At 44.1% G+C, this 71,158-nt stretch overlaps 2 protein-coding genes and 1 non-coding gene across 6 annotated transcripts; all 3 read left to right on the plus strand.

Annotated features, from left to right (window-relative positions):
• Positions 1–13,111: 13,111 nt before the first annotated feature.
• On the plus strand, positions 13,112–42,164 carry Nap1l1 (nucleosome assembly protein 1 like 1). 4 transcript variants are annotated; one of them, XM_036169556.1, is made up of 16 exons: positions 13,113–13,306; positions 22,616–22,652; positions 26,728–26,813; positions 27,835–27,937; positions 33,649–33,790; positions 34,004–34,084; positions 34,692–34,820; positions 35,584–35,655; positions 36,286–36,425; positions 36,775–36,920; positions 37,022–37,041; positions 38,092–38,214; positions 38,852–38,881; positions 39,391–39,441; positions 40,088–40,156; positions 40,783–42,164. In XM_036169556.1, the coding sequence occupies exons 2-15, from the start codon at positions 22,636–22,638 to the stop codon at positions 40,121–40,123; spliced, it is 1,176 nt and encodes a 391-aa protein (XP_036025449.1). In that variant the 5' UTR covers positions 13,113–13,306; positions 22,616–22,635; the 3' UTR covers positions 40,124–40,156; positions 40,783–42,164. The 4 variants fall into 4 exon arrangements, 3 of the variants coding, with proteins under 3 accessions (XP_036025450.1, XP_036025449.1, XP_036025448.1); XR_004943262.1 differs by having other exon boundaries at positions 13,112–13,306; positions 39,115–39,441; positions 40,088–42,164; XM_036169555.1 differs by having other exon boundaries at positions 40,088–42,164.
• LOC118571308 lies at positions 22,830–22,970 on the plus strand. Its single transcript, XR_004943343.1, has one exon. It is a non-coding gene; the product is annotated as a small nucleolar RNA SNORA48 (small nucleolar RNA).
• A 6,770-nt stretch (positions 42,165–48,934) lies between the features above and the next one.
• On the plus strand, positions 48,935–50,691 carry Phlda1 (pleckstrin homology like domain family A member 1). Its single transcript, XM_036169798.1, is given in 3 exon segments — positions 48,935–49,972; positions 49,974–50,287; positions 50,628–50,691. Coding segments are annotated over 2 exon segments (1,290 nt in total). The 5' UTR covers positions 48,935–48,970; the 3' UTR covers positions 50,262–50,287; positions 50,628–50,691.
• Positions 50,692–71,158: the final 20,467 nt, after the last annotated feature.

Below are 71,158 nucleotides of genomic sequence, written 5' to 3' on the forward strand. Positions count from 1 at the left end.
GCAGGCAGATCTCTCTGGGTTCGAGGCCACCTCGGTCTGCATGATGAGTTTCAGGCCAGCTACAGAGACCCCGTCTCAAAAAAGAAAAACGAAAAGAAGGGAAAGAAATTGCAGAGCATTTCTGCAAAGAGCCGCACAATAAATAAAAACCTTAGGCACGGCCCCCACTCTGCCTCTTTTAACGAGTCTACTCTCGCGCTGCTGAGCATCGGAACAGGGGAAACCGCCACTAACAAGCGCATACAAACGCTGTGGTGGTGTCCTCATGAAACTTCATTTATAAAAAGAGTCTTTGGGGCTCTCCACCGCAAGGGCACGGTGGCAAGACGGCAAGATGGCTCAGTGGGTGAAGTTCTCGCCTCCAAGGCCGACCACCCGAGTTCAATGCCCAGAACTAACACGGTAGACCCACCGAGCCGGCTCCCAAGGGTTGCCTTCTGACCTCCACACAGACAGCTTTGTGCACACACGCTTACACATACATACAGATAAGAAAATTAATGTTTTCAGAGACGATCACTGGACTGAGTTTGGCCTGTGGTCTCTATCTTACAGGACCCCCAGAACTGAACCTGGACTGACCAATAGAAACGTAAGCCGTGGAGATAATTTCAAATTTCTTCATTTCCATGTTTTCTTTATGAAGGAAACATAAACAGCAAAACCTAAACTGTAATGTGTTTTTCTTAATCCTAGGTATCCAAAATATTATTTCAACATATAGCCAACGTTGAAAATTAATGAAGTATCTTAAATTTTTCTTTTCTTTTTTTTACACTCATGATATTCATTTATTACAGTCATAATATTAATTACATTTGTGGTATTCATTGATTACATTTGCAGTATTCATTCAATAACTATATTTATGTTATTCATTAATTATATTAATTGTATTGGTTAATTACATTCATGACATTATATCCTGATACTACTGTCCATTTGTGGGGTTTTTCCATCACACAAAACAGAGATTCTGTACTTAGGAAATCATTGCTCTCTATTCTTTTCTTCTCCATCTTGAGATAACGTCTAATCTTTCTGTCTCTATGAATTTGTATATTCTATATATTTCATGTAATACAATTCTATAGTATTTGTCCTTTTTTAAAAATTAATTTATTTTCTCTTGTCAGCTTGATACAGTACAAATTCTTATCCTAATAGTGAAATGTTTGATTGAGGCTTACCCAATAATTGAGTAAAACCAAAACTCGTTATAAGCCACAGTCATCCTACTGAACGATCTTAAATTTTCTTTGTGCTCTCTACAATCATCTATGGATTTTGTACATTTCTCATGCTCAGTAATAGACGTGGCTCGTGGCTCCCGCTAAGGGCTTTATTGGTACCTCTAGCCTGCTGGTTCTCAACCTTCCTAGGGCTGCGGCGACCCTTTCATACACTTCTTCATGTTGTGGTGACCCTCAACAGTAAAGTTATTTTGTTGCCACTTCATAGCTATAACTTTGCTACTGTTATGAATCACAATACAATATCTGACACACAGGATATCTGATAGTCGACCCCAGAGGGGGTCTCGACTCACAGGTTGAGAACTGCTTCCCTGGTTCCTCTTTTCCTGGGCCGGACCACACAGCAACCATTGCTGCTTGACCAAGTTCCAGCATTTCCACGTGGCGGACCACACTTCCGTAAGAATGATCGCTAAGCGGCACACCGGTGACTGGCGCCGGTTACCTCGTGGAAAGGTCACGGCCACGGCTACCCCATTATCAGTATCAGAGCTTTATTAGGAGGAAGAGGGCTGGGGTGGGGGAACAAGGGAACCAGGCCTGGGGAAGGAGCCCGGGCAGAGGGAGAAAGATGGTAGGGGGAAGAGAGAACAGGACAGAGAGAGAGGGTGGGGTCTGAGTCACGGTTCCTTAAGGCACAGGCGGGCCAACAGAGCAATGACACGCGTGCCCAGACTGTGTGACCATGCCGCCTGTACGTAATCACCAGCACACCCTGATGACATAAGACACAAGACCCTTTACTTAACTCCTGAGCTGCACACGGGCGGTCCTGCAGCTGGAGTGAGAGCAGAATCCTAACAACTTCTCCAGCACTTCCTGTAACTTCCGTTTTTAGTGCGTCTCGGCGTGTGTTACAAGAGTTCCCTTATGCCTTTCCCTTTGGGAAAACTTTTGTGTGGGCTTTGAAGGATGAAAATGTACAAAACAGCAGCCTCTTTAAACAAAACAATTATTTTGGGGGAAACCCCACCAGAAATCCTATTGTGTCCTCCTAATTACATCAAGAACAGGAAAGTTAGAGATTTACTAGACACACCTGCCCGCAAGGATGAAATGTCTGCAATCCAGATCCAGAGCCTGAGGCCATTAAGGGCAAGAGTTCATGAAGTTAGTAAGTATAGAGTAATCAGAATGGTGTGGTGTAATGGGAAAAGCGTAAGGCATCAGGACCTTCCCTTTGGGGAGTGTATGAGGGGAACAGGCCCACAGAGTAAGACTAAGACACAAAGAGGCACAACTGGGGAACAGCTCAGTGCCCCTTGGGGAATGAAAATTGGTCTCAAACTGTCAGAGAGTGCCTGGTCCCAGCAGAATGCCTGAGGACAGGCATTTGGATGAGGGCTTCCACTCCCTCAGGGGCTTGAGGAAAGTCCCTGCTTGCTAAAAGCAGCCCTATTCCTTATCTCTGGCAGGAGGAACTTGTGGCCCTTCCTTGAAGTAAGAGGGTGCCTGATGAAGTTACTGAACCGTATAGGCATTTAGATACTTGCTGAACTTCACGCTTTTTGTCTCAGGAAACATGCCCTAAAGAAGTTAATGGACGCTTTCCACTCCCGAATCATTGAGTCTGCCTTCAATCTTGCCTGCGGTAGACTGTTGAGTATAAAAGGCAGCCAACCTGATTCAACCTCAGATCCAGTCTGTCTTCTCCTTCCCCTCCGCAACCCCACACATTGTCCTTGGGCCCCGAACCCCCCACTGAAGCTGGGCCCTGGCATGTTCCTCCCTTCCTCCGTCTTCCCACGTGCCCATTACCCAGAAGACCCAGCCCAGGATTCTCCTTTCTTCCCCAGCCTCTAGGTTATTTAAAGGGACGGCTTTGGGATTGCCAATGTGAGCTTTATCGCTCCAGGTCCCATAGAGTAAGTGTGAATGTTTGAGGGAGGGGGGTGGGAGTGGAGGCCTACCAATCCCCGTTTCTGAAGGGCAAGCAGAATATGCGTGGACACTGCCAAGTTAGCACCTCTTTTTTTTTGTTTTGTTTTTTTGAGACAGGGTTTCTCTGTGTAGCTTTGCGCCTTTCCTGGATCTCGCTCTGTAACCCAGGTTGGCCTCGAACATACAGAGATCCACCTGGCTCTGCCTCCTGAGAGCAGGGATTAAAGGCATGCGCCACCACTGCCCAACTAGTTAGCACCTATTGAGACTTCCCCACCAGACTGTGTGCTGGTCCTCCTTCTTACCAGTTATCCAGAGTGGACCTGCTGGATCTGGAGTCCTCTGTGCTCCCTTTCCATCTCTCTATCTCTCTATATATCTGTCAGTCTCTGTCTCTAACACATCCCTGACAATATTACCACTCCTTATAAATCACGCGTCCTTATAAAAGTGTCAGTAGGGTTGGGGATTTAGCTCAATGGTAGAGTGCTTGCCTAGCAAGTGCAAGGCCCTGGGTTCGATCCTCAGCTTTAAAAAAAAAGTGTCAATAGCTGTAAATATTGTAACTCAAAGATGTAGCTGATACACCTAACCCACTGACAGCCTTAGCCGCACCATTCTGCATATCCTTAGCTAAGGAAAAGGTCAAGATCCAAATCTCAAAGTATAGTTTTTACAGAATGTATATGGCTTTTGCAACATTGTGAGTGTATGTGTGAGAGCCATTGTACATTGGATAATACTTGTACGGCTGTCTTTCTCCTACAGACACATACATGAGAGGAGAGTTCTCCCTCCCTGAAGACTACGATCTAATACACTAACTAGGAAAAGCAAGAGAAGCATTCCCCACCACTTGTTCTGTAATTTGCAAGGCCTCCTCATCATTCTGGATTCGAGGTTGCATGAGGGATCATGAGCAGAACAGTATATATTCCTCTCCTTCATTTTTAACTTTCCATTCTCCAATTTCACTTGCTAAGGTTTGCCAGAAAGCAGCCCCATTACTGAGCCATATGCTTCTTCTAGTCATTCCCTTGGGTTCCCCTTGGCATCTGGAAGCTTCTAAAGATGCCCACTGGATCTGGGTTTGCATGAGGAAAGAGAGCAGTAACTGAAACCCAACACTACAGCAGCTTAAACAGCAGAGTTTAGTTCTCAGTCATGTGAACATCACGAAGGAGGCTCACATCAGCAGGGCAGCTCTGTGGGACCACTCAGAAGCCTTCCATCATGTATACTGTACCACCAGCCTTTGGACACGCTTGCCCTGCACTGTTGAAGACTCAGCCACCCAAACACCTACACAAGATCACCAGAAAAGAAACGTGAGTCCCTGGAGACCGCACTGGCAATGCCTCAGAACTGAAGCCCAGAAACAGCACTTGTGATTTCTGCTCACACTGTATTGACAAGAATTTGGCAACACACGTCTCACTAGCTTTGCCAGGTGGTGGTGGCACACGCCTTTAATCCCAGCACTCAGGAGGCTGAGGCAAGCGGATCTCTGTGAGTTCTAGGCCAGCCTGGGCTACAGAGTGAGTTCCAGCACAGGCACCAAAACTACACAGAGAAACCCTGTCTCGAAAAACCAAATTTAAAAAAAGTACATACTTCCTTCTATTACATTTTGGGCTATGTCTTCAACTGGATTCTTCCATTGTGTCTCCAACGTTACAAACCTCAGCATTTAAACACAGCAAATGCTCAACAAGGTTTTGCCAAGTGAATGACTGAATTAATAGAATGAACTTATATTATGTGCTAATGCGATGAACTGATAGAAACTGACTTCTTGCTATATTTAGATAAATTATTTTCATAGGAGCTAATTTGTTAACATGTAGGCACTTGGTGCAGATTTGAGACCCTTGAGGGGCATGAAATCAGAACATTTCCTACTGTCATGTTCAGTATGCTACACTTCTGACACCAGGTGTGTGGGAATTTTCCCTACAGGCCAAGAAGTTCTCCATTCACCTACCCGATGTCCTATACTTCAGTTTTATTCTAATGATATCTACCTAGGGTCAGAGTCACATGCCACAGGTCGAAGCCTTAGCACCACAAGACTGCCATCAATGGCAAGTACCAATCACAGCTTATAAAGTGACTGCTCTAATTGTGACCCTCCATCGGGGGGTCAGGGTTTCTGTTATCCGCTCTTTAGGGCCTAATGAAGTAGAAATAGAGAGCCTCCCGAAGAAAAGAGATAACAGGTTCTGTGTCCTTCATCCACGACCTGTTTTTCCCTGGTATCAATGTATAAGTATGCCTTGTCTGTCCTCTGACAGATGGGGGAGAGTAACAGGTGCAGGAAGGTGTCCAAAAGGACAAACTGTCCACTGACTTGTATTTTATATGAGTAAATGTTGTGGGAGATGTAGTGGGTAGCCATTCCAGCTTTGACCTGGAAGTTCCAACCCCCATTGAGGCTTCGGTAACAGTCACACCACAAGGCGGGGCTGAGAGAGGACGCTGAAGACTCGATCCGGATGCAGGGGCTCTCTTGGTGCCTGGACCCTGGACGCTGGAGGTAGACCGAGCAGAGTTCTTCAGAGAACACCGCTGGACTGTGCCACACCTTTGCCAGACCCTGCAACCTACTTATCCCTTCATTTGTAAGTGACCCCACAAAATAAACCTCCCTTTTAACTACGTGGAGTGGCCTTAATAATTTCACCAATAGGGATATTTGTGCACTGTGTGAAGATGTAGTGCTGTGATTGGTCTAATAAAGAGCTTAATGGCCAGTAGCTAGGCAGGAGGTATAAATGGGATTTCCTGGGAGAGAAAGGAAGAGGAGGAGGAATTGAGGGGCAGGAGAAGCACAGGAGACATGGGAGAGAAAACAGGAGGTGCTAGATGGAAGAGAGGTACTGCCATGTGATAGAATGTAGATTAATATAAGTGAGTTGATTTATGATATAAGAGCTAGTGAGGAACAAGCCTAAGCTATAGGCCGAGATTTCATAATTAGTAAGAAGTCTCCATGTCATTATTTGGGAGCTGGCTGGTGGCACAGAGAAAGACTTGTTACAGGGAAATATTCTTAAACTAGAGAGTAAGAGATTTCTTTAAAAACACTGTCTTATGGGCAGATCTCTGTGAGTTCAAGGCCAGCCTCTCTACATACAGTCTATGCAGAGAGTTCTGAGACAGACCAAAATACATACAGACCATGTCTCAACAAAACAAAAACAAAAAATGTCACCCCATGCCAGGCATGGTGGAGCACACCTTAAGTCCCAGTACTCAGTAAGCCAAGGCAGATGGACCTTGATGTGCTTGAGGCTAGCCTCTTCTTGGAAGTACATTCCAGGCCAGCCAAGTCTACATAGTGAGACCCTTTCTCAAACAAATAAATAAATGAATACCATCTTCATGACTAGCAAAAATGACCAGACCTCAGCCCACTTCAACAACTTGATAAAATGCCTATTTCTTTGTGAGCAAGCAGCCTGCATCTCCTGCAATTGACATTAGGAGGAACCTACCTGACTCCATTTTGAAGGCAGGGACCATTATGCTGTACTGTTAAAAATAAGTTTCTATTTACTGTAAGAGTTGAGTTGCTCTGTTTCCTGGAACATAACCTCCCTTAACCCATGACCTTGGCTTGTATTTTATTTTTTTGTTTTGTTTTGTTTTTGATTTTGATTTTTGAGACAAGGGTTCTTTGTATAGCTTTGGAGCCTGGAACTATCTCTGTAGACCAGGCTGGCCTCGAACTCACAGAGATCCACCTGCCTCTGCCTCCAGAGTGCTGGGATTAAAGGCCTGTGCCACCACCACCACCACCATCTTGACTTGTTTTTGAGAACACCCTTACCCTCCCTAACCCTCGACCTCCCTACATCCTTCCTAATCACATAGTGACCTCATGATTTTTTTTTTTTTGAGATTTTATTTTCTGTATTTCCTTATTTTTCTATTGTCTTTCTTTTGTAAAACTACTTTAATCAAGGTTGATCTCTTTAACCCGACTTAGGAGGCAGGCAGTTGCTGGCCAGCTCTTGGGGGCACACCAATAAAAAAATCAGGTTTGCTTCTAATTTGGCTCAAGTTGTGGTAGTGGTCCTACTCTTGCCATTGGGATTAACATTTTACTCAACCTTTTTTCTTTCTCATTAAAAATTTTACCTCAGACAAAAAAACACCAAAAAAGTTTTGCCTGAGAGTTGGAGCTCTGTACTTCAGTTTTTATTTCTAAAGTCACCGGGATAAAAATCCCTTTGTGTCCAATGTGACATTTTTCTTTTTTTCAATGACTTACAGAACACAGGGAAATATTGGCTTATATTAACAGCTATACTCGATTATTAAATGACATATAAAATAAAAAAAATATAGACGACAGCTAGATGAAGAGATAAGGTCTGAGGAAGGGGAGGCCCTTCCCTCTCTAGATGCCACCTTCTAGGTACCTGTCAACTGTTCAGCCTCCCCACAATCTCCAAAACTGATAGTTCAATGTGTAGTTGGAGGCTTCGCCACACAGGCATGATTGATTAACACTTTAGTTCCGGGTTTTTTCATCATGGCTTAGACCAGGAGTGTCCAACCCACCACAGAAAGCTCAGGAGAGCTCAAAATATGGCCCTCTCCAAAGTTACTCAAAAGTTTAAGTTCTTCTGGAAAAAAAAAAAGTAACTAGATTAGGCAGTCCTTGAGTGTAATATGTGTAGATGACAACTTGATGTCACAAGGTCACACAGAATAAATGTCTCCTCTTATGATTTATTCACATGTGGGTTGGGTTTAATAGTGGCTATGTGGCTTCCCATGAGTCCCTTTTCAAGTACAGGTCACGTGTGACATGACTGTGGTGACGTAGTGAGTGAAACTCGCAATTATCAATAATGTTCTGATTTGCCATTTCCAACGATAGATGTTTCATGTTCTTTAGAAAGCAAGTCAGTATTACTATTGGGTAATTAAGGGTAGCTCCGTGCCTCGGCTGTGCCGTATACATCACCTGGTGTGCTTTACCATCTGCCCTCTGGGTCTCTCTGCATCAGCAGTTGAGATGTGGGCGATGAATAAAAACCTGTTTTCTATTTTCCTGCCAATTCATTTTCATAATAAAAATAAATACAGTATCTGTTATTTTTAATCCAAATCTACAAAAATCTCATAAGAAACAGAAACCCTTCAAATGGAAAATTACAGATGAAGTTAGATTGTTCAGTTAAAAGTTGGCATGTAACTTTTTCCTCAAGGCAAGACACCCTTTTCTTTTTCTCTTCTTCTTTCCTTCCTTCCTTTTCCTTTTTTTTTTTTTTTTTTTTTTTTTTAGACAGGATCTCTCTCCGTAGTCCTGGTTGTCCTAGAACTTGCCATGTAGTCCAGGCTAGTTAGTCTTCAACTTACAGAGATCTACCTGCCTTGGCCTCCTGGTAGGTTTTATCTGGGCCTAGCTTCCTGCCAACCAGGAAAGGCCCTTTGCCACCATGCCCAGCTTTTGTGCAAGTTCTCACAGGCTACAATTTGAAGATCATTATGTGCAAAACACATAGTATTTAGTGCCCTGTAAACAGAAGTGTCTGTTCTACCACCAACTTCCAAATACCTGGCAGCCACTTCCCAAATCATCACACAGAGACTTACATTAATTGTAAATGCTTGGCCAATTAACAAGAGTTAGTTGCTAGCTAACTCTTACACTTAAATTAACCCATATTTCTATACTTCGCCACATAGCTGGAACCTTCATTAGCATGGCACATTCATCTCCTGTTCCCTCTGTGTCTGGCTGGTGACTCCTCTAACTTTCCATCATCTTTAGTTTGGTTGCCTCACCTATACTTCCTGTCCATCTACTGGCCAATCAGTGTTTTATTAACCCAATTCGAGTGACAAATCTTTACAGTGTACAAGAGGACTGTTTCACAGCAGTGCCTCTTAAGGATTCCATCCTAGGTATAAAAGAGTGAGAAAATGTCTATCTTGAGAGCTAGTTTTGTGGAAGCATGTTTAATAACAAAATCCCATAGAGAGCACAGCACATATAATATATTCCACGTAAAAAAGGAAGCTATTTCTACAATCGGTTTGTCTCACCAGAATATAGTGAAGCAAATTGAAGAAACTGTACCATCAAGGCCAAACTTAGCTCATCCCTTTACTCTCTGTACTCCAGGGGCAGAGGCAAGTGGAGCTCTGTGAGTTCAAGGCCTAATTCCTGCAACTCTTCCCGTTCCTCTCCTCTGAACCCACTTTCCCACCCTGGCTAAGGACCACAGCAGCACCTTCTGAAGACTTAGCTTCTGAGTCAGGGGTCATCCCTGCTCTTAGCAAGTAACCCTTCACCTATACTCCTGTTAGTAACCACAGTGAAAAAAAAAATTGCTTCACCAAATTGGACTTTGGTGCAATCACTGCCTCGGTTTGCTGTGAGTCCCCATCTGTTATCAGGAGATGATGTGTGTGCATTGTCTCCCCAGGGAAAGTCCGTCATACAGCCACTCAGTTCGTTTTAAGGATTGTTCTGTGCGCTTCTTTAACTAGTCTATGATTGGGCACTCTCTGCTATTCCTACACACAACTCACATGCCTCTCTTCTTTCTCTAAGCTCTGTTCTTTTCTCTCTTCATTGTCCTCTTCTCTTTATATCTCCTATCTTTCCATGGCCCTAATCATCTCCAAAACTGGGAAGAGTCGAGGGCAAGGGTGGGGGACATCTCTCCCTTGCCCGTGCTGCTGCATGACAGACGAGTCTTGGGGCCAGCTCTCCCCCACACCCCTCAGGGCTGGCTCACCCTCACCCCCACCAACGGGGTCAGCTCTACTATGCTGAAGCCAGTGAGGGGCAGGTCCAGCTCTCCCACTCCCATGATCTCATGGCCAGCTCTCCCACCTGCCACAGGCAGGGGTGGAGGGAAGGGTATCTCTCTCTCTCTCACCCACACCACCTAATGGCATAGGCGGGGTGGGACTAGTTCTCCCATGGGTCCAGATCATTTGCCTCCCCCCACCCCCAACAGGGCCAGCTCTACTGTGCTGCTCAGGCAAAGTGCAGGGGCCGATCTCCCAAGGGCTTCAGCTGGTGAGGGAGAGAGCCAGCTCTCCTGCCTGCTGCAGGTGGTGAGGGGCAAGGGAGGAGGGAATCTTTCCCTTGCCCACACTACCATGGGGCAGATGGGGCATGGTGGGGTCAGCTCTCCCACTCTCACATCCTCAGGGCCAGCTCACCCGAGACCCAGCCAACACAGTCAGTTCTACTGGGTAACACACGCTTTTAATCCTAGTGCTTGGGAGGCAAAGGCAGACTGATGTCTAGTCAACATTCCGAATAAGTACTAGGACGGGCAACCTAGAGAGACCCTGCCTCAATAAACAAACGGCAAACAGATAAACAAAAAAGAAGTGATATTTAGAACAGAGAAGGTTTGAAATCTGAAGAGAGTGACTTATGAGTGAGTCCAAATTCAATTAAGAACATACTTTGACACCAACCTGTATTAGTTACTTTTTAAAAATTGTTGTGACAAGATACCTAACAGAAACAATGGAAGGGAGGGAGGGAGGAAGGGAGGGAGGGAGGGAGGGAGGGAGGGAGGAAGGATTCTGCTTGGCTCAGAGTTTGAGGGTGCAGTCAGTCTTTCATGGCGGGGGAGGCACGGTGATACCGATCATATTGCATCCAGTCAGGAACTAGAAAGCATTTGATGCTGGTATAACTCTTTGCTTTCACTTTTTTAATCCATTCAAGACATCCCACGGATTGACGCCACCTAAGGGGGACTTCCCACTTCAACCAACAGAACCTAGAAACTCCCTGGAGGACACACCTAGGTTTTTCTCCTAGGTCCCGTCCAATGGACGCTATTAAGCACCATACCCCTCATTTCACGAGGCCTTGGCTTGAGTTGTCTCAAGGTGACTGCCATGACTAGGCAAAAAGGCGGTCATATATTGCTGGGAACGTGGGTCTTATTGTCACAGAGCATTCTTACTTCTTTTGGAGACTGCTTTCAGGGTCACATTTCCAAAATCTTCCCCAGGGTCCTCTCCTCCATAGGAAGCACCCCCAGTGAGTTGTAGAACTGATTGTTCACACACACACACACACACACACACACACACACACACAAATAAATATAATTTTTAAAAAATGGCATCCTCTAAAATGAAAGTGCTGGTTGCTGTATGTGAGGACTCCAATGGGAGACTACAGGCATTTTAATTTTCCAGGAATATAATATTCAGATGTCTCAGAACCTTTCCTTTCACATTAAAAAAAAATGGTAAAATTCCAAAATCTTTGTTTAGCTTCAAGGTAGGGTCTCACTATGTAGGCAGGGTGCACTAAAATTCAAAATCCTCCTGTTTTTTATTTATTTATTCATTCATTTATTTATCTATTTACTTTTGGTTTTTCTGAGACAGGGTTTCTCTGTGTAGCTTTAACAGAGATCCGCCTGGCTCTGTCTCCTGAGTGCTGGATTTAAAGGCAAGAGCCACCACCTACATGGCCACCCCAACCCCCACCCTCACCCCCGGCAAATCCTCCTGTCTTTATCTCCTGAGTTCTGGCTTAACTGGTATGTGACACCATGCTCCACTTTCCCCCAATGAACTGCTGTGTGCATTCTAGATACTGATAGTTATCTTGTTGGAGATTAATCAGCGATTTTTTTTCTTTTTCTTTTGAGACAGGGCCTTAAGTATTCCACGCTGGCCTGGAAACTCTCTATGACCCTACACTGCTTAGCCCTCTGCCTCCAGCTCTGGAGTACTGCTACTACAGAAGTATGACACCACACACCATTTATGTGCTGCTGGGGTTTGAACCCAGGGCTTCATGCATATTAGGCAGGCACTCTTAACCAAATGAGCTACATCCACAGGCCCCAACATTGACAAATCTTGAACAGTAGTTATTCCTTCATTGAAATAGTCACGGCACATAGCCTTTTATATGAGCATATTGCTTTTTACCACGTTCTTCCACGTCTGATTGTTTTTCCAATGTTTCCCTATCAGATGATGTGTGTTGTCTGGAAGACTCCAGTGTAGACTTGTGGGAGAATGGGAATGTTAAATGTAGACAGTGCGTCAGTATTACAGACACAGATTGGACCTTCCACCTTAAAGGGTATGTGGAAGGTCAGACCACACTTAGAGCACAACTGTTTTATGAATAGTTTCTCAGCATTTTGGCACATACCCACACTCTGGAAGATTGTAAAATCTGATACCAGCATGGGCTACACAGTGAGACCCTGCCTAAAACCAAAACATACAAAAAGCATCCAACACAAAAGAGTTAACAGGTGATTTTGCAGCCAACAGAAAAAGAGCCGCAAGGATTCACAAGCTTAAGGGTTTTTATATAGGATTAATTTTTTCAGCAAGATGAAAAATCGATGCACTGGTTGTTCTCATTATAAAGCAATTTAAGAACATGCAAAATTCAAATGAACTAACGCAGGAATGAAGGACTGCTCATCAGGTCAACATGATGCGGAACACCCTACAAGGCGCGGAGGGCCCCTTGACTGAGAAGCAGAACCAGCAGAAGAAGCCGCTGCTGCGGTGTTCACATGGCAAGAGCTGTGTGGTTCTTAGCCGGGGTGGGAAAACGATTTCAGAGCAGAGGAAGGGGGGGGGGGGGGGGGGGGGGGAAGAGTTGCAGGCATTAGGCCTGGACGCGGACGGGAATCCGAGCCGGGCGGGATACAGCCAGCGGGCGAGGAGAAAGAGGGCCGTAGCAGTGACTTCGGGATTTCCATGCCACCGCAGAAGGGCGAGGAGAGGAGTCGGCTTAGAGTGTGCAACGAGCAGAGAGAGAAAGCACCGTCTCGGGCGGGAAGCCTGGAGGGCTCTGGCTGGGGATGGGAGGCGGGAAAGAAGGACGGCTCTGTTCCTAGGCAACACGGCCCGGGGCCCCGCCTCCCGCTCCCGTTGCTAGGCGACGCCGAGGCGGGGTGGTGGTGGTGGCGGGGGGGGGGGGGGGATGAGCGGCCCCTACGTGCTGACGCTAATTGTATATGAGCGCGAGCGGCGGGCTCTCGGGTCTTTTTTAGCGCCATCTGCTCGCGGCGCCGCCTCCCGCTCCTCCCGCTCCTCCCGCCGCCGCCGCCGCCGCCGCCGCCGCCGCCGCCCTGAGTCACTGCCTGCGCAGCTCCGGCCCGTCCGGCTCCGCGTTCGAGCCTCCTGGAACGGTAACGGCTGGGGAAGAGGCCGGGGAGCTCGGGCTGGGGGAACGGGGCCTGCGAGGTGTCTATGTGTGTGTGTGTGATGTCGGGGCTGGGTTCCGTGCGGCCGGAGGGACCCCGCGGGCGCGGGAGCGTGGAGGAGAAGGAGGAGGAGGAGGCCACGCCGCGGAGCGCATGGCTCGCCCGGGGGCCGCCGCTGCCTCGGTGGTCCTCTCTCTTTCCCCCCCGCACCCACCACCACCACCACCACCACCACCACCAGCACCCCGAGAGGAGCACCGCGAGCAGGCCGCGGGGGGATGGAAGGAACGGTGGCCGCGAGTTCCGCCCGTCCGCCCGCCCGCCCGCCGGCCCGGCCCGCCCGGGAGGGGGTTTGCGCAGGCCGCGGCCTCGGCGCGCGGAGGAGCCGGGCACGTGGGGACGCGCCGCGGATGGCGGGAGACAGCCCCGGCTCTCCCCCCACCCCTCCATCCCCTCCTCCCTTTCCATCCTCTTATCCTCCCCGGCCCGGGCTCCCCCCCCCCGGCTAAGCTAACCCCAAGAGTTGTTAGGCCAACGGGGTTCGCGGTGAGGACCAGCCCCGAGGGCTCGCACGCTTCCCTGGAGGAAGAGGAGGAGGAGGAGGAAAAATGTGCTAGCTAGCGCCTGGGGAAGATGGAGCTGGGGGGGAAGAGGGGGATGGGGCGGGCGGGGCGGGGGTGGAGGGGAGAGGAGGAGGAGGAGAAGGAGCCTGCGCGGCCGGGGCTCTTAAGGGGTTAATGCGTGCAAAGCCGTGTAGCTTAGCTGTTTTATTTTTTATTTTTTTTTATTTTAACAAGAGATTGTTTTGTGTCTCGCAGGTACAGTTTAGAGCTTCCTCGCTGGGTCCCTTGGCCTTAGTGGTGTGGAGAGAACTTGGTCTTAAGTCCCTTTAAACCAGTGGTTCTAAAATGAAAATGAGGCTGGTGGCGGGGTGGGGGGTGGTGGCTCGGGGCGGGGAGCGGGGTCGGGTCGGGTGGGGTGGGGGGTGGTTGGATTCTGATAGACCAACAACGTAGTTTTTTCTCTTCCGGAACTAAAGAGCATTAATGAGTATATACTGACTGAGCTCTGTGCGCCACATTCCTGTAGAGATCTCGGTGGAGGGCTAGTCCAGGGACAGGCTGTCTTCAAGGACTCCCAATTTCAAGACGTCGCCTGTCTAAATTCTGAAGAGACAACGTTTTGGAGAACCCAAAATACTAACCTGGTTTCAGGAGAGCCAACACATGGGCTATTTTTGAAAAGTGTTTGCCATCCAAACATCTTTTCAAACCAATCCAAAGAAATACTTTTGGTTGTGTTAGGGGTGGTTTATTGAAAACTAACTGTAGGTAAGTGGGGTTTTCGGTGGTCTTGGAATTCTCGTCTCAAGCTTGTTTACAGTTGAGGTGCACATCCCAGATTTAAACTGTACAACTACTTTAATTCCAAATCTGGATTTGGAGGGTTTAACTTAGCATTAGCAGGGACTTAGACATCTGTCATAAACTCTTGACTTAACTAAGAGATGTTCTTTTCAAGTCAGCCTTTAGATTATTAAATAAAAGTTAAAGGCTACTCAACATATGGAGAGAAAGCTTGTCAGTTTAATCTGTTGCAGAATACCTGTTTGGTTTTTTTTGTTGTTTTGTTTTGTTTTTAGTCTTGGAGCCTATAATTGATAATAGTTTAATACTGAGTGTGGCACCTGATCTGGCTTTTCTTGAGATTAAAAAAAAAAAAATCCACTCTTGGCAGAGCCAGTGTGACTAAAACTCTATAGTTTATTTATTTACTTGCTTAAATTGGCCTCAGGTGACTTATACCAATACAGGAAAGGGTGACTAAAAGAGGCAGAATGTGACTAAAAAAAGATCTGAAGGTATCAAAATACATGGCTTATTTTGTTGGGTTAGAAATTCAGAAGTATTAAAGAGTCTTCATTTAATTCTAGAATTCTATTCATATCCTAAAATTCAGTCTATTCTGACCTATGTCTCATACCATAAGCATACTGGTTTGTCTGTGTATGGAGGGTTAAGCCCTGCGGTCTGAGGCGAGTTGGAAAAGCTTAAGGTACTTCTGGGTTGCTTTACAGAAAGGGGTCTGTTAGAATGTTAGAATTGATGAAACATTTCAAACTAGTTTCATCTGAGTAACAAGTTCTTGTTGCACTTACTGGAGGTGAGGTTGTGGGAACAGCTGCTGCAACCGTTTGTAGTCATCAATCACAGACCACTGGACCATGTTGCTGGGTTTGTAAGAAGTAACTGCTGTACCTTAGGATAGTCACTCTGCCTTTCATTGCTAAGAATGTATTTGGACCTTTTTTTTTTTTTTTTTTTTTTTTTTTTTTTAAGATCGAAAAGCTTTATTTACACTGGTAAAGGAGCTATAGAATAAAGAGAATACTTAGAGGGGCTGGTGACCTGGCTGGGCCGCTCTTCCAGAGGACCTGGGTTCGATACCTAGCATTCACATGGCCGCTCACAACTCTCTTAGTCTGGTCCCAGGGGATCCAACATGCACACTCATGATATACAGACATACATGTAGAAAGAACGCCCATTCACATAGAAATAAAGGTTACAAAACATTAAAGAAAGATACTCCAGAGGGAACAAATGAGAGTCAGTGATTACTGAGGCGTCTTAAAAGCTCTGCAATGTAGAGGAGGCTGCCCTTGAACTCAGATCCACCTCCTGCCCCTGGAATGCTGAGATTAAAGGCGTGGCATTTTTTAAATCCACACCGATCATTCAATGCTGTCGGGTAGCACTAGCTTTCTCTTGAAGCTATCTTACTGTATATGGACTAGGAGGTAGTGCTAACATCTTAACTAGCGCGATAAAAAGCTTTTTTTAGGGTTAGTTTTGAAGTGATGAGGTTGGTTTTTTTTTTTTTTTTTTTTGACTTAATTTTATGTGTATGAGTCTCTTGCTCACATGTAAGTCTGTGCACCATGTGCGTGCCTGGTACCTGTAAAGGTTAGAAGATGGTGTCAGATCCTAGTATGAGCTGCCAGGTGGGTTCTTGGTTTCTGCAGGGAAAACCAGCGCTCTTAAACATTGAGCCATCTCTCCAGCCCCTCATTGGTTGGGGGTTTTTTGTTTTTGTTTGTTTGTTTTGAGGCAGGGTTTCTCTGTAGCCCTGGCTGTCCTGGAACTCATCCTGTAGATGAGGCTGGCCTCGAACTCATAGTCTCCTGCCTCTGCCTCCCGAGTACTGGGATTAAAGGCCTGAGTCACCACCACCCAGCTAAGGATGTTGTCTGACTTGAAGTAAGTGCTGGACTTCAGTGTGGAATTGAAAAGCATGGTCCTGGATTTACTGTGGGAAAAGCTGCAGTGTAGTCAGGTGATTTTGTTCCAACATGGATACTTGCATGTAGTTAGTGACTGCTTAGAAGCCCTGTCTTTGCATGTGTAAGCTGTGTTTGTCACATACATACATATAAAACACAGTTGACTATAGATAAATTGTTACTAGAAAGTGAGGGGTTTTGCCAGATGCCAGGCCCTGGTACATGTACATCTGCTGTTACTCTCCCTATGGAGATCTTCTGGACCGAAAGAAGGTAGTGTTCTCAAGTAGTCCATTCTGTTTGGGAGTTCAATACCTGTTCTGGCTGGTTCTGACTCCACTTGGTATCACTGGAATGAAAAAGTGAGGGTTAAAAAAAAAAAAGATGCTGTTTAAACTAAGTTCAGTTGGAGCCACAATTTGGTACCGTGCCCTGACCTGATGAGAATGCTCCAGAAGAGCCACTTCTGAAATTTATGGGGTGAGGTCTGAGAGAGAGGTGGGGGGGAAGTCCAGTTATTGCTTTCCTGGTGTCTTATTAAACCATACACATTTTAAAGTGACTGCCTGCTTCATAAGTCACTATTTTCTAATGAGGAAATGTTTGTCTGCTGATTGATTATCATAGGGATTTTTCCAAAATGACCCACCAGAAGGAAAGAAGTTGGTAACAGATGCTTGGGTATCTGGCTATTAGATATACCCATGACCATAAAATGATAAGTTTTGAGTGTGTGTGTGTGTGTGTACCTGAGGAGATTGCGCAGTCAAGGTCATCCCCCCCCTACTTCTGTGGAAGAGTTTACTTATTTCAATTCAGGTTAATAATTGACTTAAGGAAAATTGAAAACCAGCGTCTTTCCCCATTGAGATGGTCTATGCAGTATGGGATTACACATTGAACCTTATGTGATATCTGATAATATTCTTGAAGTTTTTTACCCTCAGGGTAGGACAGTTTGGTAATTCAGTTTGGTTAGGATTGTATTTTGTCTTACTGCTCTAAAGATGGTGGAAATATAGCTGGATGTGGTAACATACATACACCTGAAGTTTAGCACTGGGATATCTGGGCGGGGGCAGGGGGAGATCACTTTAGCTCAGCAGTTTGAGCATATCTTGAGCAATATAGTGAGTGGTACCACATGTAAAAATAAACAAAAAACTTTGGATACACACAATTCTCTCTGACCTACATCTTTCTTAGACTGTCAGCCTGGAGTTACTTTCTAGTTAAAGGTAATAGAATATTCCAGTGAGATTGCTTGGAGGTATTTTTTTTTCCTCCAATTATCTGCTTTGCCTACATTTAACTTTATTTTTAAAGGCTGTTTTAGTTGCATATGGTCTGAAATCATGGTTAATACACTCAAGTGCTGGGATCAAACGTGTGTACCACTATACCCATGGCAATATTTTGTCTTTTTACTGCTGTATCTTACTTAGCATGTTTTGTTTTGGGTTCTTATCTTCAGTGGGAAAGGAGGATTTAGAGGGCTCCTTTTATCTGGATTGGTGTCTTTGATCATTTCCAGAGATTTCTTAGTAGGTTTTTTTGTTTGTTTGTTTCTTGGTTTTTCGAGACAGGGTTTCTCTCTAGTTTTGGAGCCTTTCCTGGATCTCACTCTATTGACCAGGCTGGCCTTGAAATCACAGAGATCCGCCTGCCTCTGCCTCCTGAGTGCTGGGATTAAAGATGTGTGCACCACCACCGCCCGGCTATTTCTTAATGTTACAGCCTATATACTTCTAGAATGTGTGTCCAGCCTCAGATCTTGTTACATCCCAAATCTTGCATGTTTTCTTTCAGTCCTGACATGCTTGTGTCTTCTAACTTCCTTTTAACCTGATCCATTTTTCAGTTGAACTGAATTTATTGTTAAGCCAGTCGCTTGATGTCAGTTTGTAATTTTTGCTCTGGAAGTTATTTCCTACATTTGCTATCTTTATCTCTTGTAGATGGCTCTCTTCCTTCCTCCTCTTCCTCCCTAAGATTAAACTCGACCTTTCTGCACACTGAATAAGGCTCTACCATTAAGTTGTGCCCCCAGAGCCCAGTTACTTTCATCTTGGACTTAGACCTTTTGGCCTTTGTCCATTTGATAATATTTAAGCTTTTAGAGTGTAGGACCAGTTTCTTGCTTTTATGAGTTACTGGAGGTGTAGGATGAAGGTGTTTTTCACTTATTTTTGATCTGCAAGTGCCTGTGAACACACGAGGGTCCACTAAGCTAAGCTATAGCTTAGGCATTAGGGGACGGCACAGTAGATTAATTTGGGCTGTTAGTCCAGGAGATGGTTTATTGTGAGGGTATAGCATTTGGAGTTTCTGCTTAATTTGGGAGGATTGCTGTAAAGGTTGGATGGGTGTGTACTTTTTTTTCTTGTTTTTGGGGCTGCGGATTGAAGTCAAGGCATTGCACATACTGGGTACATTGTCTACCACCGAGTTACTTCCCCCAGTGTGCTGCCTAGGATTTGACTAGCTCAGGTTATTAAAACTAAATTTCAGGTGCCTAGGTGGTGCATACACATGTAATCCCATTTGAAGAGGGAGGATAAAGGTTCAGAGCCATCCTTGGCTACATTGTGGATTCTTAGCTGGTCAGTGCTATATGAGGCTGTCTCCTCTACAGCACAGGGAGCTATTGAGATTCCTCAGAGCTAAAGCTCTTGAGACCCAGGCTTACTTGTGCCTACCCTCTCCCCCAGTAAATGAACATTTTTCTTTGTTAATTTGATAATGGTGGTTGACCTTAGGGCAGAAATAGCTTCCTTTTGACTTCAGTTTTGGACCAAAGATTCTTAATGGTTCTGCTAGGGTTTCTGTGCTTTTACCATTTTTAAACAAATTTTATTCTGTACTTTTGATTTTCAAGAATTGACCTGCTTGGTTTGCTGTCACTAACCTGGATTGGAAGTTTTTCATTCCAAGAAAAAGAATACTGTTTTTCTGAGTGTGGACCGAAGATCTCTGCCTGGGCCTCAGGCTTACTGATGAGTTTAGGATGAATGGCCAGGCCCCGGGGGTCCGCCTGTCTCTGCTTCCCTCTGCTAGGACTGCTTGTAGGCCTGTCGGGTCCTGCTCTGTGTGGTTCGAGGAATCAGACTCAGGTCCTCTGGGTAGCAGTCGCTCTCCTGACTAAGCTGTCTCTCTGGCTGAGAAATGCAGTTTCAGTTAACATGATGCCAACGTTAACAGGGGTGTGCTCTCATGGCCCACCTGCTGTACAAGCTGGGGTCTTGTTTAGACTGGTGATATTTGGGGTTTATTGGGTATGGTGGTTTAGAATCCAGCCATGGAGTCCCGAGAACAACTTTTCTAACTTCGATTTCTAGAAAAGTTGTTTGAGTTGCTATATACACCTGAGGTATTGCTCTGACAAAATGCTCATTGAGAAGCGTCTTTCTTAGGCAAGAGTTTGTTTCAGCTCACATTGTGGTGAGGAAGTCATGGTGGGTGGCAGGGGCTTGAATCAGCTGCTTAGAGATGAAGGCTGGCATTCCAGCAGTCACTTGCTTAAGTGTGGGACCCTACCCAGCCTGAAGGCTGGTCCTGTGCACATTTAGGAAGGGTTTTCCTCCACTTCAGTTAATGTCGTAATTGTCACAAGCATGCTGAGAGGCGTGACCTTAGGTGAGTCCACATCCTGCCAAGTTAACAGTCAACCATCACAGCACCCCTTGTGGAGTACGTGCTTAACTGTTAGGTCCTCCTAATCCAGTGTGTTGCAGGAACATTGACCCTGTGCTAATTGAGAATGGCTTGTTAAAACAGTTTGAGAATCTTCTGGATGTCAGGTACAGGTCGAGTTAAGCCTGTACATTTATTCTAACAGTTGCAGGGTTTACTAGATGAGGTATTTAGTTAACCCAGCAAGTTCTAAAATGTTATTCAATTATGTTGGTGCATATAGTAAAACAAAATAATACAGAATGAAAAGTGTTCTCAATTAGTGGGTTCATGCTTACCATCCTAGCATTCAAGAGTCTGAGGTAAGGTTACCAAGAGTTGGAGTTCTAGGCCAGCCTTGGCTGCCAGGTGAAGCCCAGTTTTGTTTTAAGGGAAGTTCTCATTTGTCCCTGTTGTCTTTCTTGTTATATAGGACTATTGCTTCCCAGGTGCTTTTGTACAGAGGTCTTATTTTGGGAACTGGGGGTGTAGTTGAGTGTAGAGCGCATTCAAGGCTTTTTACTCTTGTGGCCAAATTACTTTCTAGGAAAAGTAACTTAATCCAGATTGAAGAACATGTGTTCACCCCGGTTTCCCCTGCATTGAAAGAATCTTTGATTTCGTAGGCAGAGCATATAATCCCAGTTGTATTTCATTAGAGATTAAGAATCGGTGTTGTTCATAATTTTAAATTAGTATTCATAATTGCTTCCTAAACATTTTATAAACACTGGCTGTTGCTAGAGAAAATTTCAGTACTATGTACTGCATAAAGCAAATGGGAAGGGCTGGAGAGATGGTACATGTTGCTCAGTGATGAGGGCCATGAGTTCAGATTCCTGTAGCACCCGTGAACATGTGTAACCGCAGACGCCCTCTTCTGCTTTCTCTGCACACTCTGACACATGTACTCGCACTATACTCCAGCTAGTGAGACGTGTGTTGCCAAGTTCTTGTCAATACAGTGTGAGCAGAAATCACAAGTGCTGTTTCTGGGCTTCAGTTCTGAAGCATTGCCAGTGCCGTCTCCAGGTACTCACGTTTCTTTTCTGGTGATCTTGTGTAGGTGTTTGGGTGGCTGAGTCTTCAACAGTGCAGGGCAAGCGTGTCCAAAGGCTGGTGGTACAGTATACATGATGGAAGGCTTCTGAGTGGTCCCACAGAGCTGCCCTGCTGATGTGAGCCTCCTTCGTGATGTTCACATGACTGAGAACTGAACTCTGCTGTTTAAGCTGCTGTAGTGTTGGGTTTCAGTTACTGCTCTCTTTCCTCATGCAAACCCGGATCCAGTGGGCATCTTTAGAAGCTTCCAGATGCCAAGAGGATGGCCATAAGAAATAGGTTTTTTTAGGCAGTCTTCTACTTAGTCCATCGCTTAGTAATTCTCTTCCTGTGTTACCTGTTCCAAAGTACTGGGGCCAGTTTCATAAAATAGCCGAAAGATGCCAGAAATATCAAGCCTTTCAGAGATTCTAGAGTCATAGAAAGGGCAGTAGTTAAGCAAAGTTTCGCTTTTTTTTCCCGAGACAGGGTTTCTCTGTGTAGCTTTGCGCCTTTCCTGGAACTCACTTGGTAGCCCAAGCTGGCCTCGAACTCACAGAGGTCTGCCTGGCTCTGCCTCCCGAGCGCTGGGATTAAAGGCGTGCACCACCACCGCCTGGCCAAGTTTTGTTTTTGAAATGAATTTGAGTTAAAAATTAATAGTGATGGCTTGCTGGGTGAAGTTGTAAGTTGTCCTCTGACCTCCACACATGTCATGGTGCATGCACAATAAATATTTATGTCATTTGTTGTTTTAAAATACTGCTAATGAAAGATTAAAAGACAAAGTGGATTTCTCTAGTACTAGCTCTTGGGAAGCAGAGACGGATCTCTGTGTTGAGGCTAGCCTGGTCTACGTAGTGAGTTCAGACTATCCAGGGTTAATGATGAAAGCCTGTCTTTGAAAGAAAACAAAAGCAACTCATCTCTGGTGGTGGTGGTCCCAACACCCAGGAAGCAGAGGCAGGCGAATATCTGAGTTCGAGGCCATTTGCTTTCTTTTTTATAACAGAGTCTTTGTGTGTTCCATGGGTTTTTGTATGTGGGGGGAGCGGAGGTGTTAGGGTTTCTCTGTGTAATAGTTCTGGCTGTCCTTGAACTCACAGAGGTCTGCTGTCTCTGCCTCCCTGAGTGCTGGGATTAAAGGCGTCATGATTTTTTTCTCAACACATGTTATTTTAAAGAGAATATACAATTACTAGATTGTGTTTTATTGATTCACAGGGTTTTACTTAAATGTTTTTCTTAGCTTTAAGTAAATCATGCTTGTTTTTAATACTGATTATTTTTTCTTTTAGATATTTGGAATTCTTACAAGATGGCCGACATGGACAAGTAAGTGGTGGCTATTCCCTTTTTAGGGAGTTTGTATTGTGAGGTAGTGAATAGCAGTACAAATTGTGTATTATGAAAATGTATATTACTGACATCATTGGTACCTGCTCTGTTGGAAGTTAGGTACAGTATCTAATCTAAAATACATTATGTATAATCACTCATAAGTTGTAGACCACCCCCTGGCAATGGGCAAAGAGACACCTTGGTGGTGTTGTTCTTATATCAGTCAGGGGCAAAGCAGATGACAGTCCTTTGTTCATCCTAGCTTGATGCCTGGCTTGGTGGCCAAAGCTGTTTCATGCCTAGGGCACATTTTTAAAAAAACAACAGGGCAGCACTTGGGAGGCAGAGGCAGGCAGATCTCTTGGAGCTGGAGGGCAGCCTGGTCTACAAAGCAAGTTCCAGGACAGCCAAGGCTGTTACAAAGAGCAACCTTGTCTCAAAAAAGCAACGTGCTGATCTTGGTAGTAGATCATAAGTACTTGGGAGAATTTTTAGCACATATATATTTCTCACCATGTTCCTATTAATAGTGTAAACACATGTTGAATTGACGCAGCCACAGCACACATACAATTGCCATCTCCACCTTCTTATCCAGAGTTGTAAGGACGCTTCTCAATTTTGTTTAATTCGTTTTTTGCGTTCTTTAGACTGTTAATGCTGGTTTGGGGAGGCGGGTGGGACTGTAGTAGGAATTGAATTTTGGGTTTCACACGTGCTAGGACTGTGCTCTGCCACTGAGCTGTCTCCTCAGCTGACTGGTGAGCTTTTAAGACCTGAAGAGGAAGCGCTGACTTAGCATGAAAGCAGTGTTGCTTTTAGTGGCTTACCCTTTCTTGAGGCTCTAGCAGGGTTGTGACAGCTTGAACTACATGGGTAAGCAAGTTTTTCTGTGGTATGTGTCTAGTGTGGGTGGATATCTCAGAATATGGTCAGGGAGAAGGGGATAGGTTGTCCAAGTTTTGTCTTGTTTAATGTGACGGTAGTCTCACCAGCTCACAGTAGTTACAATAGAACACTGATTAATGAATTAAGATTGTCAGTGGCTTTAGATATCCAGGCCATGGGGTTGCGGGGGACAGTAACTTTACCAGAAGGTCAACAAATACAGATATATATGACAGTTTTGCCTGTTTTCCTGCATGCTTGCTGTCTTTAGAAGAGGACAGGAAGTAGATTGCTCTGACATGTAGTCTCCTTTAGTGAGGTTAGGCTGTAGAACTTGAACACCTTCATCCAGAAGTCTGAAGGGGCTGCTCTGCTGTCACTGCCTGTGGTGTGACGTTCAGTCCAGAGCCACAGTGCTCTGGTCACGTGCATTGTGTTTCTTTTGATGGGTCTCCTTCATTGGGCGTTATCTTTGAAAATGTCTCGTTTTTAACACTTAATGCAGTAGTGGACCCTTTCAGTCCACCAAATTCAGTGGCTCTCGGTTCTCCGGCCTATGTGTTTGCCTGACTGACTCCTCGTTTTCTCCTCTCCTCTCTGCAGCTCTTGTTAGAAGTCCTATCTTGGCTTGGTCTTCTAGTTCGTATCTTGTAGTTTTTCTTTCATCTTGTCTCTTTGCTCTTCCTGGACAGACATAGAATCGTCATTTTTCCGTTTGTATTCTCCAATCTGTTGCTTTCCTTCCCTGTTGATCTTCCTTCCCTTCTCACTTGACTGTACTGTCTTTCTGTGGGTGTCTCTTTCCTATTTAGTCTATTGACTCTTTTCTCCTTTTACTTTAGACTTTGTAATCGGCTTTCCTACTGGGTAGTGCTTATCATCTGCTTGTTAAAATGGATGTTGGGATCTGGGATGAGTGCGTTGAACATGAACAGTGGTTGATTAAAATCATGAAGGCTTGGTAGAGGGTCCTGTTAGCATGGGCCTCTGCGGTTGGGTCATCGGTGGATGAGAATGCCCAACTTCAGAGTGACCTTTCTTGGTAGTCCACTTTTGTAGGAATCAAGGCAGCCAGGAAGAGAGAGGCTTTTTAGCATCTAGTTTATAAGTAGTTACATTAGATACCCAATACTGTTAGCTTTTATTCTTTTGGAGACTGCCAAGCTTATCCTTCACATTGCCTACTTAGATTTTACTTATGTTTTCTGGCTTCAAAATTTTGTTCTCTTTTCCTTGACATGTAGTCTTAATTCTTTAACAGTCTTTTGTTTTGTTTTTGAGTTAAGGATTTTGGAAGAATTAAAATTAGATGCCATTAATCTGCCATGTTAGCTTAGTGATCATTTTGTATATAATTAAAAAAATTGCAAATAGATTATAACAGCTTGATTTCTCCACCCACCCTACTATTTAATTCTATATGATTGTTAGCCATGGGAAGGTGAGAGATGGGACCCCTCAAAGTAAGAGCCAGTAAACTGAGAAAGGCCTAGGAATGAGTATTGTAGCCACTTTGAGCCTTAAAACTGTTGGCAGTACCCTTGCTGTTTCGTTACTGTGTCTGTGTTCTAATACAAATTGTGGTATTTATAGATAGAAGTAGGCTAGATTTGGCCATATGATGTAGTTTGTGAGATCTTGTAAAGATTCGTTCAGTAAATATTTGATACTAAAGGTGTGGTGGCTGTGAGTTACCTAATAGCAGCCTCTGGCTCTGAATTCATGCACAGAAGATTGTACGTAAGGAGTCAGAGATCCTGGAATTAGCCCTGAGTTTTTCTCTGTGTTGGTTCATAGGATCCTACTATTCCAGGACTATAGAGACTACGATTGGAAGACAGTTGTTTGTGGGCTGCCACAATTGTTACACATGGCAAAACCTTGTCAAAAATAAAGGAAAATTATCCTTAATCCTACCCTCTTCATTGCTAGATAGAATCTCATGTCTACAAAGTAGGGTTTTGCCGATTCTTCAAAGATGATGATGAAGAAAGCTAATTGGAACTGTTCTGGCTAAAATTTAAGCAAGGTGTTGGCATTTCTTCTCCATTTTTACTCTGAAGTAAAAAAAGGTTCATAAACAGAGATGCAGGATCCCTGTTTCTCCCCCCCCCCCCCCCCAAACAGGGTTTCTCTGTGTAGTACTGGCTGTCCTGGAACTCACTGTAGACCACGCTGGCATCAAACTCGCAGATATCTGCCTCCCTGAGTGCTGGGATTAAGATGTCTGGCCAGGATCCCTCTATTCAACTAACATCTTCATCCTTCGTATGGTTACCTGTATTTTCTGGGATGTCTCATGGTCCAATGTAACTGCTGAATCTGTAGTCATCCAGAAAGGAAGGATGGATCAAGATCAGAAAGGTTTCCTAGCTATCTACCATTTTATAAGGATTCTTAAAAGTTTTAAATTATTCTGTTTTATAAGATCTCACTACCACAGCCAGGGCTGCTGCGTGGTGACAGGGCATCCCTTCTCAAAAATAAGCCAAGTGGTGATGGTGCACAGCAGAAGCAGAGGCAAGCCTCTGAGTTTGAGGCCAGCCTAGTCTATAGAGCAGGTTCCAGGACGGCCAGGACTACACAGGGAAACTGTCTCAAAACCAAAAACAAACAACAAAAAAAGCTACCACCAATTCAGTGCCATACATTGGGCATGGTGGTGTAGACCTGTAATCCTCCCTAGCACTCTGGAAGGTGGAGGCAGGAGGATCAAGTTCAAAGCCTTCAGCTACATAGGAAGTTAGATGCCAGCATAGGCTACATGAAACAAATGTGCAAAAACAACATCAAATAAATGACATTGCCAAGACCGGGGGTCATAGTTATTTAGTTAAAAATTGGCTAGGAAATGGACTTCACCAAAATGATAGTATGCTTCATTACAAAGACAGAGGAATGCAGTCATTGAATACAAGTTTGAAAACATGCTTCCTGAGGTCCCAAACCTACCAAACTGCATTTGTACAGCCCGAAGCTTGTTTTTGGCTAGACGGTTTTAAGTGGAGGTGTGAAGAACTTCGGTTAGTGCTTGTCTCCATATTACAGAGTTAGAAGTCATAATCACTTGTGAATCTGTCCTCTGAAAGCACCCTATTTATTAGAAAGTCAATACAAGTTTCTCTGATTTTGTTTTGTAATTCATACATTCATACTGTGGTGTGATGCTATGACATTGTAGCAAAGAACAGTCTGAACTTGATCAAGATTTGGATGACGTTGAAGAAGTAGAAGAGGAGGAGACGGGTGAAGAAACAAAAATCAAAGGTATTCTTTCAATTTCTTCAGGAGCCAGCGGTAGCTGGCACGCGCCCTCTAGAGGAGAGTAATAGGAACTGCCCCCTACCCTTGTCGGGACCCCTGTCTGTTGTCCTTTGTCTCCTCATCCAGTCCTTGAGGTTAGCAACTGCGCTTTGGTGTAAGAGGAAGCAGTAAGCAAGGAAGACATGAATGTAATAACTCATGAACGTTCCCCTACTGGGGAGTTAGAGTACCTAGCTGTGTAATGCTAGAAGGGTTGGAAATGGGACTTAGTTCTGAACCACTATTTAATTATGTAAGAAAGAGCGGTCTTTAAAAATGCACCCTTAACATCAAAGGGCATTATTCAGTGTATGTGGGATCAGCGCAAGTTCGCCTAGCAGATAGTGTGCATGAGGAGTAGCACGGTGGGCAGATGGTCCAGGAGTAAGTACTGAGGTCTCCAGGTGACTCACTTTCATTTTTAGCCAGATGTATTTTAATGATGAAACTACTGAGTTCCTGCCTTCTTTCAGAATTTTTTCAGTTGCTATAATTGATGTTCCTGAATGCCTATTATTACAGCTGTGTATCATCTAGTTACTGAATTATTATTAAAAGCAAATTAGTCTCTAAGAATATAACTGAAATGATTTTGTTACATTCTCACGTTCAGTGTACATAAAATCAACTTGGAGTTTTCTGGTAAGTTGTCTGCTGTCAGGTGACTTGTGGAGTCTTGGGTGGGAGGCATTGTGACAAAGCTTGAGCTTCCAAGAGAAAGGTGGTGAGATGCGAGATAAGGAGCAGGACGAGAAAGGATTTTGTCCACTGTGCTTGTGATAATGGCCTAGAGAAATCCTGTGCTTTAAATATCATTAGAAACCCGAAATGTTCGTGCTGACTTTTCCTGAGCTTACTCCACACATTTCTACTTCTCATACCAGCATTTTATGTGCCTGTTAGCAAGACGTCATGATTGGTGTCCATTGGAAACAGCACTCGGTTTCACAAATCCCTCTTTCAATGCCCCCTTTCTTTTTAAAAGCGCGTCAGCTGACTGTTCAGATGATGCAAAATCCTCAGATTCTTGCAGCCCTTCAGGAAAGACTGGATGGTCTGGTAGACACACCAACAGGATACATTGAAAGGTACAAGTTTCTTTTTTTTTTATACCCTCATTTATCTTTCTATAAAAAACCCACTGACGTTTACCTGTGTGATCGTGGAATGCTAATGTCTGTTAGTAGCTAGTATAAGATTTTGGGGAGTTAGGAGTGTAGAGTAGATTCAGCCTTTTGACTTGGTTCATGTCTGCAGGAAGTACACTGATTTTAACCATTTCTAGGATTTGTTTAGAAGTTTGCTAGGAATGTACAGAATTAGAAATACGGGTTCTTTTTTTTTTTTTTTAAATATGGATTACTTCATGTGCTGCCTGACTCAGCTTTCTGATTTTAAGGTCCATGTCTACTACCCTCTGTTTCTAGACACGCTTCCTGGTTCTGTGTGTCTACTGTTGTGTTTGCCTGCTTTTCCTTTGGACTCCTCGACACAGATTGGACTGGGATGGGTGGATGCCCATCGTTCTGTGTCTGCTCTTGAGGGACTGGGAGAAGTTCTTTGGTAGAATTCCTGCTTAGAGAGCAGACAGTTTTACAGCAAGATTTCTGGAAGTGCTGGGGTTTCTTCCCAGAGATACTTAGTCTGAACGGTGGCTTTATCTTTCATGTCTCTGCCAAAAATTGGCATCCAGCTTTTTGTAGATCATTTTCTTTTCAATCATAGAAGGTATGATCTTGTTTTACTTGTATTTTCTGATTTGTAGTAAACTTGGAGTTGCTTTTCAGAAAATGAGTGAGCCTTGTAGCCTGTTTGCACCCTCTGTCCATTTCTTAACTGAGGTTACTGTCATTTTATATTTTGTAGAAATTCTTATGTATTCATTTCCCCCGTTATTATTGCAAAAATATTCTGTGGAGTCCTTCAGTAAACAGAAGTCTTTACTTTTTATATTAGCAAAATGGGTGTTTTGTTTTTCATTTTGTGCTGATGACTTGTGGATTCAAATTGTTTAGAAGTCCTTCTTAGCACCTGCATTCCTTCAAAGTCTAGCTTTGTACTTGGTACACACAAACATCCATCCCTTTCTCCTGTTTTCCTAAGTTCTTATTAAACTGTTAACTATGAACCGTTCTTTTTCCATTTATACATGTCCACCTGTTAACATAGGAGGTTCTTTGGAATAGTTGACTTTGTGAGTAGAACACTGATTTCACTGGTCTTTTTGTCTGTTCTTGTCTTTGATGCATCCACTGGCTGTAGCTTCATAGTCTGTGTTAACATGTGAGACAGTGAGTTGCTTCCGTAATCTCGGCTCTTAAGTACAGTCTTCATGTTGGTCATGACATGATTCTTTTGTCCTTGTCTGACAGACAAGATGCTTCCTTCCATACTGTCTTATGTGTAAATACAATCAAGAAGCCAAGCTGCCTACACCTCTGTCCCACATGTTTGACAGGGTTCTTAATTTTAGCTCAGCAAATTTGCTATCAATTACAGTTCATAAATTAATTGACAGGTAGTGTGTATCTTTAGTATTATCTCATCCATATCCTTGTATTGTTGATAAACACCTGCTAGCTTTCAGTTTTGTGGTTTTCTTCTTAGAATATTGATTATATTCATTTCTGTATATTTTGCATGTGATATTCCTGTTAATAAAGTATTCTTTTATATTGTATTCCCGCTTATATGGAGAAATGCTGTTTTTTTAAAAAAATTAATAGTGTATCCAGTAATATTGCTAAAATCATTGAAGAAATTTATAGCACACCCCCTCCAAGAGTGTATTTGAAGTCAAATTAGCCTCGTCCCCTAGGAATAGTCATAATTGTTAGTATGTCACATCATTTATTTGTGAGATAACCTTATGTATGTATGTATGTATTTATGTATACAAAGAAACTTTTGGGTTGTTAATAGCTGTGAACCACCATGGGAATGCGGGAACCTAGCTAACCCTGGTCTTCCAAGATCAGCAAGTGCTCCTAATGGCAGAGCCATTTCTAGCCTTGCGTACCCCCTGCCCTCCCTTTCTGGGGGGACAAAAGAGTAGTCCTGGCTGTCCTGGAGTTTGGTGTGTAGACCAGGCTGACCTAGAATTCACAGAGATCTTGCCTGCCTTTGCCTCCCTGCTACTGGTAATAAAGAAGGGTGCTATCGCCCCCAGCTACCTAAAATCTAATTTGGTTTGTCCAAGTTTCCTTAGTGTCAGTTTTGGTTTGTTGTTTTCTAAACATGTATGTACTCTGCTGTAGTTTAGGTTTAAAATACCCAGTTGTCTTGGTCTCGCTAATGTTTCTTAGAACTAATTTTTGTTTTTGTTTTTAACATTTTTGAGACAGGGTTTCTCTGTGTAGCCCTGGCTGTCCTGGAACTTGTTCTTCAGACCAGGCTGGCCTTGAACTCAAGAGATTCACCTGCCTCTGCCTCCTGAGTGCCTGGCCCTTAATTTCTTTTGGGTATTTCCGTGGCTGCTCTCTCCCTTGTCTCTGGCCATGTTGTGTACTTGCTTTAATCTCTCCATCACGGCCTTAGCATTCTCTTTTCTTACCATGAATTTTTTTGATTTATGGGCATATTGTGGTTGCCCAGGGAGGCTAGACAAGGACAATAGGTCTTCTGGAACTAGAGTTACTGGTGGTTGTGAGCAGTCCAGCGTGGGTGCTGGGAAATGAACTTGGGTCCTCTGCAAGAGCAGTAAACGCTCATCACTGAGCCATCTCTTCAGCCCCCCTCTTGTTTTGGTAACTATTCTGTAAAAACTGACTGGGGCTAGGGAGATAGCTCAGCAGGTAAGGCATTTGGTACTCCAGTGATGGAAACCTGACTAGCGGAATTGAATCCCTGGAACCCCCATAGGAGTGGGAGGAGAGAACTATCTCCAGTGTTGGCATTTGACCTATGCATGGCTCCCCAGCTGTCGAGTGAAGAAGACATCTTGACCAGAGTAGCTCAGTGTTTGTACTGTGCAAGCTGCCTTTATTTCTGTGTAGTAACTTTTCACTGTGATATTTCTAGGAAAGATATGTGAAAACCATGGGTTCCAGGTCCCACTGTAGACTGGTTCAATTTTAAATCTGTTCGCGGCTCTGTGTGTCAGTACTCTTCTTGTCTTTGTATTTTGTAGTTTCTTTGGCCATACTTCCCCCCCTAGCATTAAGACACATACTCTAGCTTTCTTAGTTTAATCATGTATGTCTTCTAGCCAGTTCTATAAGCTAAAGTTTTCTTTCTTAAGTTCAGCCTTTTGTTTTGAGATAAGGACACTATTTGACTGGCTTCAGGCTCAATATGTCTGTCTCTACCTCTCAGGGTCTGGGATCATAGGCATGCATCACCACTCCAGACCAAGGATGGCATTTTTCTACTTGTGCATGTGTGGTTAAGATTGTTTTTAAGACTTAAGCTTTTTGTTTAGTTATGTGTATGTACTGTGCAAGTGTATGAACAGTGAGTGTGCGATTCCAAGGCAAGCCAGAAGAGGGTGTCAGATCCCCTGAAGTTGTAAGCTGCCTTATGGATGCATAGAATCAAATTCTCTTAAACATTGTCATCTTTGTAGCCTCTAATTTTTTTTTTTATCTTTGAGATCTCAGAGAGAGTGAGAGAGAGTGACCAAGTTCGAGTGCATGTGCATGTGCACATTGAGTGGAGGTGCCTTAATGGGATTCAGAGGTGTGGAATCCCTCTGGGCTTGAGTTACAAGCAGTTGTGAGCCTTAGCTTTATATGTCCTGAAAGTGAAATTATGTTTGAACTAAATGGAGCTGTCTTTATTTGTGACTTCCTTTTTGTTGATAGCTAGTTCATCCTCTGTAGTTACTTCCCTGGTCATAAGCAGCTGTGTTGATAGTGTATAGCTTATTGAATATTTTTAAGGTGTATATTGCTTACAAATACTGCTTTCTTTTCTCCTTCAAGGCAATATTCAATTTACTACCATACCTTATAGTGTTACTTGTACTTTTTGTTTAAATTGCTTTAAATAATGTGGTTTACCTCTTGGGAAAGCCTAATGTACCCTGTAAACGGCTGTTTCTCTCCCGGCTGCCTGGTCCCGAATAACTGACTCAGAAGCTGAATATGAATTATAAATTCTTGGCTGGTAGCTCAGGCTTGTTACTAGTAACTCTTACACTTAAATTAACCCATAATTCTATTTATCCTTTCCCACGTGGCTCATGGCTTGTTTGGCAGCTATCTGGTGCCTCTTCTGATTCCACTGTCCTTCTTCCCATCGTTCTCAGTTTTGCTTTCCAGCTTAACTAACTGCCCAGCTACTGACCTGTCAGCTGTTTATTAACCAATGAGAGTAGTACATAGTCATAGTGTAGAAAAGGGTTGTTCCACACCAGTGTCCAATACATTTATCTTGACCCCAGTGGCTTACACAGCATTCATTCGCTCATTCATTCATTCATTGTGAAGTCAGTTCTTCAAACTGCAAGTCTTTGTCTCTCTGGTACACAGTGTTTAGCTTTGAAGACTGGTATAATAAATTTTATTCCTTTCCCCTTATGGATAACTTACTGTTTCTTTTGGAATTTTGCCTTGAATGTTATTGAATAGGAAGAGGTAGTAGTTCAAGGGAAGAACAGAATGTAAAGGATTTCTTTCTTACAAAATGGTTTCCCTAGGCTGTCATCAACTTGCTCTCATGTATCTTGTCCCAAGCTGCAGTTTATTCTGTGTATACTAATTAGACAGCAAACAGCTTGACTGGAGGTGTGTGAGCCTGTTTTCCTGAGATGGTTTTGTGACTTGCTCTAAAATTTCTAGGGCTAATTTTAGAATGAGGAAGAAAGCTAGCAGCCTGTGCTACTTCCTTTCTCTGCAGGGGTGTGAGCTCACCTTTTCCATTTTTTCCTCTTCGAGCACACACACGTTGACACACCCACAGTGTACAGGAGTTAGTTCTTAACCTTAGACTGCAAATTCTGGAAATCCAACTTCAGCCGTGAGGCTTGTGCAGATTAATTGTAAGAAAGAGAGAAAACTGATCCAGTTGAATGTGTTAATTCTGGTTAGATAAGATTATTTACAAATGTGGATAGAAAATTTGACCTGGATTTAGGGTATTTCTTGCTCAGATTGTCTAAGATTAAATATGTCTTGCTTGAGTGTGAACTTTAGGGGCAGGTAGGAGGAATGGTTTATGAATTTAATTGTGTGTAATTAAAAAGGACCACATCAACCAGGTGTGTGGTTGTACACACCTTGTAATCCCAGCACTTGTGTGGTAGAATTGGGAGATCAGGAGGTCAAGGGTCAGCCTTGCCTATATCCTTGAGGCAACCCCTGGGCAATATCTAGAAAACAACAAACCACATTGTGTATTATGATGTCTCAGATATGTATCTCAGGTATGAAAGTGCATAGTCTTCATAATTTCTTAATGAAATTTTAAGTTCCTAATTAATTTAAATGTAGAAAGTGGAAAATACCCATTTCTCCAAAGTCCATGTGTCTTCTTTGCCCTAGTTAAAATACAGACGAGGTAGCTGCCTGCACACAAATCAAATAGCTGTTACGCTAATGCTAAGTCAGGATGGTGGCTCCTTAACTTGTTTTACTCTAGATTGTATTTATTATTGAGATTCTGTTAATACTGAACTTTATTACAAATAATTAGAGTTGATTACTCCTTTTATAATGAATGAAAGGATCCATATTTCTAATGAATTTTAAATTCCTTGCTTCAACTAAAACATACCCACTTCTTATGTTTCCATTGTAATGTGAAACATGTGACTTGTGTTTTTCTGTGATTTTTATGTAAGTGGTTTCTAAACTTTCAGCTTGCCTAAAGTAGTCAAGAGACGAGTGAACGCTCTCAAAAACCTACAAGTGAAGTGTGCACAGATCGAAGCCAAATTCTATGAGGAAGTTCATGATCTCGAGAGGAAGTATGCTGTGCTCTACCAGCCTTTATTTGATAAGGTAATGATGTACACTACTCTTTAAAACTAACACTTGGAAATGTTTGATATCTAGACACTTGAATGGAATGGGTATTGGAGGTGTTTGTGAAACCATCAATAACTATTGAAAGTTGTGGTACTTGGTAATTAAATCTGTGAGTCCTTAATCAGGAACCAATGGTTTTAAGCTTGGGTGCTGATGTTTTTACACAAGCTTCTCCTTTCCTTTTAGCGGTCTGAGATCATTAATGCACTTTATGAGCCTACAGAAGAAGAGTGTGAGTGGAAAGCAGACGAGGAAGAAGAAGTTGCAGTGAGTACCCGTGGTGTTTTCCTGCACCGTCAGGTGAGGGGAGCGCAAGGAGTCCCCAAGCGCAGTGATGGATGGCGTGGGGTATTCTATAAACAGCTTTGTAAGTTCTGCTGTTCAGCCGTGTTCCCCGCCCAGGAAATGTCTTTTTGTATGTGAAAGTGCAAATGAGCCATCCTGCAGCCTGGTGGTGTAGTAGCTCCAGCTTTTTGTGTTGTGTTCTTTGAACTCTGTGGTGGCTGTTGAAGAACTGTACAGTTTTCAAGTGACCTGCCTGTAGTCAATAACGACAGCTGGGACAAGTCCAGTGCCATGTTACACGACCGTTGCTTTTAGAGAGTGTAATCAGTACATTATTCTGATTGAATGTCAGGCTGAACATTGGGCAGGTCTCTGCTGTCTCTGTTCTGCTTTCTACGATGTCCCTACAGCCCTTGATCTATCTGTTTGGTGGCTCTTGATTTCTATGGAATTGAACTTGGGAATGAGGGCCGGCAGTACTGTACAGTTAAACTAGACCTCTATTGATTGAAGGTCGAAAGTTAGGCCCCTGTCATAAGTTTATCCAAAGACCTAATATATAATTCAGTTGTTTACTGTCTTTTTCAAGGAGGAAATGAAAGAAAAGGCCAAGATTGAAGATGAGAAAAAGGACGAAGAGAAAGAAGATCCTAAAGGGATTCCTGAATTCTGGTTGACCGTTTTTAAGAATGTGGATTTGCTCAGTGATATGGTTCAGGTAATGGAATTCATAAAACCATCTGCTTACTAAAAGACACCTGGCATTGAAATATTTTTGATTGCTAATTTCTTCAGTTGACTTAGTTATAGTTTTATACAAAAGAAAATTTGGCTTTGATTAATCCAAGTGTTTTAAAAGTTTAGTAATGAAATAATATCTTTGTGATGATTATCAGTTGGTTCTTCTCATAGTTCATAAGACCTTGTTTTCCTATACTTTACTGTCAGAGAGGGTTGCTGAGAAAATACTGTCTCATTTGTGTTGTCCTAAAACTTGGGAATCCAGGGGAAATTGGCATTGAAAATAGAAAGCTGTTTGACTCACTCCCTGGGAAAGCAGCAGAGGTAAACCTTCTCCTTTGGAGAAGCTGCCTCGTGTTCTAGCCATTGATCGCCCTGTTGTACTGACCTGTCTTGTGCTTGCTGGAGTGAACAGTGACTAAAGGAGTGATCTCAGCAGGTGCTGATTGCATTCCTGTGTTACCCAAGTAGAGAAGGAACAGTTTGAAAAGGCATCATGTAATCAGGAAACACGGTGTTAAAATGGCCTTTTCTAGACTTGCATTTTTCAGCTGGGTCCCTCAGTATGAGGTAGCGTCAGTGTAAACCATAATAATCTGGTGGAGAAGCTTTAGGGTACATAGTTCCTATATAAAACTTGACTGTAACAGAGGCTTTATTTAGTCATGAGTTTTTGTATGGTAACAGAACATTGACCCTCAGGTGCCAAATCAGATACTAATTTTTATTTTAATTTATAGGAACATGATGAACCTATCCTGAAGCACTTGAAAGATATTAAAGTGAAGTTCTCAGATGCTGGCCAGCCCATGGTAAAAAGAACTTTTAAATGAATATTTAGTTTTGCGATGTTTTTACAGAGGAGGAGTTAGGGGTGGAAGCGAAGGTGTTGGCTTCCTCTAGGTGCTCCCCAAACTGGAGACATGGCTGCTTGCTGTTGGTGTCTGTCCTTCTGTACAGCCAGTGGTCTTAGATAAAGTGATAAAATACGACAAGGTAGCAATGCCTTCAAGTATGTGCTGGGGAGGGGCTGACTTCAGGTGAATGGTGCTAACGGGCTCCATGAGGAGAGAGATCAGCTAATAATCCTTCCTGTGCCGCCGATGGGCAGTGCTGAGGAAAGGCTCAGGAGTTTTCCTGGGTCGAGTTGAGTCTAGCCTTGTATCTAAAAATTAGTGTCTCTTTGGGGATGGGAAGAAGGGCACTTGGTCATTTATTTGTATTTATCCATCCTAGATGATAATTAAACCATAGTGATTATCTTGTGCCTTCGTTCACTTTTAAGTTAAGGGTGTCCCTTACATTCCTGTTAGGATTGTGTGTCAGCGCGAGGAGAGCATTAGACTGGGAATGCATGCTTATGAAACCTCAGGTCAGGCTGTTTACTGATGCGTTGAAGTTCATGGGCTGAGAACTTAACTCACTTTTTTTTTTTTTTTAAGAGTTTTATCTTAGAATTTCACTTTGAACCCAATGAATATTTCACAAATGAAGTGTTAACAAAGACTTACAGGATGAGGTCAGAACCAGATGATTCTGACCCCTTTTCTTTTGATGGACCAGAAATTATGGGTTGTACAGGGTGAGTTAATTGTACTGCTGTGTTTCTATTTCATTGTTGGCAGAGCTTACAGTATTGCATCCCCTTGTGTGTCCTGTTAGATTTGTCCATTGCCAGACATTGTTGTCTGTCATTTTCCTCTGAGTCTGCCTATAACACATATTTCTGGGAAAGAATATACTGTTTATTCACTTTGTTCATATCATGTGTTATTACTATTGTCATTCTACAGATTTTAAAGTTTTGTTTAGAACATTTTTCTGCTAATTAAGCCAATTATCCTGTAAAATTTTAGTTTGACATGACTGCTTCTAAAAATCTAGCAATCAAATGTGTTAAAATGTAAAATATAAATATTTTGTTTCCTAAGGTGCCAGATAGATTGGAAAAAAGGAAAAAATGTTACTTTGAAAACCATTAAAAAGAAGCAGAAACACAAGGGACGTGGGACAGTTCGTACTGTGACTAAAACAGTTTCCAATGATTCTTTCTTTAATTTTTTTACTCCTCCTGAAGGTAAGTAGTGTCTTAGTTTTGGTCATATCTATGGGTGTTTATTGTAAACATTGATTTTTTTTTTTAACATTTGGATTTTTTTTTTTTTCTTAATTTTGCAGTCCCTGAGAATGGAGATCTGGTAAGTTGAGTTTATTTCCTCAATTTACTGTACATGAAATTAAAGAACTAGACCTTAAATTACAGTATGGGCTGGTTGCAGCTAGCATTTTTTTTTTCATCCTTAAAAGGCAGGCTCCTTGTGGCACTGACTGGCCTTGAACTCACAGAGATCCACCTGCCTCTGCTGCCCAGGTGCTGGGATAAAACACACGTGCCATCATGCCTGCTGAAGATTTAGTGTTCCTTTATGTGTATTGGTTTCTAGTGTGTGTGTGTGTGTGTGTGTGTGTGTGTGTGTGTGTGTGTGTGTGTGTTCCACTTGTGTGCCTTATGCCTGCATGAGTCAGAAGAGAGTCTCCTTGAATTGGAGTCACTTACATACAGTTGAGTGTGAGTGGCTGTGTGGGTGTTGAGAACTGAATTCCGGGTCCTCTGCAAGAGCAGCCAGTGCTCTTAACCAACTGAGCCTTAGCTGCTGAGCCATCCTTTTGGTTTTTCAGTCAGGGTTTCTCTGTAGCTTTGGAGCCTGTCCTGGACTAGCTCTGTAGACCAGGCTGGCCTCGAACTCTGCCTCCCGAGTGCTGGGATTACAGGCATGTGCCACCACTGCCCAGCCTGCTGAGCCATCTTGCCAGCTCTAATTTCATCCCCCTCCTTCCCCTGCCCAAACAGGATTTCTCTGTAGTTTTGGAGCCTTTCCTGGATCTCCTCCCTCTGTAGACCAGGCTGGCCATGAACTCACAGAGATCCACCTGGCTCTGCCTCCTGAGTGCTGGGATTAAAGGTGTGTGCCACCACGGCCCAGCCTCATTATTTTCAAAGGAAAATTGCCTTCATGTAGCAAAGTTGCTTTTGCCTTTTGCTCTTTAAACAAAAAGTCCTATATCATATATAAATAGTCCTAATTTTTATTTATTATAATTTTTGTTTGTGTATATGCTGGTCTGCTAACTTATTTTGAGGCATTAATAACTTGCAAAGCTAGCACATGTAGATGACCACTTATCTACATGTGTAAAGGCTTAACGTGACAGGAGAACAGGGTTAACTCACATGACAATTCTTACAGGACGATGATGCTGAAGCTATACTGGCCGCAGACTTTGAAATTGGCCACTTCTTACGGGAGCGGATAATCCCAAGATCAGTGTTATACTTTACTGGAGAGGCTATTGAGGATGATGACGATGATGTGAGTGAGCTTGAATCCTGCCGTGGGACCCTTTGGGGAGGGTTCCCTAGTCAGAATTGCTAAGAGGTTAGATTTATTGTTCTGTAAAAGTAGGACATAAAAGAATTCATAATTCAGCTAATCCGTTGGATAGCTTTTCTCAATTTATTAGTCTCTTTAGGATATTTAGGATATTCTTTTACTTTCACTTTTCTTTTTTAAAGATTCCTTATATACACAGTGTTCTGCCTGCATGTATGCCTGCAGGCCAGAAGAGGGCGCCATATGTCATTACAGATGGTTGTGAGCCACCATGTGATTGCTGGGAATTGAACTCGGGACCTCTGGAAGAGCACTGCTGAGCCATCTTTTCAGCCCCCTGTTTTACTCTTATTTTGGTGTCATGAAACAACTAGACCTTGAGTGTTTCTGGCAGTGTTTATATAGGCAGTCTGGACTCCTTGAAGAGATCTTAGGGGGACTGTTTCAGCCTGTAGCTAGCACAGAACTGGGAAAGTTTTCTGCACTTAATGGCCTTCATAGTGGTGGTTTCCCTTTTACATTTGGTGTTCCGAACGATGGGTGTTTACTAATGTAAGTAATAAGTGTTTCCTCGCTTAGGGTTACTCATTCACACTTTTGCCTGTGTTTTTTTCAGTATGATGAAGAAGGTGAAGAAGCTGATGAGGTAATGTTTACCAAATGAGCAAATAATTCACTGTATAACACAATGAGGAGCAAATTGAGTGATTAATGTATTCCCTTGCTATAATCATTCTGTAATTTGGGATAAATTTTGTTTGGAAAATATGATTTTAGAATTCTACAGCCAAACAATGTATGTATAAGGTTTCAATAAATAAATTGCAAAACTCAGCAACATTTTTTTTTTTTATTTCAAATAATTTTGTCCTGCTGCAGGGTTATCAGCTCTTTGAAGAAGTCAAAAGCTGCAGTAAACTTTTCCAACGTTGGCTGCAGTAAATCTTTTCAATAAAAGCTGTCTGGATGTCTCAAGTTGTGTTGGGGAATTTTTCATGTTAGAAGCTTTCAAATTAAGTTGTATTACCCACAAACGCTGTAATCATGAAAATCTGTTGACCTATAGAGTAACTTGTATGAAAATTTCCATACATTGTGAGCCAAGTTTTTCTACTATGTACCTACTTCATCGATGCATTTTGAACTTTAATATAGGAAGGGGAAGAAGAAGGAGATGAGGAAAACGATCCTGACTATGACCCAAAGGTGAGCAAACCCAGCGCTGTTTCCTTTGGTTTAACTTGGACTTTCTAAGCATTCAACATGTATTTATTGCTCAGGTGTTTTCCACCAAAGGGAAGTTAGAATTAGTCAGCAAAAGGAGCTCTGGGTGCAGGCGTGCTTTGAACTTGAGGGCAGCGCTGGGTGTTGGATTCCCCCCCCTACCATTGCTGTTAGTATTTAATCCCTAAAAGTCCCAGTCTACAATTCTTGGGAATTTTAGGGTTAGTGGAAGCTGCTTCTCCCTCAGTGTGTGTAATAATTCGTGGATTCATTTAAAAGCTAGCATTTCCTTTATTCCACTCATTGACCATGTGTGCTGTGGAATATCAGGAAGGTATTTAAGTATAAGGGAAGTAGAAAAGTATTTTGATAGGTATGAATTAGTCTAAATATAAATAATTTGAAAATAAAAAGACAAATAATTGACAGCGTGTCCAACATAACATGGTGGTTAGATTATCTGAAAGCTTTATTGTATACTTCAGTGACTTGCTAACGTAAGTCCTATGTCACTGTCCCATGTCACTTGTTTTCACCAGACTGGAGAGCGCGTGACAATTAAAGAATTGTTGTGTGATGAGTACCAAGCAGGTGGAAGGTAGATTGACGTGTTGTTTTCCTTTGACAGAAGGATCAGAACCCAGCAGAGTGCAAGCAGCAGTGAAGAGGAAGTCTGGCCATGAGGACGGCCTACCCTGTAATAGCCTAAACCCGACTGTCTCTTACTTACAGCCTTACATTTTGTATTTGCTTGGTAGACTCAGTACGTTTTTAAAGGAAAGGAAGTTGATATTTTAAAGACCAATTTGTTCTACCTAGCATCCTAACTAGAGTTCTGTCAGATATGTTGAATGCATAACTCCTTGCTAATGCATGTCCATTTATTGCTGCAGCTTGGTTCTTCTGGAATATTTTCACCATATTGGAATACAGTTATGAAAGTCTACTAACTGTTGAGCACATTTGGTGTAGCTGTTTCTTTCCTAAAGAACCAAAGTTGTTTCCAGCTGATAGAACAGGTTGAAGTCATTAGCTCCTGCTTCCACTACATTGTCAGGATGATGCGGTGACTGACAGATTGGAGAAAAGGAAGTTGTGGTTAAGAATTTCCAGTTAAGATCAAACCTAATAACAGATTATTAAGGGAGTTTTATATTTTAGATGATATAATTATAACAGAAGTCAACTCATGGTTATTCGTTATCATAGTAAGGTGAACAAACCCTAGGGTTTTTTTGTTTTTTTTCAGAAGTTAATCTGATAGTATTTAAATGTACTTTGGAAATTAACCTCCATTAATTAAGTATCTTTTCTTTGTGGTAGGGCCTACCCTTCTGCTTTCCTGGAAAGGATGGATTTACATCATTTGAACCTATTTTGAATTTTCTCGTTTGTTTGTTTGCCTACTTTTGTTTTTATAGCCTAAAATAAAAATGTTGCACAGTCTTAGCTCTCCCAGGATGCTGTCTGTTTGTACTGATGGAGGAGGCTATTGCAGAGGGTTAGCTGCAGCCCAGGGATGCCTAGTTTTCCGGATTTCCGGATTGAACAGCTTGGAGGTGGCAATACGCCTGCGCTTTTAAAAGGGGGACAAGTGATGTGTGATATTTTTTTTTTTTTTTTTTTTAAACAAAAAGGTTAAATTCCATTTGTTAAACTAAGTAGCTGTTTGGCTTCTTTGTTTCTGCTCAAGGATGAGTGGTGTGTCCTCTAGCCATGCCCCTGTTTGCTGTGGACAGTTAGGAACGGGTAGTCCTGTTGACTTAACTACCTCACAGATATGTTAAGGCATACTGGGGTAAATCTCACAAACTTTCTCAGTCTTACTAAATGCTCACAAACACAGTGGGGCCTCTGTACCACATTGTCGTCACACTAAGCTTGGCTAATTCAACTGGAGAAGTTTAAACACCTATAATTACAGGTCTGAGCATGTGACTCCTATTGTAGTAGGAATGGATGAAATTAGTGTGCCATTTCAAGAGATCGATGGGTTGTTTTTATTTAATTTCAAGTGACCACATTGTAATAAATTCCCAAAGTGGTAATGAGGCCATTGCAGGGAAGGGTGACATTAAGTTTTAGAGACCGAGAGCTACATTAAAAATACCTCAGGCTAATTACTGTTCATTGGGGGGAAGGAACTTTTCTTCACAGGGTATAGTGATTGAACAGTGTATCGTTCCTGCTGTTAATAAAATTTACATTGAGTTGTTTTTTTCTTTTGTGGAGAGGTGATAGCTCTTTGTGGAATTTTCGTATTGAGGTCTTAGGATGTGAACACATTTTATAGCTGACCCCTTCCGGAGACTTTTAACTACTGGAAATCCTTAACCAATTGCATTGTTTCCTTTATTTTGAAAATACTTTGGTTGCTTTCTATTAGATGGTTTGTACTATTTTCTGTAATCATAGGCATCTAAACACAGCTTATTTTCTTGAACATTCACGTTTGTAATCTAAAGACAGAAGCCCATTTTCGGTGGATTTGGAGAACCAGTGCTTCCCTCCCTCCCTCCCTGAGGAGGAGGCTGTTGCCAAAGTAACAGGTAGCTGCAGCTTGTTGTGTAATGGGAATGTGCTGTGGACACAGGTCAGTGGTCATTATGACACACTACCAGTTCCCTGATGGTCTACTCCATTCTAGAAGTCTGAAATATGTAATTTGAAATCCTTAATAAAATTGGATCTAATTTTATAAAATATGCTGGTGATATTTGAAGTTTTTGCAACTATACATAATTTCTTTTGAAGATTGGAGAGCAGCTATTCTGACTGTTAAAATCATTTTTAAGAGAACCTCCTTAGACATGTAAGTTTCTGATGTGAAGAGCAGAAAGAAGTTCCATGGTTTATTCTTCACTGTCTATATTCATTTTTTGGACAATTCTGATTTTACATTCACAATGCTTAAACTATCCTATTCATGGGTGTCAAGAAGTTCTCTTTTCCATCCAAAACATGATGGGACTCTACAGTTCTTCATAAACACAAAAACTCTTGAGAAAGGAATTGGGAGACCGATCTTTCAGATCTGCTAGGTGGACAGAAGTCTCCCAACTGGGTGGCTTCCTGGGGATATCTGAGAGTGCCCTGCACTGTGCTCAATACAGAGCAGTGCTAACAGTCCCTGTTGGGGAGGACGGGGAGGAGACATCTTCATTGTGGGCTGTGGTGAGTGACCAGAAAGATGGGATGCTCCCTCTTAGCTAATTTACACATCCACATTAGGAGGATGACTCTGGCCTTGACAGGTCTTTACTTTGTGCTTAGTTGGGGTTCGGTGGTGTGTGATAAAAGGCCTTGGGGTAACTGAATTAAAGGTTCTTATATTACTGTTTGTAATTTGTGGGCTTATTTGAGTTACAGGCTGTTCACATTAAAAATTACTATCTTGCTGTGCAGAAATAGAAAATCTAAAGTGTTTGAATGCTGTGATTTCAGGGCTTTTAATTGTTGGTCTTAATAAGACTTAGCCTTTATTTTATTTTATTTTTTTTGAGCTGAGGATCAAACCCAGGGCCTTGTGCTTGCTAAGCAAGCGCTCTACCACTGAGCTAAATCCCCAACCTTTAGCCTTTAATTTTGACTTTAAATTAAAACCATATGTTATTTTAGATTTACAGAATATATAATCCAGAAGAAGCATAATTTATAGGGACTTTGGAAAACATACGCTATATCCAGTTTTTAAAAAAATCTGTATATATCCTTGGTAATCATAAACTCAATTTTGTCTTAAAAGTGTTTGGTAACTGGCCACTTTAACCACCAAGTTTCTAAAAGTAGATGTATCTGGCAGTGGCAAACTAATTCTGATATTAACAGATGTGTTATATACTAGTTTACAAATTCAGACATTAAACTATAACCTGGATTAGAAACAAATGTTCTTGGACTGAATAAGGCTTATTACACGTTTTAGAGTAATGGGAACATTGGTGTAGGAATTACTTTCATTTAAAGATGCTTAGTTCCCCCCATTTTCACATCCTGTGTAGCCTGTTTCATAATGACATCTATAGTTTCAGGGTTTTCAGCTTCAAAATAAGTTGTTGACATTCTTTGATATCAAAAGAGAAATTCGGCACAACAGTGTTGAAAGGAAGTGAGTCATTAATAGATTTTCAAGTTCACATAAAGCTCATGGTTAAGCTGCTTAAAATAGAGGCAGTGCTTTCAGACTACATTTTTAACTGAACAGGAATTGGGAACAGCTAATGTTAGTGATGGTTTTGCCAGGATAAAAACTTGTGGCTGGGATTTTGAAGATGAGCAGGAAATCTGTCCCGTTTGTCTAGAGGAACGAAGCTGACAGGTGATAGAGGCTGGGGCGGTCCTGGGCAACTGGAGAGGACAAGATGAGAGAGTGGGGGTAGAGCAGAGAAGAGGTAAGCCAGGTGAGGTTCCAGAGTGGGTGTAGCTGCTCCAGACAGCCCCAGGGATGTTGAGTTTGTGCTGCTCCAGACTTAGCCAAAGGAGGCTTGAGATTTCAGTTACTTTAATAACAATAGATTCCTTTGGCATTTTGCTGACATTTTGTGTTCATGTACATATGGTCTTTTTCCTGGATTACTGGATGGAAAGTTAAACATGGTGTGCTGTTACTGCTGTATTTTCCCAGTATGAAAGTATTTTTAAAAGTAAAAAAAAAAAAAAAAAAAAAATCTTAAACTGCAGTTTCAATTAATTTTGGTAATTACATTTCTCAGGTGTGATTTGTAATACTACCTATATGTTTTTGGATTTGTATGTAATTGAATAAGACTTGAAGTTTTTCTAGGCTTATTATAGGTCTCTCCCTCATTTCTTAAAGGTGATGGGTGTATGTGTTGCAGAGGACCTGGGTTCACTTTCTACACAATGTCTTACATAACTCCTGCTGGAGGGAGATTCAGGAACCAGCCATCACAGACAATCCCTTCATAAGCATACAATAAAATCTTTAGAACAAAACAGAAAAGCAGCCCAAATGGGAGGTAACCTTTTTCATGGGTTGAATTAAGGATTTTTAAAATGAAAGGTACAGAAAAATACATAAGTACAAACTGCTGATTCCCCCTCCTAATAAGCAGTATTTGAGCCATCTAGAAGTTTAGTTGCTATTTTGTGATATGAACGAAAATGAGAAAGGTGTAATTGTGTATTAAGACCATACAATTCTGAATAATTGTACTGTAGAGCTTTTAATGGCCAGGTATAGGAGGAACCCAGGTATTGGCAAGTCCTATTTGCCAATATTTTGATCTGTATTAAGAAAAATGTGAGAATTAGTAAAAATACATCCAGAACCGGATGTAATGTAACCATAGAATTCAGCAAGTTCTCAACACAAGAAAACTTAAAATTGACACTTTGTGAGCATACTTTGGAAGCTAATTCTAGAACTTACTGTTGTTTTAAATTTTTTTTAAGCTTTAAAAAAGTTTATGTATATAGTGTTCTGCCTGCATGTATACCTGCACACCAGAAGAGGGCGCCAGATCTCATCTTACTAGATGAGATGGTGCCGAGGTCTGGTGTGATTTGGACTTAGCATGTAGTGCTTCCAGCATGATGGGGAGCCATTGGTTAAGCTTCCTTCGTTAGGGCCTGACTGGCCGCTTTCACTGTAGACAGGATTGGTCAACGCACAGGTCTGCCTGTCTGCCTGGCTCTGATGGGAAATAAGATTAGGAAGGAACTCGCTCTAACCTCAGGTGGAATTTAAACTACTTTGGAAAATAGGTTACAGGGTTGGGGGAAAGCAGTGAGCCATCAGTGTGGGTGGAGTTAATATTCATTGCCTGGAGGTGGTTGAGCTGTGCTCCCCAGCGACTCCAGTTTCTGTCACACACACACACACACACACACACACCCATTCCTTGGCCATGAGCAGAGGTTTCGGGGTAGGCATTGGAGTCAATGAGGGCTAGAGGGTGAATAAGGCTAGTACCTTGGGGTGAGGAATTGCTGGGCTAGAGATGTTCACTCCCTAGTACTTGCTGAGTATGGGACCAGGCCCTAGTCCCACGCCCAGCATAGGGAAGATTGTTTGTGTGTGTGTGGGTGTGGGTGTGGGTGTGTGTGTGTGTGTGTGTGTGTGTGTTCTGAATGTTCTGTGGGGTGGTGCTAGGCCCCTAGTCCCACGCCCAGCATAGGGAAGATTGTGTGTGTGTGTGGGTGTGGGTGTGGGTGTGTGTGTGTGTGTGTGTGTGTGTGTGTGCCGAATGTTCTGTGGGGTGGTGCTAGGGAGCAAGCCTGGGCTTTAAACTGAAGGCCCTGTAAGGTGAATGGGAAGCCCAGCTCTGCAATCCTTGAGGCGTTCAGCTTGCTATGCTAAGTGGTCACTAGGGGGCACTAGTTCGCCAGCAAAAAAGCCTGAGAAGTGTTATCTTGAAAATTGACTTAGAAGTTAGTAAAAATTTTGAGAGTTTTTTTTACCCCTTTCAGAAAATTAGGAAATGAGAACTCTTATGTGCATGAGGCAGTTTGTTCTAAACACTGTCAGGTGATTACCTGACATTTTCATGGTATAAGCAGCTTTTAGCTTTTAGCTTTTTTTGGAGGTAGGGTCTCTGTAGCACAGACTGATCCTCATGACATCTTCCTGCCATAGCCTCCAGGGTGCTGAGAGATCTTTTAAAGAAACTTGTCTTGGTGTGCATGTGATAATGGCACACACAGGTAGGCGGAGTAGCTCGAGAGCCTAGCCCCTTACCCTCTGAACCATTTCATTACTCTTGGAGACAGGAAACATTGTGCTGGTGGCAGATTGAGTGATCAGTAAGGCTACACTGGTGTGAGCGTAATTTAAAGTCATGGGAAGACTCCTCTGTTGACAATTTAGGATGAATAAAATTAGGATTGTGCCCAGAGGAAAGATGATCAGGGTCAGGACGGTGATGATAATAAGCTCCAGAGGTAGTTTGAGTAAAATGGGGTCTGATAAATGGTAGCTAGGTATGGACAGGGGTAAGATTGGTACAGAGCAGATGTGCCTAACACATTTGCAGTCTTCACAACACGCGCTTAAGTCCTTAAGGAAAGCATTGACATACACAGGCAACCGGGAAACAAGGTCGGACTCGATGGCAGAGCTGAACTGTAGCCCACGGCACACCTTCGCCCTCACTCTTCCCCAACTGCTGTAAGCTGCCTGCACATTTGTGCTGTCCAGACCCCTACACATGAGTGTACAGGGTGGCGAGGCCCCGGAATTGTACAGAGATGCCATTTAGGTAGGGTATTTGGAGTCCTTACTGGGAGTGTAGTCTAGATGAGTGTTCTAAGTCCCAAAGCACAGGGACTAGATAAGAGCTTCTGTGCCATGACCCCTTGCTACTTCTGTCCAAGGAGTCATTTTATAGGCCTAAAGATTCCTTGATTGTCTCTGGAATATTAACTTTTTCAGGGTTCATTCAAAAGCCCTTATGTATCCCACTTCCCCGTGACTTAAGAGCAGCCTTTTAATACCAAAGAAATGCCCTTACTAATAAGAGCTTTTAACTTTAGTAGTAGTCTTTTATTCTTTGGCAATAAGTACTTGGATGTACCGGACAGGTGGAAAAAAACAACGATGTCCTCCAAGAAAAGTTGAATGAACCATTAGTTATGTAAAGCAAAACTTTTGGTCTTTTCGAGACAGGGTTTCTCTGTGTAGCTTTGGTGCCTTTCCTGGCTCTCACTCTGTAGCCCAGAGCTGGCCTTGAACTCACAGAGATCCACCTGCCTGTGCCTGTGCCTGTGCCTCTGCCTGTGCCTGTGCCTGTGCCTGTGCCTGTGCCTCTGCCTCTCCAGTGCTGGGATTAATGGCATGCGCCACCACCGCCCAGCAGCAAAACATTTTTTAATGATTGTTTCCTACAGTCCATTTTCTGATGATTTATCTTTGGGGCTTTTGGTTTTGTTTTTCTTAAGAAAAGACCAGTATAGCCAGTGAGGTGGTAATGGTGGCTGCTGAAATAAACTGAGAGTTTCTGCAAAGTTCTAAAATTTACAATAATCGAGTTCATTGTGGTCACTGTACATTGATTAAAGTCTTTAGTCAGAATTAAGTGAGTGCATTTGAAATCTGTGTTGGCTGTGTGGGCATTTGCAAGTAACTTAGGGAAAGAGTGTTTTATATTCTGGTAAACTGGGTTACAGTTCAGTTTGTTTTTCCATACAAATGTCTTTGTCAACTATACCTGGCTTCAGGGACTCCTTGAATAAGAGACTGGAAGTGCCCTTTACAAATATACGAGAATGCCATTCTGCTAAAAAGATGGACCACTGGTCATATGGGAACTGGAATGCTCACTTGTTCTACAGAGGCAGGGTGTGGGGGGGGGGAGATGTTTAGTAGTCAGAATTGCAAATCTCATAGATATACACGGAGATACTGTTCGTGTGTAATTGCATTAGAAATCTTCACACAGTTCTAATTCTTTACTGAAAAAGTATTGAAAGGCCCTGGAATACAGCCAAATTCATTTAGGACTCAAGATTGATTTGAAACTGGCCTATTTGAGCATTGTGCCTTGGAGGAAGGTTCAAGAATCCTGTTGTTTAAGACATTAAGTTTTAATTTCTTAGCAAGGAACACAACTTGAGTGCTTCATGTTTCACTTTCTCTTCGCTTGGATTCTTGATTCTTGCGGTGTGGCAGCAGCCCATGTCTGACCTACCTGACTATTCTGTCCTACCTTATGGTGAGAGTAGGTTACTTCCCCAGTTAGAGGAGAGATCTCTGCCATTTATTCCGCCTTACCGGGAAGCAGCGTCTCTGAAATATTTAAGTACAAGAATGGGAGTGGGGTCTTCCCAAAGTCAAGGTTCCAGTAGGTGTTTGTAGGACACCTGCCAAGGCTTATGTATGTGATCTCCTAATGCTGCTCCTGGTGCCCAGGAGGGCAAGGTCTGATCCAGAAGGAAGCCCAAGGGACTAGAGAGATGGCTGACTCGGAGGACACCGGTTCAATTTCCACCTGGCTCACAACCTAAATTCCAGTACCAGGGGATCTGCTGACTTCTGATTTGCGTTCACGTACATACATAGAGAAAAGGAAAAAACAAAACAAAACAAAACACATAAGGAAACAAAAACCTGAGAGCGTGGGGCCGGGATGGGTGTTGGGTGGTGAATCCGGCCATTGCCAGGACTGAAAAAAAGTACGAAGCACTCTGGGGCTTTGTTCCCGGAGATGTTTGCATAGGTGTCACACCAGGAACCGTCTACGCGCTCACCCTAGGGCAGGCTCCCCAGGCACCCTGGTCCGGGCGGCAGCAGCGGAGAGCCGGCCCGCCAGGGAAGGGCGGGACCGTGCCGATGGCCTCTCGGCGCCCTCTGGGCGTAGGCATCTGTCGCCCGGCAGTCGCGGCGACCTCGGCGACCGCCCGGAGCCGCCAAGAGTTTCCGGAGCTCGGAGCAGGGCGAGGAAGGCCGTGGGCGGGCGGGGGCGGAGCTAGAGCGCGGAGGGGGCGTGGCGGAGGGGCGTGGCCCAGGGCGCGGGGGCGTGTCCGCGGCGGGCTCGGGGAAGGCCCCGAGTTAATGAGGCGGACGCCGGCTGCCGAGCGCCTCTCGGAGCTGGGTCTTCCCCCGCGGCGCGGGCGCCAGGAGCCGCCTTTTCCGCTGGGTGTCACTCGGGGGTGGGGAGGGTGGCCCATTGAAAAGCGCCGCGAGGGGGCCCGGCCAGTGCCCTTCAGTGAGCGCTCGCGGGAGGACGGCAGGGAGCAGCCGGCTCGCCGCTCCGGGATCTTGTGGCGCGTCAGGACGCGGCTGTCCCTGTGCCGGCACCCCGAACCGCCACCGCCACCGCCACCGCCACCGCTCTGCCTCCTGCGAGTCAGCCTCCTCTGCGCTCTCCGGGCCGGCGGCCGCCGAAGCCGCTGGAGTGAGGACGGCGCGCGGCTGCTACTGCTGCCGCCCCCAGCCCGGGCATCTGGAAGCCGAAAGGCCGAGCGGAGCAGCAGCAGCATCAACAGCAGCAGCAGCAGCAGCACCCCTTATGCCGGAAGGATGCTGGAGAGCAGCGGCTGCAAGGCGCTGAAGGAAGGCGTGCTGGAGAAACGCAGCGACGGGCTGCTGCAGCTCTGGAAGAAGAAGTGCTGCATCCTCACCGAGGAAGGGCTGCTGCTCATCCCGCCTAAGCAGCTGCAACAGCAGCAGCAGCAACAGCAACAGCAGCAACAGCAGCAGCAGCAGCAGCAGCAGCCCGGGCAGGGGACAGCGGAACAGTCCCAACCTAGTGGCCCCGCCGTCGCCGGCCTTGAGCCGCCAGTCAAGCTCAAGGAATTGCACTTTTCCAACATGAAGACTGTGGACTGCGTGGAGCGCAAGGGCAAGTACATGTACTTCACTGTGGTGATGGCGGAGGGCAAAGAGATCGACTTTCGGTGCCCCCAGGACCAGGGCTGGAACGCGGAGATCACGTTGCAGATGGTGCAGTACAAAAACCGTCAGGCGATCCTGGCGGTCAAGTCGACGCGGCAGAAGCAGCAGCACCTGGTCCAGCAGCAGCCTCCGCAGACGCAGCCGATCCAGCCCCAGCCCCTCGTCCCAGCCCCAGTCCCAACCGCAGATCCAGCCTCAGTCGCAGATGCAGCCCCCGCCGCAGATGCAGCCCCCGCCGCAGATGCAGCCCCAACAGCTACCCAAGCCTCAGCCCCAACAGCTCCACTCCTACCCGCATCCTCATCCTCACCCTCACCCTCATCCTCACCCGCACCAGCACCCGCACCCGCACCCGCACCCACACCAACTCCAGCACGCGCACCAGCCTCCTCCTCACTCGCAGCCGCACGGCCACCGGCTTCTCCGCAGCACCTCCAACTCTGCCTGAAGAGGGCGGCACCCCGGCCACTCAAGGTAAGGTCCTGGCAACTTGGAACACCTAGAAACCTGGCAGCACGGTTGTTGGGAAAGGGTGGAAAGCTTGTCCACCGGTTCCGCTCTCAAGGCAAAATGAAAAATCCTTTCAAGTTGCTAGAGAGGTGGCGAGAAGATGGGCAAGCTGGAGCTAGGAGAGGCCAGGCGGGGCACCGTGGATGGACTAACTTCCCACCACCGTGATCGCCCTTGGCCAGTGCCATATACCCTAAGTGCTACTTAATCGTCTTTCTGGACCCTCTATCCTTTAGACTGGCCGGGAGGGAACTGAGTCTTGATTTCTGAGCCGCCTGTTTCATTCCGTGTCATTTCTTTCCAGGTTTTGAGGACTCCGGGAAGCGGGACACATGCATTGCTGTGGTGTTCACTTGGATCAAAAACAAGTCTCCCCATCCCGTGCCAGCTCAAGTAGTTTGGACATCACTCGACTGATAACTTGCTTGCAGTTCCTCTTAGTTTTCTGCATAATCTTCATCCGCCGTGCAGGAAGCGATTTTGAGTCAAGACGACTTTATTTATGAACCTTTGAAAGGCTCATCTAATGTAATGGACCTTGTAGGAGCAATTTATGTACTGTAATTTTATTTTAATGTATTTTGGTTTATGATTATTTATTAGTTTTTTATTGCCTATTCTAAGACATTTCTGAATGTAGGCCACCCGCCCTCCCCTCCCCCAATGAAACTTTATTTTCAGAAACTTATTTCCTAGTAAGCCCTAATCTTGGAAAAGAAAAAGGGGTTTGGAGGGGGGAAACACTAAAAAAATGATTCCTTATTCTTAGGGCGTTCTCAGAAAGTCGACTCTTTCATTGTATTTGAAGAGGTTGAAATTAAATTCTGACAATTACCTTTACTTGTTTATCTTTCATAGATGTGTAGTTTGTTCAGAAGTTCTTTTTTTTTCTAAGCTAAAGGGTCAGAATGAATAATTATGAAAATCTGATGGTCAAGATCATGCTTTTCTTAAAAGAAACCAGTAGGAATGACACTGGATTTCAAAATATTTAAATACCACCCAGTTGAGGGCATGCTGCCTGGCTTGATAATATGGTAAACTGAGTCTAGGGGAGGGAGCTTGTAGCAACTGTGTAGGAAAGTTTGATGAATCCGTATGGAGCTGATAGCAGGGCTCCTGGGATTCAATCCTAGCACCAAAAAACCGTCATTTTGATTGTTGATATTAATGCACCTATGTTTTTATTTAAAAATGTAGGAGGTTCTCCACTTAACTTGAGGGTATTTTTACCCCATTCAGAATGCCAAACCTTTCACCAAGAGCTCCGTGTGCTTGGCTTGGACCATGTTGTCTTAGCCTTTTACCCTGTCTTAGACACACTCTGAAAATAATTTTGTGAATATTTCAAAGGACCAGGAGCCACAATATTTTTCATCCTGAGAATAATACTGAGCAAAGAAATCAGCTCTTTTCTCCTTATTGCTTAGGAAGAAATCTGGACCTTCCATGTTTTGGTTAGATTGCTAAATTCACAGGCAGGAAGGAAGGACTGAAGATGCTCTATGGAGGTTTTCAACCTGTGGGTCGTGACCCCCTTGGGGGTTGACTGGCCTTTCCACAGGGGTAGGGGTGTGTGTGTGTGTGACATATCAGATATCCTGCAAACCAGATGTTTATATTACAATTACAGCTGTAGCAGAATTAGAGTTATAAAGTAGCAGTGAAAGGAATTTTATGGTTGGGAAGGGGTCCCCACAACATGAGGGACTGTATTAAAGGGTGGCAGCACTCGGAAGGTTAAGAACCACCAGATTCTGGAGTTGTCAGTGAGAAAAAGAACTCCCTGTCTTCATAGCCACTCGTTCAGGATGCTGAGGGGGTGGAGGGGGAGGATGTGCTTTTAAAGGTAGAACAAACCCTCCTCTGTGTAAAATCAAAGGGATGGTCAAGACGCACAAAGGCAGACACTGCTTCCGTGGAGAAGGAGTCCCGGATGACACCAGAGTCTCTCGGGGCTGAAAACCACTTCCTAGCTGCCTGGCTTTGCTGACTGGTCTCTGTCGGTCCTGACCTTTTCACAGTGTCTCGGGCAGTTAGTTTTCCAGCACCCAGATGGAATGCTGTCTTTCAGAACCGAGTTGAAAGAAGATTTGGTGAGGTGAATGCTGCGACTTTGAAGTCATAATTTAACTGAAAAGTTGGAAGTGGGGGATTAGAACTTCACACAGGAAAACCCGACTTGAGTTCCCTCTTTCAGGACTAATTTGTAGTTGTGAAAATATTCTGCCCACGGGTTAAAGCATACTGAGTATGTAGGACAGCCCCGAGAGCCCATCTTGACACATTTCCCAGGTTTGATTTGGCTTCCTTGGAGCTAATTCTGTTTCTGATAGAATGCCCCCAGGTTGTACTGTAGTTATACCTGCAGATCATATAACCCCAGTTAACCCACAGCTCTTTCCAGCTGCAGCTTTTCACTTCAAAATTTATGTATTATCAGGATAGTAAAGCCCATCCCAAATGAGTTGAAAACTAAGATGAATGTAGCTTTTTCAAAGACACATCTATTGTTGGATTACATATAGAACTAGGTCATCTCATTGAAGAGCCCAAACCTAGAAAACATGCCCAGGCTCTGTCTTGGTTGCTAGAATATTTTCTTTTTTTACAATAGCCATGGCTCTTGATAGGATCAACAGAACTGTGGCCTCTTGTCTTTTCGTAGCCTTGTATCTGCAATGACATGTTAAATGGACCCTCTCCAAAGATTTCCCTTGACATTAAACTGTGAAATTTCAGAGATTGGAAAAATAGGTTTCTTTAAGTGGTTTTTGTTTGGTTTGGTTTTGTGTTTCAAGACAGGGTTTCTCGGTGTAGCCTTGGCTATGCTGGAACTTGCTCTGTAGACCGGGCTGGCCTTGAATTTACAGAGATCCGTCTGCCTCTGCCTCCCAAGTGCTGGGACTAAAGGCGTGCGCCACCACATCGGGCTTCTTTAAAGTTGTTTTAATACTTTTTTTTTTTTCAAGGGAGGGGGGTACCAATCATGCTCAACAAAACAAAATACAAGTGTACTTGATGACACTCTACCTATAAGAAAATGATATAGACCACCTAAGTAAGACACTGGGAAACCTGCCTGGCAATGGAGGTGGTTTCATCATGGAAAAGGTTGAAAATATTTTTACCCCAAGAAAGACAAAGGGACAGGTCCAATTAAAAAAAAAAAATCCATCCTAGAAACAAACATGAAATATAAAAAAATTGAAAAAAGAAAAGGGATGTCCCATCTGGAAATTGAACTTTTGTCCTTGGATTTCTGTTGGCAGCCAGCCTCCCACACAGTCGGCTCAACAACTCAAATGAAAGAAGGAAGGATGCATAAAAAAGCCTCAGCACCCAGGAGGTGGTCTCTCTTGCTTCACTGAGTGTTTCCTTTATTCGTTGTCCATGTTTCCTGAGACATCAGGGGACAGGCTGGGTGCCATGACCTTCTTTGGTTTTCCTTTCTCAGTAGAAATCCATTTGGAGCTGCTGTGTCCTGAGGTCAGAGAATAAACGTGCATGAGGTCCTTTCAGGACACTTGGCTTTATCAAACAAGCAAGGAGGGCTGGAGAGATGGCTCAGGGGTTAAGAGCACTGACTGCTCTTCCAGAGGTCCTGAGTTCAATTCCCAGCAACCACATGGCGGCTCACAACCATCTGTAATGAGATCTGGTACCCTCTTCTGGCCTGCAGACATACATGCTGTATACATAATAAATAAATAAACCTTAAAACAAAAACAAAAACAAAAAACAAGAAAGGATTCCCTAATCCTGGGTGAATCAAACCAACTTTCTCATTTCAACTCATATGTTTTTGTTTTTTGTTTTTCCAGTGATGGTTAAAAAGAAAGCGCGCTCGTATTAAAGGAGTTTCCTCTGAAGGTAAACAATGCCAGCAAGTCTGGCTGAAGCTGAAAGGCCTGTCTGGGTTGGTTCTTCTCTCTGTCTTACTCTCTTTATCTCTAATTCTCTTAAATTTTATTTGTAAATAGGATGCAGAGTAAGTACGGTTAGCCTGTGAGTTCAAATGTATCATTTGTTTCTGTCCCCTGGGAAGGGGACGTGATTTATTTGGGTGAAGGTGTTAACATATCATATTTAGGGCAGGGTTGGAAGGGTATGAGATTTGAATGGACGTAGAGTGGTTCCACAGGTGACTGTGCGGTGTGGGATGAAGAGCGGTCTGTGATTGGTCTGTGAGCCTTTGTTTATTTCTTTTCGTGTAACTGTCAAACTTCTTGGGTTTCACTCAATGAATACATATGCTCAGCAGAATCAGTTTTAAGTGGAGATAATTTTATAGATCTAGATCAATAGTTTTTTGTTTGTTTGTTTTGTTTTGTTTTTTTCTGAGACAGGGTTTCTCTGTGTAGTTTTAGTCCCTGTCCTGGATCTTGCTCTGTAGACCAGGCTGGCCCCACACTTGCTATGTACCTGATGATGATCTTGAACTTCAGACTTTGAGTTTTACTTCCGGGGTGCTGGGATCACAGGTGTGCACCATCCCATTTAGTCCATTCAATGTTGGAGAGCTAACACAGAGCCCTGTACATGCTAGGCAAGCACTTTCCCCACTGAGCTGCATCCATGGCTCCAATTTTTAAATTCTTGACCTAGTTTTGAAAAGTGACTTTTTTCCCCGTCTGCAGTTTGAATAAGCAACCAATGTATTAGCTTGGGTGCCAAAGATATCTGTGACTCTGTCAGCAGGCTATTCACCAAAGAGAAAAGAGGGCATTCTTAAGCCTGGGAGTGTAAGTGTAGAGAATATTGGACTGGCATATATAAAGCCCTGGGATTGGTCATTCTAAACGGAATTCCTCTTTAGTGGAGGAAAGATCTCATCTTTAGACACATCCTCCTTTGTGTTCAGAAGCTGACCAGCTAGCGGCTGGCTAGGCAGTGGGAAGCAGGTTTGTTTGTTTTTATAACGATTACTCTGCTGATGGTTACCTTTCCGTGGTCAGCCTTATAACTTCAGTTTTCAGAATATGGAACCCTAGAGCAAGCACCATCTTGTTGTACTAAGGGCTTTACAGGCTATTGCGTGCTGAACCTAAGAGCATGGTCAGAATTTGTGTGAATGTGTAGAGAGGAGTTATTTTTCATGCTTTGAAAATGCATTCCCTTTCAAATAAAGTATTCTGAGACAACTTGCTTGTGCATCTTGGAGGCCTTAATGCCTGGCATTCACGCTGAACTCCTGTGAGACAGAGGTTCTGAGAGCTTGGCTTAAAAAGGCTAGGACATCTCAGATGAAAGGGGTATTTTTGAGATTAAGATTAGACTTTTTGCTGGGTGGTGGTGATACACGCCTGTAATCCCAGCACTCGGGAGACAGAGCCAGGAGGATCTCTGTGAGTTCGAGGCCAGCCTGGACAGGCTCCAAAGCTACACAGAGAAACCCTGTCTCGAAAAACCAAAAAAAAAAAAAAAAAAAAAGAAAAAAATATGATTAGACTATTTTTTTTAAAGATTAAGAACTTTGAATCTAGAAATTCACTCATCTTTTGGTGAAATAATTAGCTTCCCAAATGCTAATTAGGTTTTGGGGCTTCACCCTGGGCTCGCTAGCCCACTCCAGTTCCTAGGGGTGAGTTCTTTCTCAATAAACTACATTTCTGCTTCTAAAGAGGAGGAGGAATGGAGGAAAATGCTAATGAATTTGAGCTGAATTATCTTTTCCCCAGAAGTTGAGAAACAGTGCCGAGGGAATTATCTCTAAAGCGATTTTTTGTCTTGATCCTTAAGTTTCTAGGAAGAAGTAAAGCTTTGACTAGGGAGCCATCCTTCAGATAGCTACCTTCAAAGCTTCCGGTTTAGAGTTGAGAACCGTGGGCCTGCAATCTCCATTGGCATCTAAGTGCTTTTAAATACCCAAAAACTTTAAAGTAGATCCTTGAAGACATGTTTAAAATCCTATAGCATAGTGTTAACATGGGCAGCTTTTTCTACCACGTTTTCCCTAGGGACTTGAATCAGGAGGTACATTAATGACATAGCGAAGGAACCTCAAGGCTTCTTGAGATAGATGTATACAGGTTAGCAAACAGGGTTGGGAAAAGCCAGGACCGGGAAGTCGTGGATTCAAGCCTTAGTCCTCCCCATTTACCTACTATATAGATCTTGACTCAGTTAACCAAATCTTTTGTGAAATGGACTTAATAAAGCGCTTACCTTAGAGTTACAGACATTGTTTGTGCACAAAGTGCTTAGATGGCCTAGCATTTCTACAAAAGGGAGTTTCCTGTATTTCAGGCCAGATGACACAGGTCTGGCATCGTTCCAGCCACGAGACTAGGTCATACAGTGTTATGAAGCCACGGATTACATTTCTTGGGGCTGAAGGACTTTTCACTTAATGGCGGGAATGAGATGATGATGAAAACCTAAGTGACATATTTCATTGTTGAGACAGGAGCTCACTGTGTGGCCCAGACTGGCCTTGAACTAGCAATCCTTCTGCCTGTTCCTCCAACACGCTGGGACTGGAGGCGTAAACCGTCATGTTTGACTTTGAAAACAAGAGGAAAATAAATTATTTAGAGTGCTAGATTTTAAAATTTTTTTATTACATTTATTTACTTATTATGCAAAGGAAGTGGACACAGGATGCTTTGAAGGATTCGTGGTACTTGGTTCTCTTTTTCCACCATGTAGGTTCCTGGGATCCAACTCAAGTCTCCAGGCTCATCAGCAGGGTGTAAGTCCTGAGCCATCTTGTCTTCCCCAGCGCTATTAATTTAATGACTATTTTGATATTATTTTCCCTTCTTCATCTATGTACTTATGTATGCTACAGTCTATGATTGTATAATCAATAACACTCATTTCTATGGCTGCTAGACTCCACCCTGATTGCCAGTTAGACAGAGGGCCGACACTGCAATGTTTGTGGCTGTTTGTGTTCCCTGGAATTGCCCTCATGGAATGGCACCTTGCTTGAGAACATACACCTTCCTTAGGTGTCGCCCAGATCTAGATAGCAGTGTACGGGGAAGGAAATAGGGTAAGGCCCATGTTGTCTCCAGTCAACCCAACTCTGAAACGTCATCTAGCCCCAGATGCCCCTGTGGAACTGAGGCCTCTCTGCAGTGTCTTGGAGTTGTAATTCAACTCTGCCCAATCCTGCTTCCCTTGTTTTTCTCAAAAACTCTGTGCCCCCCCCAACCCCATCTCTTGTAGACAAATCGTAGTTTCAAAGCCTGTTTCTCAAGGGATCCCATGTATGACTGTGTCTGTCACGCCTACCGCTAGCTTGCTCTACGAAGGCCCGAAGGCCATGGGTGCCAGGAAAGGAGTCTGTAACATTGAACAAAGCTCAAACCTTGAAAAGGATAGTCTTAACTTGCAATGATTTTGTTCTGCAGGAAACATTTAGCCATGTTTGGAGGAATTTTCAGTTTTCACAGCTGGTAGACAGACACCAAATATGCTGATAACTGTAATAATAATGCACAGGCATGCCCTCCATGGCAGAACACTTTTCTGCCAACGACCCCCCTTCTCTCTGGCTCTTCCTTCCCAGATGCTATGTGAACAGGCTTCTTCCATTTACATCACTTCTTTCCAGGTCCAAAAGCAGCAAGGCCAGGCTGCTGTGGATTGAAACCCTTGACACATAAGCCCGTCCTCCTTTTAAGTGGGTCATGCCAGTGATGAGGGGCTAAGACGCTGTCTGTCCGTATCTCTTCAGCAGTGTATTTTTTTGCTTGTTTCACCAACAGCAGAAGAAGGTTGTTGTTGAAAATTAGTGTCGCAGCATGAATGTTCTAGAACTCAAGCCTTACTCACAAACTGAGCCGGGACGTGAGGACAAAACTTCCACTATGCTGTCCCCAGATAAGGTCAGATTCACCACCTCTGAGACAGAAAGGGTGAGAAAGGCTTGCTCCCTGCCAGACCATTCACCTGAAGCATTTGATGTTTAGTTAGACTCCGGAAATGGAAACTTGAAAAAATAGTCAGTGCGATCATGTTGCACACCCTCAAGCCCTGCCAAAGGCGTTTACAATAGAGTGAGCCAACCTGTTCCACCATCCTTAAGACCACACATCCTGCGCCTCCAAAGCCGCTGGACGGTTGGTTATTCAGCTAGTGCATCGAAAGAAACAGGAAGTGAGTCCCAAAGTTTCGAAGTTTTTATGACGTCATTGACCTCTGCTAGCTAGCCTTCTCCTGAAGCTGGTGGTTCATTGAGGTCAGCTCTGCTGAAGCTGATCATTCACTGTTTTGGAAGTAGCCCGAGCTTTGCAGCTTCGAGCCAGTTAGCCAGGTCAGGACTGACTCATTGCCTCAGACGGGCAGACCAGCTTCATGATTCTCTTAGGCAGAAGAAGCCTCCCTCTGTGTGTCTGTGTCTCTAATTTTGGCTCCCTTTCTGTGTTCTATAAATCTTGGCTATAGGGAGTAAATATTCTTCCAAGTGACCCTAAATCCATAAACTGGTGTGTGTGTGTGTGTGTGTGTGTGTGTGTGTGTGTGTTGGGTGTAATGTTATTTTATTTTTTAAATTTTTTTATGTTTTTGGTTTTTCGAGACAGGGTTTCTCTGTGTAGCTTTGCACCTTTCCTGGAACTTGCTTTGTAGCCCAGGCTGGCTCGAACTCACAGAGATCCACCTGCCTCTGCCTCCAGAGTGCTGGGATTAAAGTCATGTACCACCACCACCTGGCATTATTTTACTTTCCCCCCTAGTCATTTCCGTGTCCCAGAAAGACAGGCAGGCCAACTTTATGGTGTGCAGTTTACATCTTAAGACTTGGGACATCACCGAGAAGGGAGCTGGCTTCTTCAGAGGTTTGGGCACCCTTGCTTTTGAGGGTGGGTCCTCCTCACTCTAAACATTTATTACAAAACCGGGACCTGTTTTGTAGCCGAGGTACGGGTCCTGTGTGGTGAAATTTGAGGACTCGCTGGAGGGAAGGAGACGGGTAAGGTGGCTGTTACTATGCACGTTGTAGTATAGCCTTGAGGATGAACGCGGCACTTCCTACAGCATACAGGCTTAGAATGGAGTGGTTGTAACTATCGCCAGAGGTTTACGTGAAATTCCTGACGCAAGTGCCAGGGAGCCGCTGGGTGGCCTGAGGTTCATGATGGTCTCTCCAGGTGGACTTTGGCTTGTATTTATTTTGTTTGGTTTTAAATAAAAAATGCTAGTCAGTCAGACCGTTCCTTGATCTGAACAGAAGGTGGATTTGAAGCCAGAACCATAATGACACTGTAGGACTTGAGACAAAGCATCGTCCAGCCCACGTGCCTTGACAGAGGAGGAAAGGAAGCGTTGTAGATTTTTATTTTAATTTCATGAAGTCTTTAAGGCTTCTACGAATACTGAAAATATCTATTTAAATCTATTTAATTTTACAGGTTTTTTTTTTTTTTTTTGCAGTAATGTAGTCCTTTCAAATATAGTCTGCCAGCGTGAACAAAAACCTCTAACATGGGGCCAGTTCACAAAAGAAACTAAGAGCATAGCATATTTTTTTTTAAATAGGCATATTTTATTTATTTAGTTACAATTTATTTAGAACTGGGTTTAAAAAGCCATTTGGAATTTCTTTTATCTTATGACTTACAAAATATTCATGGGCTGTTTTGGTTTTGTTAGTCACCCTAAGGTCTTGGAATTATCTGTGGAGTTTAAAAAACAAAACAAAACAAAAAACATTGGCACGCTCTGACGGTTTATTCTGTTACTTGAGGAGGGAGCTCACCAGATTTCCTTGTGTCTCTGGGTGTCTGGAAAAATGGTGCCTGAAAAACACTTTCAGGTTTTGTTTACTTTGGTGTTTTGTTTTGGTGGTGGAGATTTAACTCAGAGTCCCCCCATGTGCCAGGAAAACACTCCACCACTGGGCTACAGCCTCTGACCAAAAAGGTTTGGCACGCCTAATAACTCTAAGGACACCTATGTGATCCTTACGGTAGCACTGTGGTAGCTAGAAGAAGCTCTTCTGAAGAACTAGAGGAATGCTGTGGGCAGAGCAAAGAATTAAATCATCAACCACACTTTCCTTAGCGGGGTGTTCCAGCGTGTGCACTCAGGAGCCAGAAGCAGGAGAATATCTGTGAGTTCGAGGCCAGCTGGGGCTACATAGTAAGACCCTGTCTTTAACTGAAATTAAGAAAGGAAGGAAGGAAGGAAGGAAGGAAGGAAGGAAGGAAGGAAGGAAGGAAGGAAAGGAAAGGAAGGAAAGGAGGGAAGGAGGAAGGAGGAAGGGAGGGAGGGAAGGAGAGAGGGAGGGAAGGAGAGAGGGAGGGAGAGAGGAGAATATTTTAAAAACACTAACAATTCCCCCACCTAAAGCATTAATAACCCCAAAGGACACACTCCCTCTCTCCTTTGACTGAGGGTTCTAGCTGGAGCGGAGTTCAGAACTTGGAGATTATAAAAAGGAGATGGGTCCCCAGTCGGTGTATTGCCCTTAGCTTTGCAGTTACCCACGTTTTAATTCAAAATTATGTATGTGCAGCAGGCGATGCCATATTTCCCCTGGCACACAATGACCTTCCCTGGGGTTTCATTCATAGCACTTGGCTCTCTCCCCCAGTCACAGCGCCTGTCACAAGGCAGCAGGTTGCCTGCTTGTTCTCCTTGGAGTGACGACTGGGCCCTGTGACAGGGGCAAGGCTGACAGGCTCTCTCTGTGACAGCAGATTGTCAGCGTTCTTGACCCGGGCACTCCAAGAGCCTGGGAAAACACTTTGATTTCAATGTGGCTTTCACACAGAATAGTCAGCACAACCCAATGACTGTAGAATAGGTCTGTGGGGCAGCTTTTGTGAAATTAGCTGGTTCTCAGTGTCCTCCACCGACTGATGGTTATGTCGGTGGCATAATCAGGGGACAGTCTTATTCATTTGCATTGAACTTGACATGTAGAAATCCCCGTTTTTATTTTGAGTTTATCAGCTAGGAATCAACACATGGACTTGGATGAGAGACGACGTGTGTTTGTGAATTAAAAAGCGGGATGTAGGAAGCATGAAATTGGAAGTTTGTGAGTTGCAAGGTGGGTGGGAGGACTCACTCACTCATCCTCCAGCTACAGAGGAAGGGCAAGGCTTGCCAAAGGCCTGGGAAGGAGACAGAGAGGAAGGAACTTTCCTGAAGACTTCCTCCACTCATGCTTTCCAAAGCACCCATGACATTGCCCTTTTGTCAGGGGAACGAAAACAAAACGATCCTTTCCTAGGATGTAAACTGCTTCTAAAGGCGTCTCTAACAACTGATTAGGTAGGCGCATTCTAAAAAACTGATTTCTAACAATTATCATAATAGCGGTGGTGCGTGCTCTAGAAGACCAGACACTCACTGCACAATTATCCAGTTGTATGCACTGAACACATGTGGATTTTAATGTATCCATTAGACCTTAAAAAGAATTCAACATCTCTCCCCTAACAAGAGTCATCAGAAATGGGAGTAAACATCAAATTCAGTAGAGCTTTTTTTGTGTATTTTTTTTTTTTTCTTTTTAGTAGTCGCAAATCCCTTAAGAAATATTCACTGTGGGGTTGGGGATTTAGCTCAGTGGTAGAGCGCTCACCTAGCAAGCTCAAGGCCCTGGGTTCGATCCTCAGCTCAAAAAAAAAAAAAGAAATATTCACTGTGATTTGATTTGAGTTGGAAAAGCTGCCATCCATGAGATGGTTGCTGCCTGGATCCTAAACCTCCAGTCAGAGACAAGGTAATCGCACCTCTCCAGCAGCAGCTGTCTTGGAGCTTACTTTAAACAAAGCCACAAAATGCTTAGGCTTGCAGGGAGCTCCTAGTGAAGGCTCCCCAAAGAAAGGTGACAGAAATTAGAAGGCGGCTGGAGACATTTGACAGGGTGTGGCAGTTGGTGTTCCCAGCCTATTTTGCCAGACTTCTCACGGTTTTATTCTATACATCAATTTTTCTGCAAAAGGATGACATCTTATTAAAAAAAACAAAACAAAACAAAACACAGTAACAAAACTGGTTGTTAGTTCCTACGTAAACAAAGCAAAGAGGACTATAAAACAAAACCAGGGAGTATATGTTGGTCTTTTTGCGACCCTCTGGCCCCAAAGGAAAAGTCTCGACACACGACAGAGGTTTTATCAAGACAAAGAGAAAGGGACAGATGTGGTCAGGCTTGTGGAAGGACATGTGTGAGAAAGGAGACCAGGGGAACATGGCGCTGCCTTATAAAGGTCAGGATGCACCTGCGCACACAGGCCCATGTGCAGAGATGAGGCGGTCATGTTCGCAAGACGACGTGACCGCATAATCATGGGGCATGGGTCACGCAGGACATAGGACCTGGAAATGACTAGGCGGAGATGACTAAGTGTCCCAATGGGCATGCATGACCATGCCCGACCGTGGGGGCGTGGTGGGAATTTCTATCAGTATAGAACTCTGAATATTGGAATTTTCCCTTTGGTTCTTACTATTAATGCTTGATAAGTTTGACTTCATGCACCACATTTAGCCAAAAATATAAATCAAAGATGTGTTCATCTTTTTTTTTTTTTTTTTTTTTTTTTCCAAGACAAGGTTTCTCTGTGTAGCTTTGACTTTCCTGGAACTCACTCTGTAGACCAGGCTGGCCTGGAACTCACAGAGATCCGCCTGCCTCTGCATCCCCAGTGCTGGGGTTAAAGTCGTGTGCCACCACTGCTCGACTAAAATGTGTTCATCTTAGAACTCTGTAGGACACAGTGGATGTGAGATTACAGACAGATGTATTTGCTTCACTACAATAACCATTTCCTCACTTTTATCACCAATTGTTAAAATACGAGTGACTTTTCCCATTGCTGTGACAAAATGCCAGACGAAAGCAGCTTAAAGACGGAAGGTAGGCTTTATTTGGGCTCAGGGTTTGAGATGATTGGCCCCACGGCAGGGAGAGTGACAGCAGGAGCCGGGAGCAGTGGATCCCACTGCATCCACAGTCAGGGAGCAGTGGGGGCCAGTGCTGATGTCACACTCACCTTTGTTTAGTCTGGACCACCGTCCGTGGGATGGTGCCACCCACACTCAAGACTGATCTTCCTTTCTCAACCAAGCCTCTCTGGAAACACCTCCACAGACACACCATGGTGATTCCACATCCAGTCAGTTGATGGTGAAGAGGAATGGTCACACTTGCACATATATATGTTACGTTGTACACCTACAATATACACAATAAAGTTAGTTAATTTATCTGGAAAGCTTAATATGCCCCCAAAGGTGCTTTTTCTTGCCAGAAGCCTCTCTTCATTCGGGCAGAATGTCTAGGAAGTGCGCATTTCCTGGGTGTGTCCAACAGCACCCATTTCATCCCCAGAGTCACAGGCTGCAGAAACTCTAACCATTTGTAAACCCGTTCCTTGTCCTCTATGTTTTCCTCTCCTTCCCTTAAGGGCTACATCAAGTTACTCTCTGGGGTTTGGTTTGGATAGGGTTCTAATGACCTATAAGCTTGCAATGTACATATGCAAATGAAAACTGACGTTCTGTGTGCTAGACTTCAGGAAAGAACGGAGTGTCTAATTATCCAGTGTCCTATTTAGTTTTTGTTTGTTTGTTTCTTTTTGGCACAAGGTAGAGTTATCTGGGGAAAGGACCCTCAGCCGAGAAAAAATGTTTCCATCACATAGCCTGTGGGCAAGTCTGCAGAACATTTTCTTGCTTAATGATTGATGTGGGAGGGTCCAGCCCACTGGAGTCCAGTGGTGTATAAGAAAGAAAACTGAGCAAGCCAGGAGGAGCTAGCCAGTAAGTAGGTCATTAAGTCCTCCATGACCTCCGCATCAGCTCCTGCCTCCCGGTTCCTGCCTCCCAGTTCCTGCCTCCTGGTTCCTGCCTCCCAGTTCCTGCCCTGACTCCCTTTTGTGATGCGCTGTGATTGGGATGAAGCCAAATGAACTCTTTCTCCCCTGAGTTGCTTTTGGTCGTGTTTTATCACAGCAATAGAAAGCCAAGTAAGCCACTCAGTAAGGCTGAAACACATTCTAACGTGGTCGAGAATTATTTCCCACACCACGGCACAGAGTGAAAAATGGATGCTTCTCAGTGATTGAATTTAGGTGGGTTGTGGTTGGATCTCCTATTACCTGAACATTCCATGAGCAGTGTTTTATTTCGATGTGGAACTAGAGACAGTAACAGTTGAGGAAATAATATGAAACTTCAGCTGCACCTGTTAACATTTTCCCCAGCACTCTGGGCCCTTCAGATAGGTCTGCTCTCTCTTGCATTGCTGAGAATGCAGAAACTTATAGAGGTCGCCAGGGAGCAGAAAGTAGTGACACCATAAAGCATCTATGGAGGCAGCTAAAGCCACCTTGGACGCCCTGCTTCTCCAGCAGAAGGTTGGCAGACTCCCTCAGCCCCTTGGGAGCAGAATGGGAGGGGATGCATGCAAAGCGTGGAGCCATAGGTCATCTTGGAGGCTGCTGAGCCCCCTTCCCAGACCGCTACTTTACAAATATTTGGAAAGCCTCCCTTTGGATGATGACTAGGTTGCAAATCAAGTAGGAAAACACTAAAACCAGTTCCGTTTCACAATTGTTCAAGAGCACATGCCTTTATAAGGAGCAAAATGCACTCCATTCTTCAAGATGCTGCCTGGGGAATTCATGAACGCCTCACCCCATCCCAGTGCTCTGTACTGGCTTTTCTAATTGAGTGAAGCATGCTGCCTACAAAGAACAGATGCAGGACTGTCCAGGCAATGGATGAGGGCGGCCTCTGCACCTACATGGGCAGAGAGAGCTAAAAAAAAAAAAAAAAAAAAATCTCAGCAGAGGCATGAGGACTCAAGAGTCTAATCACTCCTCCACTTGTTTGAGGCCACCCTCTACCCAGTGCTACCCAGAGAGCTTTCCCAAGGTGGTGCTAGATAGACTCTGATTCCACCCCACCACCCTAAGAGGATGCATTGGCAGTGGTGGTGTCACTGAGACCTCTTAAGTCCATTTCTCATCATTCCCACATGAGTACCAGGCTCAGATCTGAGCCTCCAGGCCACTGCCTGGCCAGGGCAGAAATGAGTGGTCCCTGTGCCCTTCCTGCCCTCTCCCGCCCCCGTCAGCTTCTTTCTTCTTTTGGAGACTGCATACAGAGCATTCAAACTCCCTCTGAGTCAGCAGAAAGAAAGCTCCAGAGGCTACGGAATGCATGCTGTGTTCAGGTAGGAAGGACACTCCCTTTCCATAAAGGAGTAAAGGAACTTTGAGAGCGAGCAGAGGCTGGGAGAGGGTGGGTAGAGAGACTTTCCTGGAAGGACTGGTTTTCTAAGGAGTGATAGGAATGACCGAAGCGCTAAAGGCAGAAGAGCAGAGTACAGACTCCCAGGAAAGCAGAAAGTGGGCAAATGTTTCACAAGTTGATCAGAAGCGTAAGGAAGTACTGTCACTATTGGGTCCTATCTGGGCCCTCTGGAGACAAGGTGCTGCTGCCCGGCAGGGAACGCCAAGGGAAACAGCAATGTGAATTCTTCCCATCATGCCTGAAATTCATTGCCCCTGGAGCCTCGCCTTTACTGTAGGGACACGACTGACTACTGTGTTTGGCAAGACCTTCATCTTCGAGTTTTGTCCAGTGCCTATACCTTGCATCGACCCAGATGGTGGCACAGTCACTCTCTGTGTGCATGGGACCCCGACTTGAGATGCCTACAGTGCTCCCTTGTGGAGTGCCTGGGACATGAGCAGGCCAGGACCCCCAGCGCTGGGGTGGCTCTGTGGCTGTGTGGCCTCTATGGTGGCCTGTGTGGTGGCAGGTCCCCAGCAAAGAAGGTGGAGATGGAGGATCCAGTGGGGAGACAGAATTCAGCTAAGGGGAGATGGAGGCCATGTCAGAGCCCCAGGAAAGCCGTCAAGGGAGGCAGGAAGTGCATGGAGCTACTGTTGTCTTCATTAATGCCATAGCCATCATTAAGAATCCGTTCATTTCAGATCAGATCATTGAGACTATGGCAGCCTTACCTGGGTTGATTCTTCTATCCACCTTGACTCCTGCTTTCCGGGGGCGGGGGTCAGCCTTTTTATTTATTTTTTTTAGTTGAAAATAGAGTTGTTTTATTCAATATATAATCTGATTATATTTCTCCCTCCCTCTATTCCTCCCCATTTCTCCCCTCCTCCCCTCTCATTGGGTTCCATACCTTTTCTGTCTATTGTTAGGAAACAAACAGGAATCTAAGGAATATTCATAAAATAAGATAAAACAAAACCAAACAAATCAGAATAGGACAGACCAAACCAAACAAGGAAAAGAGCCCAAGAAGAGACACAAGAAATACATATAGATGCAGAGACACACTGATTTGCACACACGGGAATCCATAAAAACGTAAACCCTGAAGGCATAATATATATGCAAAGGGTCGACCTATAAAGTTTAAGAAAAAAAATGTCCTGACTTAACATTATTGTATAAACAACATGGCCTCTCTTCATAGTGTGGTTAAGGGGAAGATTTTTATTGTAGATATGAGAGGGAGAGAACAGCCAGAGGCATCTGGAAGAATCCAGAGCAGAAAGAGGAAGTAGTAGACAGAACACAGCCAGCAGACATTGGCCAGGAGAAAGGCAGGAACATACACACACACACACACACACACACACACACACACACACACACACACACACACACTGAGACAGAAATTTATAGCCGAAATAGCAGGGTTATAAAGAGAATGAGTAGCTGGAGGAGTTTAGGGTAGAGGAGGAGGTTAGCATAGACTTTGAAATGTGTCACTTGTACTTGTGATACTGGAAGCCTAGAGGCCAGCAAGGGCTTAGGTATGCTGATAGACACCGCAAATAGGCCATTTGTCCCTTCTTCCTTTTGGAATTTGGTGACATGGAGTTTCCTTTGGATCTGACAATTATGAGACAAAGAGCTGTTCTAGAATATTATTTTAAGGTGTGTTACTTTTGTTTATGTTGCATTTGTTTAACTCTGTGAAGCTGTGGTACTGTGCCTGTCTAAAACACCTGATGGGCTAATAAAGAACTGAACGGCCAATAGCAAGACGGGAGAAAAGGATAGGCAGGGCTGGCAGGCAGAGAGAGAAGATATAGAAGAAGAAGTCTGGGAGGAAGGAAGCTCCAGAGAAAGAGGAGGACATCAGGAGCCAGCCACCCAGCTACACAGCAAGCCGTGGAGGAAGAAACAAAGAAACGTTTAAGGAACAGAAAAGGAAAAGGCCAGAGGCAAAAGGTAGATGGGCTAATTGTTAAGGAAAGCTGGCTAGAAACAAGCCAAGCTAAGGCTGGGAACTTATAAATAAGAATAATCCTCCATGTGTGATTTATTTGGGAGCTGGGTGGCAGATCCCCCCCCCCCCATAAAGCACAAACAAATAACCAAGGACCTCCAAAGATGTTGAATTCATTTTGTGTTGGCCATCTACTGCTGGGTGTGGGACCTATTATTCTTTAAGAGTGCTTTGATTCTCTAGTGAGACTCCCTCAGAGAAAACTAATTTTTCATTTGCAAGTGGCTATCAGTGGGAGAAAGCTTCTGGGCTAGGAATGGGGGCAGGTGTCCACTTCTCCCTTCATCTTTAGGACCCCATCTGATCCAGACTCATGCAGGCTCTGTGCATGCTGCCATAGTCTCTGTGAGTTCTTATGTGCACCGGTGCTGTTGTATCTAGAAGGCCTTGATTCTTTGGTGTCCTCCATCTGCTCTGGTGCTTACACACTTCCCACCTCCTCTTCAGCAGAGTTCCCTGAGCCCTGAGGGGAGGGATTTGATGGACATCCCTTTGGGGGCTGAGTGTTTCACTCTCTGCATAATGTCTGGCTATGGGTCCCAGTATTTGTTCCTATCTGCTGCAGGAGAAAGCTTCTCTGATGATGGCTACCCAGGCACTGATCTATGAATATAGGTGAATGTAGGAACTGCTATGTTCCTTTAGCAAAACAGTAGTATTGGTTTTCCCCTGGGGCCCTGCTTATCTAGTCTCAGGTTCTTGGCTACCCAAGCAGCATTGGGCATGAGGTCCCTCTCATGGAGTGGGTCTTAAATCAGATATTGGTTGGTTACCCCCCTAGGCTTTGTACCACTATGGCACCAGTATATCTTAAAGGCAGGTCACCATTGTAGATCTAAGACTTTGTAGCAGTGTTGGTATTAAGCTGTCTTCTTTGGTAGTGTGCAGAACACCTTCCAGTGCCACGAACACCAATCCGGAGGGGTGAAGGCTCTAGGTGGGCACCAGCTCTACCTCTCCATTTCAATGACTCATGCAGGCTCTGTCTTCAGCAGTGGGGCCATCCCATCAGTTTGTGGAGAGCTACCAATAGCCTTGCCAATAGCCGGGATTGTTTGGGGGTTCCCATGGGGCCCTGTTGGCCAAAAATTGATTATAAGTAACCCATTCCCCATACTGGAAGTCTCATTTGGTAATGCCCAGTTGGGGCTCTGTCTTCCCCATTATTTGGCGATTTCATTTCAATCACCTTCCTATATGTATTTATTTTGAGAAACTTCTACCGTATTCGGTTCCCATAATACCCCTCAAATGCCCCTTAGTTTTAGCTGTCTCTTTCCATATTCTTTTCTACTCTTTCTTCTCTCCCCGTCCCTACTTGACTTTACTGTCTTTTTTAATCAAAGCTTGTATTTTTATTTTTTTATTTTATTTATTTATTTTTATCAGCCTTGGCTGCTACTGTGTCCTGGATAGAGGAGTCCGTTTGACACTTTTGTGACTCCTGAGGGCTTTTTGAGAGCCACAGAGGTGAATTTGGCCTGTAAAGTTCAGAGTGTCACCCCTGAGGCTTCCGTTGGCCTTGGCTATATTCTTTGAGATCCTATCTTAAAGTATCCTTCAGTATGGATTCCTACACAGGGCCTGGTCTCAATAGCCCTTACCTCAGGTGCCCTAATACTTCACAAGTGTCCTTTCTCACCTCCTCTTCTGAGGAGACAAGGCAGGATTTTGCCTCCCCTTAGTTCAGTGGTGCTTTGCATGTCTGTCTGTCAGGATTTTACACCTTTTGCTGTTTCTCCTCAGAGGCTTAAAGGACACCCCACCCACCCACCACCCACCCCCCTGCCACCACCTCACAGAGGCATCTTACTTCCCTAGCCCATTTCCCAGAGTTTCCAAAATAAGCACAAGATTAGTTCTGAACAGCGACATATAATTTGACAAGTTAGAAGCAAAATAAATCTTCACGAGTAACTTGTAGAAACCAGGCCAGACTTGTGTTTTGAAGCAAAATCAGGCACTGTTTCAGTGAGGTCTTGCTAAGCCCTGGGTTATTTTTGAGGTTGATTGCTGAGAACCCTTTTGAGGATGAAGGCAAAGTCCCTTGGGGCACATCAGACCACCCCCAGAGATCCAAAGTGGATCTCGGAGGCATTCCAGAGGGGCTGGGGAAAACCTGACAGGAAGTATTCCCAGAACATTCTACTCCCAAAGTCCCTGCTGGCTAATGACTAGGGCATGATTGTAAACAAAGCAGATCAACTTCAAAGAACAGTGATCTATAGGCATGAGCATCAGCCTCAGCAAATACGAAAATGCCCTCCTGGACTTTTGGCAACTCATACCCTCTCTTCTGCCAGGGCTTTACAAGTTGAACCAAGAAAATGCACATGTTCTTTTACTCAGGGCCCTGTTCTAAACCTCAACAGGGGCCCCAGAGTCTCGTGACTCCCCATCCCAAGTGTTCACTGTCTTTGAACTAGATTATCCAGGGTTGGAGAGAGGGGAGATGTAGGGATGTGAGGGAGGGGGACAAAGGAGTGGAAAGGTCAAGATAGCCAGGTTTCAGGTCTCCTTTAACAGCCACAGAAAGTGCCGGGTGGTGGTGGTGGTGGTGGTGGTGGTGGTGGTGGTGGTGGTGGTGGTGCACGCCTCCAATCTCAGCACTTGGGAGGCAGAGGCAGGCAGATTTCTGTGAGTTTGAGGCCAGCCTGGGCTACAGAGTGAGTTCCAAGACAGCCAGGACTGTTACACAGAGAAATCCTGTCTCAAAAAAACAAAAACAAAAACAAACAAACAACAGAAAGGAGATCCCTGGTGGCCAGGGTCTTGATGCAATCTTGCTGATTTCCCCATTAACCCAGTTCAGCATAGCTTGGACTCCCAAGGCGAGGCGTGTGTGAACTTGGGCCTTAGATAACCCAGGTTCCAAACAGTGAGCTCTCTGGTCTGATACACTGGAACTGATACCATTGCATGTTTCCTCCTCTGTAAAATAGAAACCACAAATCCTGATCTATGGCTAAACCTTATTTCTATATTATAAATGCACACATAACATGTCTGTTTAGTGCCTTGAACACAGGAGGCACTACTAACGTTTCCACACTCCTGAAACCCATAACTATGTCCTGGCTCCTGAGTGCTTGCCATATGCTTGGTTTTGGGTTAATGTTGTAGAATATTAGTTTAAGATGTGTTACATTTGTTTGTGCTGTGAAATATTTGTTTAATGATGCAATAGTGTGTTGCATTCTTTTCTGCAGCATTTGTTTAACTCTGTAAAGCTGTGTTACTTGGTCTTCCTAAAACACCTGATTGGTCTAATAAAGAGCTAAATGGCCAATATCAAGTCAGGAGAGAGAAATAGGCAGGGCTGGTGGGCAGAGAGAATAAATAGGAGGAGAAAGCTAGGGAAGGGTGAGGGGAGAAAAAAGGAGGAAGGAGGAGCAGGAAGCCAGAAGCCAGAGGTCAGCCACCCAGCCACCCAGCCACATAGCCAGCCATGGAGTAAGAAGGAAAGAAAGGTATATAGCATAAAGAAAGGTAAAAAGCCCAGAGGCAAAATGTAGTTAAAGGGAAATGGGATAATTGAAGTTAGAAAAGCTGACTAGAAACAAGCCAAGCTAAGGTCGGGCATTCATAAGTAA

This window comes from Onychomys torridus, chromosome 20 (genome assembly GCF_903995425.1).
Source record: "Onychomys torridus chromosome 20, mOncTor1.1, whole genome shotgun sequence".
Taxonomy (NCBI): Eukaryota; Metazoa; Chordata; class Mammalia; order Rodentia; family Cricetidae; genus Onychomys; species Onychomys torridus.

Coding starts and splice junctions, on each gene's coding strand:
- Nap1l1 (XM_036169555.1), top strand. Junction 33,791..34,003: donor ACCAGCCTTTATTTGATAAG/GTAATGATGTAC, acceptor CTTTCCTTTTAG/CGGTCTGAGATCATTAATGC. Junction 34,085..34,691: donor ACGAGGAAGAAGAAGTTGCA/GTGAGTACCCGT, acceptor GTCTTTTTCAAG/GAGGAAATGAAAGAAAAGGC.